The following is a 72,089-nucleotide window of genomic DNA, read 5'->3' on the forward strand; positions in this document are numbered from 1 at the left end:
ATTCACTGCAGTGGATCCATATCCATATAGTAGTTTATATTGTTTGACGATGTGGGGGTTTTTTGCCCCCGAAATGCAGCACAAGTCTTTAGATGGAAGATGCTTGTTTTATCGCTTTCCTATACTGATGCGGATACTGTAAACTCGTATGATCATTCATGTAAACAGCACATTTAAAAAAGTGAAACTTAAACTTGTGGTTTAAGGTAAAAAAAAAAAAAAATTCTCACATACTGTACATTATTGTTTCTCCTCTATGCCCCACCCTCTGAAACGCGTCATTTTTGACCAAGCTCATCGTTCTGAAAAGCAAGGTGTGCTCTGATTGGCCAGCTATCCAGTGCGTTGTGATTGGCCGAATGCCTCAAGCGTGTGATGGAAATGATACCATCATGTGTCCAGGTCAGAACACCGGATTTGTTGCATCAATCTAGGACATAATTACGGATTATAATGACTTCTAATGTGTTTTTATGTGTTGCGGTAGGATGCAGCCATTTGAGGAGCACCCAGAAACATACTAGATAAAAAAAAAAAATTCAAAGCAGTGTCCAAAGCGTTCAAACCTTCAAATCTATCCTGTGATCAATACTTTAATATATAACATTATGTGATAAAAAAGTTATATTAGTACACCAGCATCAGTCTGATAAATATCAGAACCTGCTTGTGTAAGAAATAAAGAGGGAATATGATGGGAAGTCTCTTGTCTAAACCTCTAATTGATTTAAGTTCAATCACCAATATCCAGATACAACTCAAATTAGAATTTTTTTATTTTATTAGTGCATTTTTTCATTAAAACATAATTACGTAGGCTAGCTGATTAATTTAGCAGTAAATAGGTAAAGTACCACATATCCTCAAAAGCGGAACAAAAAGGCCTATGTATTGCATTATAGCCTAAATTATACAAACACTATATATATATAGGCTATATATATATATATATAGTATTGTTCAAAATAATAGCAGTACAATGTGACTAACCAGAATAATCAAGGTTTTTAGTATATTTTTTATTGCTACGTGGCAAACAAGTTACCAGTAGGTTCAGTAGATTGTCAGAAAACAAACAAGACCCAGCATTCATGATATGCACGCTCTTAAGGCTGTGCAATTGGGCAATTAGTTGAAAGGGGTGTGTTCAAAAAAATAGCAGTGTCTACCTTTGACTGTACAAACTCAAAACTATTTTGTACAAACATTTTTTTTTTCTGGGATTTAGCAATCCTGTGAATCACTAAACTAATATTTAGTTGTATGACCACAGTTTTTTAAAACTGCTTGACATCTGTGTGGCATGGAGTCAACCAACTTGTGGCACCTCTCAGCTGTTATTCCACTCCATGATTCTTTAACAACATTCCACAATTCATTCACATTTCTTGGTTTTGCTTCAGAAACAGCATTTTTGATATCACCCCACAAGTTCTCAATTGGATTAAGGTCTGGAGATTGGGCTGGCCACTCCATAACATTAATTTTGTTGGTTTGGAACCAAGACTTTGCCCGTTTACTAGTGTGTTTTGGGTCATTGTCTTGTTGAAACAACCATTTCAAGGGCATGTCCTCTTCAGCATAGGGCAACATGACCTCTTCAAGTATTTTAACATATGCAAACTGATCCATGATCCCTGGTATGCGATAAATAGGCCCAACACCATAGTAGGAGAAACATGCCCATATCATGATGCTTGCACCTCCATGCTTCACTGTCTTCACTGTGTACTGTGGCTTGAATTCAGAGTTTGGGGGTCGTCTCACAAACTGCCTGTGGCCCTTGGACCCAAAAAGAACAATTTTACTCTCATCAGTCCACAAAATGTTCCTCCATTTCTCTTTAGGCCAGTTGATGTGTTCTTTGGCAAATTGTAACCTCTTCTGCACATGCCTTTTTTTTAACAGAGGGACTTTGCGGGGGATTCTTGAAAATAGATTAGCTTCACACAGACGTCTTCTAACTGTCACAGTACTTACAGGTAACTCCAGACTGTCTTTGATCATCCTGGAGGTGATCATTGGCTGAGCCTTTGCCATTCTGGTTATTCTTCTATCCATTTTGATGGTTGTCTTCCGTTTTCTTCCACGTCTCTCTGGTTTTGCTCTCCATTTTAAGGCATTGGAGATTATTTTAGCTGAACAGCCTATCATTTTTTGCACCTCTTTATAGGTTTTCCCCTCTCTAATCAACTTTTTAATCAAAGTACGCTGTTCTTCTGAACAATGTCTTGAACGACCCATTTTCCTCAGCTTTCAAATGCATGTTCAACAAGTGTTGGCTTCATCCTTAAATAGGGGCCACCTGATTCACACCTGTTTCTTCACAAAATTGATGACCTCAGTGATTGAATGCCACACTGCTATTTTTTTGAACACACCCCTTTCAACTAATTCAACTAATTGCCCAATTGCACAGCCTTAAGAGCGTGCATATCATGAATGCTGGGTCTCATTTGTTTTCTGAGAATCTACTGAACCTACTGGTAACTTGTTTGCCATGTAGCAATAAAAAAATATACGAAAAACCTTGATTATTCTGGTTAGTCACATTGTACTGCTATTATTTTGAACAATACTGTATGTGTGTGTGTGTGTGTGTGTGTGTAGGCTATATATATATATATATATATATATATATATATATATATGTATGTAGGATATATATATATATATATATATATATATATATATATATATATATATATATATATATATATAATGGCAATAAACTATTTTAAACTAAGACACTTGTTAGAGGTAGAATTACGTTGTAGGCCTACATTTATTTGAATTCATGTTACATACAGCGCAGTCGGCAAAGACTTTAGAAAAACCTTCAAATCGATCCTGTGATCAATGCCTTAAAATATAGTAAATATTAAAAGATGACAAAAAGATAAGAGGGAACAGTGGAACGAGCACACACGCATGCTCTGTATGCTGGTTGCGTAGCGGGAATGCTTAACAGTGTTGCCAACATTTAGCAACTTTTATATTCCAAAAGCATCTCCTGCAGCAACAAATGTTAAAAAAATGTTAATTGATTTGGCAACGTTTAACAATTTTTGATAAGTGATTCAAATGATAAAAGGGGCACAATTTACCGTTTTAATTACACAAAACGAGGAAACCAAAGATGCCTAGTACATGCATCACAGGAATGAAGTTAGCTGCTATGTGCAAGTTTAATTTAATAGTAATAATAATAATAATAATTGAAAACTATTATTTTTCATTTACGAGACACTTTGTTAGCTTGTACATGTGAAAGTTGATGAGTTAGTACACTGTAAAAAAAAAATATGTAAAAAAAAATGGAAAAGGTGCTAGTAATTTTCCAAGACATTATCTGTTGCAACTCTGTAACCCAAAAACCCCAAATACAATGTGATTAAAATGCAGTTAAAAAGACACTGGGGAAAAATCAATAGGTCTACAGAAAATTCCTTCATATTAACATATTTTGCATTTTTGAACACAGATGTGAAAGTGCACTATCCAGACTTACATTTTTATAATTCATGAATGAAAACATTTTGTAACATATTGAGGTACCATTTTCATGGTAATGCAATGTCTGATTTTAAGTTTTGGATTGATCTATAATTTCTGATGATTTCTAAAGTGTGATCGAGAAAAAGGCAACGAAGACTTTTTGTGACAAAGGTCAGAACTGCTATTGTAATGTTGATTTTTTGAGGTGCACTAAATTAATCTGTAACTTTTCCTTCATATTTTTTAACAAAAAACAGTGATAAGGTATCTATTTATGAGTCTTAGATGTTTCCAATGATATATAGTTTTCGATAATTGTATTAAAAAATTGTTACGAACAAATCTAAATTAACATATATTAAATATGTTTTTGCTGAGATTTGACACAATTTTGCACCGGGATTACGTAATGACGTCATCACGCAATGACATCACAACATCATTTAGCAACTTTAACCAACAAATCAACCTTCCTTGAGCAACTTCTCTTGAAAATGAGTTGACAACACTGTAGAGGAAACACAGGAGGAACAGACCTCGACACAATTCCAGCAACTTAACAGCGTGCCCAAAGAAAACCCCAGCCTGAGTCCTGGTATAGTAGCCTTTTTCATAGGCAGCTCATATAATAATTAGTCAGGCTTCCTGGGGACAAACCTTTTTCTGATGTTCAAGCACATACTTTCACAAAATATAGTTTGTTTTTCTGTTTGCATATTAGATACATTATCTCCAAATGACAAAAACACAACTCATGAATATAAATTAGGTGAGCAAACAGTCCACTAAGGCTTTTAATTATTGAGGTATTGTTCTATTCTATTGTTCTATTTTTAACTTTTACATTCTCTTGGAGTTATGGATCTATGAAGTAGAAGATCTCCAGCAGATCTTTGTTTGCTTCATGAGACTAAAGTATTTTTTTTTTCGTTCTGGTGCAGCACTTATAATATTTGCCCAGTAAACTGATGGAACAAACAAAAACTGCATTACATATGGAGAATATACAGGGCCTTTAAGTGTGAAAAGCATATACATATTTATTTGTATAATATTTCCCTACATCAGTTTGATTACAGAAAATATAATTGAGAATAATTGCACTGTTTATACGTAAATCTAATGTTATAAAGATTCCTTCACAATTGTGATACAATTATAAAAAAAAAAAAGAGTTCGTTTTTGGTCAAATAACAGTTTTTAAATTGAATAGACAAGTATGTTAAGATATGTGTGTGTGTGTGTGTGCGTGTGCGCGCGTGCGCGCATACATTTGAATATGTGTGTGTCGGTGCAACAGATATTGAATTAACTCTTGCTAAAAAGATGAATTGACTGTAACGTTTCCCCATTATAAACACAGAGTGGTATGTTACACAACTCATTCATATGTTCTGCAGCTGCTTCAGATTCTCTTGTGGACTCCTAAAACGCTGCTGCAGTTCGGACAGTGGTGTATCACATCCTTCAGGCTGTCCACGCAGAAGGGAATCAGGCAGCAGCCGTAGATACAACTAGAACATGAGAGACATGAACCGAACAATCAGAGCAATGTCTCTCTGTCAAAGAAGAAAACCATATGAGTGTTTGTTATGTAATGTTTCATCTTACCCGAAGATGGCCAGGCCTGCACAAGAGAGCCAAGCTAATGCTCCTGATGTATACTCCAGGCGAGTTATCACATTCAGTGAGCACACTGGGCAATGTGCCTGCACCGGGACACTCCCAAACACCAGCCCAGGCTGAACATACACGGTCTGCACAGATACTTCGGTACAAAAACAAGAACACTTAGATATCCTGTTCTGCATAGGATTTCTTAATCATGAACTGTTTTGAATATCAGGGTCTTAACAAAAAAGGATGTGCAGGAATAAATGGGCCTCATTAAAGAAACGTGTGTAAATAGTGTGTGAAGTCATTTGTGTGTAAAAGAGATCTTCACGAAAACTTTCCTCCGGATTCACAAACTCTGTTAACATTGTGCACTGTCATTCACAATTAGCATAATACCCGCCTATGAATTAGCCTACATCTACGCAAATTGCGTGTCCAGGAACGCAGTGGAATATTCTGGTCTATTTTCTCAGGTTTGGCTTCAGTATGTTGCATAAATGCAAAAAAGACTAGGCCATACGCCTAACAATGAATACTCAGTAATGATTGACAACCAAAGAGTTCTTAGCCAGCTGGAAAAATGCCAGGCGCTCTTCTTAAACCGACCAGACGGTGGCGCTTGAGAACGCTTTGGAGGCACAGCGTTTTTCCAGCTGAGACGCTTTAGTTGCAATGGTTTGGATCTATGGAATATTAACGGCGGGAATGTAGCTATTAGCCTACTAATATCTAATTTTTAAGAATTTTACTAAATATAATAAAGCAGTCATATTGCTTCATTATATTAGCTGGGGTTTGTGAAGCCGGGACCTGTTTGACTTTTTTTTTTTTTTTTATGTTCATTATATTTGTGCTATTTACACAGTGTTTAATTTTTTAAAGTTTGTAGGTGTCCAGGTACAGAAACCGAATAATCAAATGTAAAATAGCACTGCGTAGTCTTCACTGTAAAAATTAAATATACAGCCAAACCAAAATATGCAGTAATATTGACTTCTCCATTGTTGTAGGCAGTCTTGTACAAGCAGGATGTTTAGGTATTTGTCCTGCCCCTCCTCTATTTACGGTTGGCTAAACAGTGACAGTAAACAGCGCTGCCTTTTACAGTTAACAACTCCGCTGCAAAATTACAAAATAAAAAATTAATTACAATTTTAAAAATTTAAAATAATAAAATTCAAAAAGAGGGCAAATAACTTGTAATGGCAGTGAATCAAAATTCTGTTTGCCAAAAAGAGCACAGAACATTTTACGCTCCATTCACATGTGGTGGGGAGCAGGTGTACATTCATCATCAACTAACATTATGAAAATATGAAAATTTTCATAAACTCAAAAGTTTATGTCAAAACTGCTTTACAATTGATTTACACAAAAATTTGTTCTACTCGTGTTTCATGAATGAGGCCCAATGTGTGTAGATTTTAGTCAAAGGAATTGCTTTGTTTACAAAAATTTTTATTATTAACATGGTTAATAGCTAAAAGGCTTAAAATATGTTTTATTGAATGTAATTCTGTTACAATATGTAATGTATGATCTACCTTACAGAATATTTTTTATTTAAATATAATTTGTTATATAAAAACTAATTGTCTGAATGTAAACAACTTGTATATAAAATTAAATATTAAACATTTAAGAATTGTTTAAACTATGAATAAAATAATAAATATATATAGAAAAGTAAAGACAAAATCACTGCAAAAATCAGTGCGCATTGTAATAATTCTAATGATATCAAACACTCATATAAATGTTTCATTTACAGGTTTGCTCATTTTTTTCAGTTAGTTCCTGTTCAGAGTGAACCTGTCTATTACTGTAACAACTGTCAAGTGTTTTTACTGTATAGTTTTAAAGAAAAATAAAAGGCAAAATCATCCCATTCGTAAAAGACCATTCTAGCATTTTCATTTCATGTCCCATTTTCAAACACTAATAGAAAATATTTTCTTTATAGGTTTGCTCATTCTTTCAATTGATTCCTGTTCACAGAGACCCTGACTATTACTGTATTCATTTTTAAGTCATTGCACTTTATAGTTTTGGAGAATATTAAAGGCTAATTCAAAGGATTGTTTAAATTATGAATACATTTATTAAAAAAAAAATCTTGACATTATTTCTTATCTTTTGAGTGATGTATACAACCTTTTATTTTATTTTAATTTTATTTTTTTGTAAACACTAGAGTTTGAAACGTGTGATCGGAAAAAGGTCATGGTGGATTTAGGGTCATTACCAACAGGACTGGTGATGGGTTGACCTTGTTGAGCTGGTGGTGGTGGATACATGGGACAGTAGGGTTGTGCTGGATACGGAGGCACAGATGTCTTCATGTCTGGAGCAGGAGCAGGAGCGTAGGGCATTGGTGGGTACTGCGGGTTTGATCCCAGTGCCTCCTCATACGAGGGAGGAGGAGGGTGTCCCACAAGAGTGGATGACTCCAGCGGGGGTGCGCTTGCCATGGCCTTGATGGGTGCTCTAAAAACAGAACAGAACCATAGCTTCTTAGTAATTATACGTTTATTATACTGTACCTTTATTCACAGTCTTGCCCAATTCGTGACGGTACTTCACTTTATCTGAGACAATCTGAGGCGCGCTTTCGAAATACACGCAAACTACAAAAACCACGAGAAATGAAAGTTTTCAGAGTCGGTAAGGCTTTAAACGACAAGGCGACGCTCGTTCAAAACAAAACCAAACAAAAATAGCTTGAAAGAATCACACTTACGTGTTTTGACGCTTTCTTGGGAACACACTCAAGAAGGACCTGGAAAAAAAACGTTTCCTGTTTCTTTATTTTGTTACGCACTCGCTATGTGTCCGCAGCAGAGATGGGCGGGGCTCTCTCATGATCAGACAACACTGGACACGTTACACCAGTAGAGCTGTACACAACCTCAGTGTGTGTATCTCGATAGATTTACTAAATAGCGATTGAGACGGGTTTTTTTTTTTGTTTGTTTGTTTTTTATAAATGGGCGACAGGCGTCCCAAGTTCCGTGTTTGGTCACATGATGAACAGGACTGCGGTCAAGACAGCCGCACTTTTATTTGTCTTCTTTATTTTTCTGGCAGAGTAGACACTTCTAGGCACTTTTCTTTGTCATGCGCGTCTGATCGTGAACTTACGGTATGGGTGCTGGGAGCGGTCAAAATAGATGGAAAGATGTGGCGTTTTCTTTATACTTCTGCTGCTATTTTCAAGATTGCTTTTCACTGTGACAACGAATATTAATGTACTTTAAACCTAAAAAGACCATAAAGCGACATCAGAATGTTTAATCACTGTTTTAAATCAGGTCATAAATAATAAAATTTCAGGACGTTTTTATGACTTGAACATTTTGTACATTAATATTTCTATTGTACATTTATATATATATATATATATATATATATATATATATATATATATATATATATATATATATATATGGGTAGCTGAAAAATAGGCAGTAAAAAATGTTTTGTAAAATTTCCCCTACTGCAATAGGCTCAAATCTTTTTTTAAAGATATTTCGAGATAAAAACAAATCTTTGGTTCTTTTGTCACACCAAAAGACATTATGTAACACTAATGGACAGAAATGGTAGTTATTCTTTTATAGATAAGACGTGAAGTATTACATTGCAGTATTTTTATTTAACTTTGATCATGTCAAAGTAGAAAGTTTAGTTTTGCTACAAACAATATCAAAATGTTTTTTAACAAAACAAAATAATTTTCTTCAACAAAAATCAGTCACTTAGTCAATCAGTATGTTACTGAAACTCTTCTAGAACCTCCCCACTGCATGTGCACAGCTATATATCGTTGATATTCATAGTTAAACTATATCTAACTATAACTAGTCAAACTATCATTTAGATGTGAATACATTTTTTAAAGTATATGGCTGCACTTTTTAAAAGGATAGTTCACCCAGAAATAAAAATTCTGTCATTAATTACTCACATTCACGTCGTTCCAAACCTGTAAGACCTTCGTTCATTTTAAGGAGGGGTTGAAAAACTAACGTTTTTTTGGTGGAGCAAAAACAATATCTGCAAAGGCAATATCTGAAAGTTCAGTGCAATCAAAGTGAAAGTGAAGTGACACAGCCAAGTGACCCACACTCAGAATTTGTGCTCTGCATTTAACCCCTCCAAAGTGCACACACACACTGTGAACACACACACACACACTGTGAGCACACACCCGGAGCAGTGGGCAGCCATTTATGCTGCGGCGCCCAGGGAGCAGTTGGGGGTTCAGTGTATGGCGGGTGGAATGTGACAGGATTACCTGCCGAAGTCGACAGTCGTGTACTTTTGCGTGTCATAAGAGTACGTCGCCTCAACAGACGCGTGACAAGTACGCCGCCTCAACAGACGCGTGATCAGTACGCCGCCTCAACAGACGTCACCTCAACAGACGCGTGATAAGTAAACCGCCTCAACTGACTGTGACACAAAATACCTCAAATAGAGTTAAATTAAATAATTTTTTGGTTTTACATTATTTTACTACAAATTATACACCATCAACAGAGCTGAAAATTAGTTGTATTTTCACAATAACATCAACATAAATTCACACACATTAATTATTAAACATTATTCTGATTTGTGCCATTCTGAGGTTTTACTTTTGATATATTGGTTATGTTAATAATTTTACTTAACACTCTGTTACGGTTCTCAGTTTGTCCTGTTTTCAGAGTCATGTCGACCATAAAATGTGCATATCAACCATTGAGCTAAATAATTTTGGTCAATAGAAGGTAATGAAAAGGTATTTTAATAAAATTGTTAAAGAAGTGTATTAAAAATTCAGGTGCATTTTGAAACACTTTAAATTGGGCTGTCACTAACGATTATTTTGTTAAATGAGCAATCTACTGATGATTTTTTTTTTTTTTTGTAATACAGAAAAGACTTGAAATATTTGCTTAAACTGTAAATCTTTAAAAGTAGACTTAAAATATCTGTAACGATGAGGCAATAATTGGTTTAAATAAAACATTAAAAGCGAGTAATCATATGGTTTCACTGAACACTGTTAAAAAACATAAAGGAATGTTCATCTAAACAATAAACGTATGTACAATATGTAATGTAAATGCCTATAGAGGGCGCCAGCAGCCTAAGTGATTGAGCAAGTTTGCATATTTAGATCTATATTGGATGTAATCTTGTGTTGGCGTTTTATATATATATATATATATATATATATATATATATATATATATATATTTCATATATATGAATGTTTTCAACATTTTAAGTCAACAGATGAACTTTGCAGATGAGTTTGTTGACTGAGCTGCAAGAGATGTGTTCCACATAACAGTGAAACAATGAATATTATTGGAAACATATAGGTACAATTCAGAAAAATGCAGGCTTTACAAAATGTTTAGCCACAAACTATGCTGATATAGCGAGAAATTCACTTCGACAAGAAATATCCACACATTGGAGGATAAAAAAAAAAATCTTAAAGGATTTTTAAAATTAAAAATCTAAAGTCTCAAAGTCTTAAAGGAATGGGGATCTTCATGTTGATCAAACTTTTTTTTAGAATAATGTATGGAGACGCAAATATTTAGCATGTCCCTTAAATATGTAACTTTTGGCCTGTAGGATAAACAATGATTTCACTAAAATTTAACATTTAATATACAACTAATTTTTCAGTTTTATGGCATCCCTTTTCCAGTTACATTTTTTTTCCGTCTTTTTGCAATTGACATTATTTCAAGCCACTGTTTGTACTGCTTGCTCATTTTCAGAAATAAAAGTACAATTAGTAATGATAAATCAGCATTGCTGTGTTATTGTATGTTGTGAGAAGTTTTCTGTGTCTTAAATTCATTAATGACAAACGCATTTGAAGTTTTGGGTTATTACAATACTAATCTAAAAATGTGAATAAAATTCAGAGTACATTTTGATTGGTATCAAACATTTAATTTGAAGACTTAAAAGACAACGTCAAACATTTCGAATTCAACAGAAAAAAAAAAAAAGAACAAGTATATATATATATATATATATATATATATATATATATATATATATATATATATATATATATATATATATATATGTATAAAAAACAGAACAAGCCTTTTGATGACAATGCCTTTTATATATATATATATATAAAAAAACAGAACAAGCCTTATATATATATATATATATATATATATATATAAAAGGCATTGTCATCAAAAACATCCTAATATTTCAACATGAACAACCAAAATAAAAAAAAACTTCAGGCTAGACCAAAATGTGGGGACTGTACAATGCCCAAAATCATGTGGCTGCTGAAGCTATCATACGTGGCGTGTACTGGGAGCCTCAGAATTAGTCCACACGTATTTGCCTCTGGAAAAACTCTCTTCACACCGTTTACTGGGTCATGAAGGAATGCCAGTGTTTTGACACTTGTTTTGACAAGCAAAGGGCAATTGAAAGCCATTCATTTTACTGGATGAGGCCAACTGCTCATAAATTCCACCTAGGTCACACCTAAAGGACAAAATTTTGAGTCAGACTGTACTTGCATATTATTGAACCTTTGAATGATTCAAATGTATACAAAATACAATAAAAAAATAACTTTAAAATGTAAAAAAAGTGTAAATAAGCAACAGCAATATCCAGAAATAAACAGGTGTAAATGTACAGGCCTACAACAAATATTTTTTTCTACAATCACATTCTGAACACTGAACATAAAAGCAATAACAAACTACCAAAAAATATGTGAAATACATGGTGTAAAACACATAAAATAATTATTCCATACACATTTTTTGAGTGAGTGAGAGTTAGAAAGGGAGAGAAAGCATTTGTGCCTGTGTCTCTCGGTCTCTCTCTCTCTCTCTGTGGGTGTGTGTTTGTGTGAGAGATAGAGAGTGAGAGAGAGGGAGTGAGAGAGGGCAAGAGAGAGTGCGTGGGTCTCTGTGTGAGTGTAAGTGTCTGTGCGTGTAAGAGAGAGAGAGAGAAGGTTGTAGAGAAAGTGTGAGTGAGAGAAAGAGGAAGAGAGGGCAAGTGTGCCTGGGTCTCTGTGTGAGTGTAAGTGTCTTTGTGTGTGTGTGTGTGAGTGAGTGAGTGTGAGAGAGGGAGAGAGCATGTGTGCACATGTGTCTCTGTCCGAGTGTGTGTAAGTGTTTTTTGATGAAAAAAAATAAATAAATAAATTGTTGAATTTCCCATTCATTTTCCAAAGACAAGATTGATTAATTTTTTTATTATTTTTTTTTACACACCTTCAGAACAACCGAATCAAGGCCAGTTTTTTGTGTATGTATAGATACATAGATAGATAGATAGATAGATAAATATAAGAAAAGTCACAAAATTGTATTCCTCTGAGATGAAGGGAACCCTTTTTTTAACTAATGAAAAGTCGATTGGGGTCATATTGACACCCAGGAAAGATTGAGGGTTAAACACTTTACCAGCGAACTACACTTTGAAAATATTTCTGTCAGAACACATCCGCTTATCTGATAAAAATGAATGTATCAAAATATTTTTAAATGTAATACCACTTTATGAAAACACCTATTGTAAACGTACCTGGATGTAAGAGTCATCATTTTGTCACACAGAGTAGGCTACAATATCCTTTGTCTGACACATCCATTTCAAGTCAGTCAGTCTGTATTAATGAACAGGTGACCTGAATCAGGTGTGTTTAATTAAGGAGACATGCATATTGTGCAGTGATGGGGGTCCTCCAGGAATGTTCTTAAGAACCATTGTGCTGTCTGCATACATTTACAAAATAACAAGAATGTGTTTGCTAATTATATATTGTAGTTTACTTTATATCATAATAGGCTACTATTTGTCTATTCTTTTTTTTTTTAAGTTCTGTGCTTCAGAGATAAATTGTGTTACTATGTATATTGATGTGCTTAAAAAATTGTATTAATTGTTTGGCAAATGCAGGCGTGTTTGACTAGGGTTGGAGCTAATTCTGCATGCCAGGTGCACTCCATTCATTGGTTATCCCTAGGCCTGGTTCTTAGTCCTGGTCATGTGGACCCTCTGCTATGCACATTTTGCATGTCTCTCTTATTTAACACTCCCGATTCAGTTCATTAGCTTGGTAAAAGAGAGCTCCGTGAACTGAACTGAGTGTGTAAGATAAGGGAGATATAAAAATTAAAGACAAATGGGGTCTTCCAGACTTTTACCAGTGATAGATGCAAAAAGCTAACATTTCTCATTGGATGGGGGTTTATCAGGTATGGGTAACTGGAATGTGTGAGGGTACACAGACATGGAGGCTTTATATTGGCATTGTACAGAGATGCATACTGCCATCAAGATTACATCTTTCATGAGAAGTCCATGGTTATTAGACCAAGACAATTCCAGCTCTCATTCTGCATGTGCTACAGAAGCACGGTAGACAGAGTGAATGTTCAGTCCAGATCTGTCTGAATATTGAACATGTGTGACCGATCATGAAAAGGACATTCAGGCAATGATGACCACAGACTGATGAGCAGCTGAAGAAGAAACAATTATTATCCTCGATTTACAAACAATTGAACACTGAAATTAAAAGGAAAGTTGACGTGACACAGTGTGAAACGTGTTTCTGTCCCATTTATCTTATATTTACAGATTACTGTTTATTTAGTCAGTGAAAACATTGAAAATTTTGTTTGCAGTTTTGTCAATCAAATAAATATTAAATATGGGTTTCTATTTAATCCTATCGAGATGTTTTATGTCTTGAGGTCTATAAAAGTTAAAAATAATAATGATAAATATAAATTTCAAAGCATTCTATGTACTGTAATTATAAACTATACTGTCAGTTTACCATAGTTATCCAAATTAAGTAAATCATTCGCGTTTTTTTTTCAATTCATAAGAATAAAAACTTCTTATATTTGGGTTAAAATCAATCCCATGGCGTCATCTAGTGGACAACATTAATATCACTGCCTTAGCGTCCCAAATATGATAAATTAATAAAATTAAGCATGTTTGCTTAGAACGACTTTGTTCTCGATGCCATTTAATGTTAAAGATCGAATGTCTAATGAATATCTATTATAAATACAACTTTATTTCTGTTAAAATTACACTCTTCTATGTCAAGATCACAAGGAAACAAGAAAGAAATGTAATTCAAGCAGAAATCATGCATTTCCTCTCAGTTTTTCCCTACTGTTTGTAGCATCCAAGCAAACTGAACATTAATGTGCTTGTACTTCACTTCAACACCAACTTAACAGATAAACATAATTTATCAAACATAAAATAGACTTTATGCAGTTATTATTATGCACTGTTACCACGTTTTGGGAAATATCTTAAAAACAACCTGTTACAAATGCATCTACTGTAATGCAAACCTTACATTTCGTGTAAAGCGAAGTATACTGAGACGATGTATATATCAGGCGTCTTGTGAGGCGGCGTATATTGAGACGGCGTATATATCAGGCGTCTTGTGAGGCGGCGTATATTGAGACGGCGTATATATCAGGCGTCTTGTGAGGCGGCGTATATTGAGACGGCGTATATATCAGGCGTCTTGTGAGGCGGCGTATATTGAGACGGCGTATATATCAGGTGTCATCTAAGGCAACGTAGCTAGGTTCAGACGTACTGAGAACACGTACTATTTTTGTTAAATTTCTTACGTACGCCGTCGTCACGTCGCCGCCTATGATTGGTTCCAACAGTGACGTCGCCGCGACGTCGCCGCGGGTCTGTCGTCTGCCCTCCCATTCAATCCCATTCAAAAATGAACACGGACTGACGGCGACGGAAGGGTCGACTGCTCCTTCTCCTTCTCCTGCTAAGGCCTTAGATGTGTCACAAAATGCACGCCATATTCAGTGCCTTGCTGAAGGGCACCTCAGTCGTGGTATTGAGGGTGGAGAGGGCACTGTACATTCACTCCCCCCACCCACAATTCCTGCCAGCCGAGACTCGAACTCACAACCTTTCGATTGCGAGTCCAACTCTCTAACCATTAGGCCGCGAAAAGAAATTGTATCAAACAGAATATTTCTTGCTGAAGCTACTTTTTGTAATGTCTGTTTGTTATGTCTGTTTGCTTAATTCAATCGCTTACCGGTCCTAATACATGTATGTATAAATTATGCAAATAATTTATGCATACATAAATGTATAATATCCATGTCAATGTACAAAAACATGTAATAACTAACATTAAAATCAATAATGTTCAAGTCATTTTTTTACTTGTAAACTTTTATTATGTACTGATGTAAAAGCAGCAAAAAAATTATATTCTGATATCGCTTTATGGTCTTTTTAGGGTTAAATTACATTTTATGCAGTGATATTGTGTCTCATTGTGAACAGCAGACTATTTTAAAAAAAAACATCAACACAAGTATAAAGCAGACATCCCAACCTGCAAAAAGTCATTTAAGGGAGGTATCCCGAATATACTTTTTATAATTATACTTTTTTTTGTTTTGTGGCACTTTGCCTCTGCCATGGTGCTCCTGTTTCTAGATAGACTTTTTTTTTCTTATCACAATAAACAATGAAAACATCTGACAAAAAATAATTTAAAAAATATTACATCCTCAAAATGTACAATATGAATCTTATTGTATCATAAACTAAGAGTCACACCTCCAGCAAATCATCTGAGAAGACATTTTCTATACTGTTCACATGACAAGGGAGAAAAAAATTAGTTTGAAAAAGAAAAAACAATAAAAATAAGCTAAAACAAAATAAATAAAATAAAACAAACCAAATAAAAGGGACTCCGCATATCTGAAGTGTTATTAAATGTTTATACAGTTTTTTTTAGCCTGGGCATTCTCAACCTTTATGAGACAGTTTTGGAACAGCAAAAGTTCATTGTTTCTAGATAGACAACTGATTAATTTTGTACGGGAGAAGAGATAAAAGCCCGCCCACACTGACAATTGATTGGTTGATTTGCAGAAACAGGCCAATCAGGATGCTCTCTGTCTGACATGAGCTTCGCACACACGCACATTAGCACACACACGCAAGGTCTCTCGCTCCCTCTCGCTCTCTGCCGTGCGCGTGCTACACGGTTTGAAACACAGTATCTGTTTCGCGTGCGCGCTTTTGCTCGCTCGGTCTAGATTCCGGGAGAATTTAACTCATTTGCGGGTCTCAGGGAGCCGCTATCAATATGCGGGAGACTCCCGGAACTTCCGGGAGACTTGGGATGTCTGATAAAGGAAACTTTTCATGCATTTTGGCCGCTCCCAGCACCCATACCGTAAATTCGCGATTAGACACGCAAAAACACTAAGTGCGGCTGGCTTGACCGTATGTGTAAAATAGTCTATGATAAAAACTGGTATTTTCACGTAGTTTAACTCTAGCAACTGCTTGTTTTTGTGTTCATCGTGTATCCTGTTATTGGTTAACAATTTATATTAAACGCCTTTTATATGATTCATATTTTTTTTTGGCTTGGCTTGGTATTCGTAATTTATTATTATTATTATTATTATTATTATTATTATTATTTGTTGTAGATAAACATAAAACTTTATTTTCAAGTGCATGGAAAAAAAGTTTAAAAAGGTGCATTTACACGTCCTCCCTTTGAAGTAAAAAGTTAAACATTTAGTATGTTGTTATTTGAATACAACTTATTTATTTAAATTATTTGTATTAAAATAGGGACTTGTGCACATATTATTCTGTGAAAATGACTTTGATCGATTAATTATCGATCAGTGCAACACATACGTGTCTGTAGGTGGGAAGATTTAGCAATTTGCAATGTTTCATATTCACAAACAAATACACAAATGACTCACTTTCCATTTGTCTGTGAATGCAGAACAAATGCCACGCATCCGCCTGCCAGAGCTCCTCTACTGGTCAAAACAGCATTGCTTTTAGGCTATTTGATTGGATATTTCCCTTTTTTCAGGCGTGATCTCATTTCCTGTACAGTGACAAGCTATATTTATTTATTAATGTATCTGCTCGGGCTGGAAATGTAAGCGGCTGTCTTTAGATGTTTGTGTATGTAACATAAGAGCTGGATGACTGGAGACCATACAGACAGAGTGTTTGTGCAGCTGTCAGCGCGCGCCATTGCACGGGATGGTTTGCAAAACGTACATAAGCGTTATTCTCTGATAAAAAGCGGCCTGGTTTTGGTAAGCTTCACTTCAAATGATCCTTTTTCTTCGTTTTATATCAGTAATTGTTTTGGAAAAGACGGTCTGTTCCATTCAGGTCTCGCGTAGATCGCATATCGCTACTCTTCGGAGAAAATTAATGCTGTCTTTCCGTTTGGGAAAAATAATTAATATATAAACGACTGCAGGGATATTTGCTGGAGTAGATCGTTATCTGTGTGTTGCATTAATGTCGTACAGCGTTTAGCGAGCTTTGCGTTAGTGACAGTGGAAGGGCCTCGCGCCTCTCGAAAAAGAAAATCAAGCACGAGCGCTTTTAACACTGGCGCGTGGGCAAGATGGAAAGTCTTCGTTGCATAACCTGTGGCTTCTCGAAGGGGAACCGTGACCTGAGCAGTGATGGCTGGTAAAGCTGTATGTAATTGTTTCTCAAATGTTCAAAGAACGAGTGCGACAGCGATGGGAGAAACGAAGCTTTTCGAAACTTCGAATCAATTGAAACAAATACTGAGCAAAATGATTCACTGCTTGAACGAAACAGAACTCAGGCCAACATGCTTAAAAACACCATTTACGAACCAACTGCAAATGTTTTATTGGGTTTAATCTGATAAATACTATTAACATATGATGCAATACCATTCATATGTGTTATTATTAAACTATAGTGTTTGTTTTGTCTTATTGACAAAATTGGTTTGGTTAATCAGACCAATAAGTTTGAATGAACTGTCACACTTGCTTTTTTTTATACAAAAATGCATCATTAAAATGTCCACAAATTTAGGTGAAACAATATATACATTTCTGAACTTTTATGATGTAACAAAGCTTAGAAAGTGACATACAGCCAAGGATGGTGACCCATACTCACAATTTGTGCTGTGCATTTAACCCATCCTAAGTGAACACACACACACACACACACACACTCAAAGCAGTGGGCAGCCATTTATGCTGCAGCGCCCGGGGAGCAGTTGGGGGTTCAATGCCTTGCTCAAGGACACCTCAGTCATGGTATTGCCAGCCTGAGAGACTCGAACACACAATCTTAGGGTTAGGAGTCAAACTCTCTAACCACTAGACCACGACTTCCCCCACAGAAGTTTTCAGATGGCTTAAATGACATGACATTGGCGGTTTGAGAAGTGCTTTGAAAGAAATGATTGGCAAAGGTTTCGACGCTTCATAAAGCAATGTTTTGAAACCATTTATTATCTCCAGTGAGAAAATGTTCAGGAAGCTTCTCAGAATGTGTGCTTATTGAGGAATAATCCTGGTTCTAATGTCTTTCAGATGTAGCCCTGACCTACACAAACTCTGCAGAACTGCCTCTCGTGGACGTTTGAAGATAACTTTTCCTGACTGAGGATGTCTATCACGGACCATAGTCCCACCACCGGGGTCGTCACAATTATTGTAATACTCATTGCCATTGCCGCTCTGGGGGCTTTAATTCTCGGTTGTTGGTGCTACTTGCGGCTGCAGCGCCTCAGTCAGTCTGAAGACGAGGAAAGCATTGTTGGGGAAGGTGAAACCAAGGAGCCCTTCTTGATGGTCCAGTATTCGGCCAAAGGCCCGCGGGTGGAGCACAAGACCAAGCTCACCCCTAACGGCACCGAGAGCCACACCTAAGTCCTCTCAGCTCCCTTCACAATGCATACTGTGCCGTGTTTGTAGACTCCGTCAGTCTTAAAGAATTTGAAACCTTACAGTGTCAATCAACACTGAAATGAACAGAGACGAAGCTAGTGCATGCAGTCGTCTAGTTGCTTTGACTTGATTTTTTTTCCGTTTTGTGTTGGTAGAGCCCTGTTATAATGTGAAATCGACAACTGTCAGCGTTTTGTGCAATGCTATTTGTAAAGCCGTATCTGCGTTCTGAAGCGAAATCAAAATGATTCTGAGTTCTTTAGTGGTGTTTTTACTTGATTTATTTATTTTTTCATCCAGAGCTGGCTCTGGGATTAAGAAATTCAAAATGAGTTTTAATGGACTGATTTCAAAACCACGTCAAAGTTTTAGATAATTTTGAGACTTTCATCCAGTTCATTCAATTTTCTTTTAAAAATACAGGTTCGTTATGCTTCTCTATGGTTCCATTGAAGAGCCTCTAACATCCATGGAATTTTTCCATTTTACAAAAGGTTCTTTATAGCAAAAAAAAGTAGTAGAAGAAAAATTTTATTTTAAGAATTGTTCACTTGTATGTTTTTTTGGTAAACAAAAATGGCTCTTCTATGGCATCGCTGTGAAAACTCCCTTTATTTTTAAATGTTGAATTGCAATACAAAAAGAAACATGTTTTTCATTACAAATAAGCACTTCAGGATTCCAGAACTTGCCAAATTATGTAAACTGGCTTTTTAAAGCTCTTACATTTTATGTAGACATGTTTAGAATCATGGTTTCATTAGCACTTTTCATCTTTAATGTGACATTCAAGTGATTTTGTAAACTGCATTTGCCGATTCCGATTTAAACCTGCTAGGAAACCACTATAAGAATGAAAGCCAGTGACTGAGGTCTTTCTCTTATATTATTGTGACCCCAGAGGCGTTCGTTTTTCGTGGTTGAGCACATTTCTACATCGGAAGAAGTCATTTGAAAGTGTAGATATTATTTTTATAGATGGCTTAATGCGTACCTGGATACTGAAAAGTCATTGTCTCGTGTTTTTAACATGTTCCTTCATAGTATTATTTTTAGTTTCAATAATTCCGAATGTATTTGTGATATTGCAGTGTTTGCTGTTTGTACGTGCAAGATGAAAGTGAGAGAAATGATTTATTTTTATACAGTATTCATGCAAATGTTGTCTATAGGGACTAAATCATCAGTCAGGCATGTAGGAAGGTAGACGGTGAAGCCTGAAAATGCAGCTAAAATGATTTGATTGATGTTTTGGGTTCTGTCATTTAAAGTCGGCTGATTTTTTGTGTGTGTATTATGTGCTGTTCAATATACAGAAATGAACAAGGACAGTACATGCATGTTAATTTAATCTGCATATTTGAGAAAAGCAACTTCTGGTGAGTAAAGCGCTCAGTATATAGCTTATGTCACTCCAGCCAGTGTGTCTGTCCAGTGTTTGACTGTACTGAACAATAAAACCTGTTACTAGACAAATGCTTGCTTGTGAGTTTTATGTGCATTCGCAACTTTTAAATTCAAGTCCTAACTCTTCGGTTAACTTTTTAAATATTATGCATAAGCGATAAGCATTTATGGACAGGTTTCTTACACAACATAAGTTAGCCCAGTAAATTTCTCTAGCTTCAGATTATGGCATGTATTAGTCATAAAGGTTTGTGTTTGTGTAGGAAACACTTCCTGTTTTTGGTCCAAAAACACCTAATGCAAAGTTCTTAATATAGAGCTCTGTAATCACTTGTTGCTAATGTACGACAGCACAAGGCAGATGGGGACAAATTCGATGCATATAACAAGCTCAGATGAAGGCAAACCACATAATGTGCAATGCAGAACTGTGAAGAAAATGCCACACATTATTAAGCGTGTGCACAGTGTAAACTCTACTCATCGATATTGCTTCAAAGTTAGTTTGTCAAAATAGTTTTTGCAACTTGGGTGTCAACAAGTCTTATTTGGAAATGAAATTAAAATTGTTCATCAAAATATTAAATTAACTTGGTAAGATTAAAAAATAATAAATAAAAGCACTCACCAAGACAGCATTAATTTAAAATAAGATTTTTTTTTAATAATTTTTTTTATTATTTGAAAATTCTAAAATTCATTTTATTTCTGGGATGACAAAGCTGAATTTTCAGCATCATTAGTCCAGTCTCCAGGGTCACAAGAGCCTTCTGAAATAATTCTAATATTCTGATTTGCTGCTCAAGAACAGTATTTATTTAAAATAGAAATCTATGATAACATAAGCATCTTCACTGTCATTTTACCACTTTAATGAACTGAACACATGCTTGCTGAATATAATAATAAAAAAGATACTAGTATACACCAGTTTAATTAGATCAAACAAGTATAAAATAACTATAAATAAAGAATTAAAATGAAATATTAAGGGAATGTACAGCAGATCCAACCTATAATGTTTTTATTAAGATACAGAAGTGCAGCTGGAAGGTTATCACTTCTTCTGTATCCTTCTGGTGGATAAAACAAGTCTTGACATAATTCGCCTACAGCATGACAATTCCGGTCTTAAATTTTCATTAAAGGGTTAGTTCACCCCAAAATGAAAATGAACGCATAAATTACACACCCTCAAGTCATCCTTGGCGTATAGGACTTTCTTCTTTTAGACGAATTCAGTTGGATTTATATTAAAAATTGTCTTTGATCTTTCAAGTCGTTTGATGCCACTCAGTGGGTGTTGCACTGCATCAGTCCAAAAGAAGTTTATAAAAAGCACCCATCCATAAAAGAAAAAGTGTCTCGCATGGCTCCAGGGGGTGAACAAAGGCTTCCTTTAGTGAATCGATGCATTTTTTGCAAGAAAATCAGTTTAATGTAGCTTGTGCCAACAGTTGTTCACAGAAGCATCTCCAGGCTGATGACGTGTATGTGTCCGGTGTTGCACATGCACCAGTGAGTCTCGTGAAATCCAACGTTTTGTTAACAGAAGCAAAGTTTCCGTACTTTAGTCTCCTCTTAGATTGTACCAAAATCCTCTAACATTCTTTACAAATCCTCATTTTGTGCTTCTAATTATTGACTGTTGTTCTGATTTGATCTCTCCACCGCGTTTCCGTGTGCATCACTTCTGAGCGGTGCAAGCACAGCACTGACCTCCATATGTTATCCACCAAGAACTGCTTCAGTTTACAAATGTGAGCGCAAGCTACATTACAGTGGTTATTACGTTATGGATATTTTTCTTACAAAAACACATCAATTCACTACAGGATGACTTTGTTCACCGCTCGGAGCCATGCAAGACACTTTTTCTTTATGGATGGGCGCTTTTTATTAAACTTTTAAACAACTTCTTTTGGAATGATGCAGTGCAACATCCGCTGTGTGGCGTGAAACAGCTTGATGATCAAACACAATTTTTAATATAACTCCGACTGGATTAGTCTGAAAGAAGAAAGTAATTTCTCATAGGATGACTAATTTCCATTTTTGGGTGAACTAACCCTTTAATACACTTACGGTATTACTTCCCTCGCCATTTTACTTTCAGGAACTACAGACACTGATAAGAATACGACTTTATTGTGTTTATGTTGGTCCATATATAATACCAATAGGCATTAACACAGCAAACACACAACATAGTAAAGTAATTCGGTGCGGATGTAGAATAACAGATTCAGGACCCAACATTCCAAAACAAACCGCGGGTAAGAAAAAAAAAAAATGGCGGGAAATCTGACATCGGAATCTCAGATGCGCCAGTTCTTGCCTTCTGCGTTGGGTTTCAAGAGAACATCCAGTTCCTGAAAAGCGATCCGATGTGTGCCATTTAATAAAAGAAACATAAAAGGCGATGGTGCGTTTATTTTTAACTGCTGATAAAAGCAACAAAGCCGTGATTACTGTGAACACAAGGCCAGCTCTGTGCTTTCTGTGAAAACCCAGGAGGAGGATGTCCTCCTTCTCTGGAGAGCCACACCACGCTCGCCCGATTCAATACTGAACTCAAGACATCATAGTTCCAGAACACACTGCTTTAACGGATTAAGATTAATTAAAACATTACTTAATATCTTTAAGCAGAAAACTATATTTGCCAAAGTCATTATCGTTTGGTGCTATCAAGTGATCTTTTCTGGCCTTGGCAAGTTTCATCAAAAGGAATTCTCTTCGGTCCTTCCATTCCTTCAGCTCCTCATCTCCATGTGCCAGCTTACAAAGCTCCTCCTCCGTGCAGGTGCCCAAGAGGAACCTGGAGCGAGTAGAAAGCGATCTGTCAGCGACGGCTGTTAAGGGTTCATGTGATACGAGTGGTGTTAGACTGACCGTTCACAAACTCTGAAGGTTCCTGTGGGGAAGCGATACTGCCAGCAGTTCTGATCGTCCTCGGAGTTGAACACTCGTTCTTTGTGCTTCTCGGAGGTGATATGCTGCTGCCACTGTTTATCGCTGTTGCAGTTCTTCCCACACAACCAGCAATGGTTGCCAGCCTGATGAAACAGCATTTAGAGATTGAGGAATGTAATCAGTCACTTTTAGAAAAGAAAATGTGTTGTATATGAAGTTAATTCACAAGTTGCAAAGCTGAAATTTCAGCGCCATTACTCCAGTCATCAGTGTCACATGATCCTTCAGAAATCATATTAATATGCTGATTTGCTGCTCAATGTTGAAAACTGTTGTGCTGCTTAATATTTTAGTGGAAACTAAATAATTTGTCTTTGCCACATAAAAAAAAATTCATAACATCTTGCAATCCCCAATTTTTGAATGATAGTGTATATTTATAAAAAAATTACATAAATACTTAGGATTATGTAATTACGTAGGATTATTAGTAAATGAACATTCAAATATTGATGAAACCTTCATTTAAAATGGCTATGTACTGCATAATATACCATATGTTTTAAATATATTAATACAAATGATAAGCTTACCATTGACCACCTCGTGATTTTTCATAGTAAGTATGCTGTAATTTACTTGTACAGTCCTATTTGGGTGAAGGATTTGCTCATGAATATTAATTGCATTATCTGACACTTGGCCCAGAAGGTCAAACTCACTGCCTGAAATACAAATGTTGAGTGTTCAAGAGTGTGCGCTATCAGTTAGCCAACTAATGGTATTCATGAATATTTATTAAGTTACGACACAATGCTCCCACTAAGGTTACCAAGCAGTATCTGTATTTCGCAATTAGTGTTCACTCACTATACTCTACCTTACTAATTTTACATACAGGACGTGTTTAGTGTTTAAACAGCTAGAGGAAGCACAACGCACTGGGACACACTGCAGAGATCGAGATGCATTTTTAAGTGAATCAAATTTGAGCACTTTAGTCCAAGTGAAAATAGAGAGATGCATCAGAGCAGACAGAAGCATGCAAACATGAGATAAAACAGAGCCTTGAGTGTGTGTGTGTTGTTCTTGACAATCAGTATTTTGTAATTTCCTTGCCTGTGTGTACCGGACACTCTCAGATAGACCAAGGTTGTGTCAGAGTAAGAAGAGCGTGATAATGATGTGTGGAAATATGAATGCTGCTCAAGTTTCCATACCACTTCCTCAGCGTAGTCAGTGGGCATGTGGATCTGTTTGCCGTTCTCTCTCGTAGCGCTGCTGCTGCTGCTCTCCTCGCTCCAGCCCGGCTTCTGAGACTGCAGCCACATTTCATACAGCTGTTCCATGTCTGCAACTACATCCACAAACACAAGGGATACAGGATTAATCAGTCACAGCATCAGTATCTGGCAGGGCCGGGTGTTCAGAAAAGATGGATCAGAATAATCTGGATTTGGAAATCTTTGCATAACAGTAATAAAGTTTAAAATAAAATCCAAATTGAAAATTGTAATGAAGTGGTGGACTCTGGAATCCATTGCTGCGTCCATATATATATATATATATCCTTTTGTGGTTTATTAAGTTGGTGATTAGTATCATTCTTCAAAATATAAAAGTATTTGAAACGCTTTCCCTATGTGAAGCTCGAGTAGTGTAGAACTACATGTCTTCTCACTGGAATGTGCTTGAATCTCCTTGGTTTAAGGAAAGCACCAAACACAATAAAACAAATATATTCTTCTAACTTACTAAGACAGCTTAGGTCACAGGGGTCATTATGGCCTTTCTCGTCTACAGGATCGATTTACAATTAAAGTATTTTGTTTATTTTTCATCTTTAAACAGAAGAAAATAATGAAGAATATTTTCTGAAACCCCTAGCTGAGAAAAAGTACTTCATATCAGGATGTGTGGGAGCAGTTCCTGATAAGAGCTTGGGTTTGAACAACCCAGCCTTGAAGAAGTTGTGTTTTCTTTGTGTGTGTGTGTGGGTGTGTGTATTAGTATCTGTCTGTGTTGGACTGGTCTCCAGGAAGAATCGGAAACTGTTCCCAGGATTTGAACTTTATGTATCCGTTTTCCTATGATTTAACCAATCAGAATTATTTTTACCCAAGTCTTAACTTAGCTAGGCACCTCTGTTAGAGTAAAACTACTGCTGTATTGAGAGTGTATGCAGAGCAGCCTACAAACTCCTCAGAAGTACTGAATCTGACTTCTGCTGATGAAACTTCAAACTATTTTACTTCAGTTGACCCCTGGTCTTCATTCATATTACCTGGTCCTTGGGTTTAATTGTAAATTCCCCTCCAGGAATAATACTCCACAGTTTTACTGTAGTGTTGATCAAATAAATGCAGCCTTAGTGTCCATGAGAGATTTTTTTTTAATAAACTTTTTTAAAGAGCCACACAGATGGAAAATTCAAAAATGACCTGTATTAGAGTTTATGATGTAGCTGTCCATCAGTGTAAACAATGTGCAAAGTAATTAAACCAAAAAGTACACGATTTATAAAGTTATTGGCTTCTAAAGTAAGGAGTCGACTCTGAATCGCTGAAACGAGTCGTTATAGATTTCAAATCTTTTGCCCATCTCTATGTACGTCACTAGGAGCACTTTGCGTAATAATCTCCGCCTACCGTGTTGGGAGAAACGGAACTCTGACCTGCCCCACCCCCCACACAGACGCTCTGGTTGGTGTGATAGGATCATGTCGAGGAGACAGTGCGTTTTTAATTGTAAAGGCAAGTTTGTTTTATTTTCACTGCCAAATAATGAAAATCAGAAGAACCAATGGCTAAAATTAATTTTTACCACAATACCAGAGCAGTACAACAAATCCTTGTTGTGTTCACAACATTTCACTGATGACTGCTTTTCTAATCTCGGTGAGTACAAGGCGGGATTTTCAAAGCGTTCGGCCATAAGAGAGGGTTCATTACCTACTTTATTTAGACCAATGAGCATCTCCGAATCACAACGCGAAGTATGATTGAGAAGTTATGTGTCTGTTTTCTCCCGAGTGTCTTATCAGTATGTGTGCTGTCTGCAACCTGTCTGCGCTGATTGTCATGTACAAACACGTCATTAAAATGAAGTGTAACTCCGTGATTACTCAACGAAGAGACATGAGAGAGATATCTATAGAAAGCTTGACATGTCTACTTTAAAACTAAACAAGTGCTGCCTAAAACAGATATTCTGTGATAAAGTAATCCATACGAAAACAACGCAATGTCTGTTTTTCATGTCTCCCTTCGTTATATCTAATGTGACCACGCCCCCGCGCTAAAAGTGCTATTCAGATTCAAACTGATGCGCGCGGCTTGAATACACCCACACAGAAGAAAAAGCAGCGAGACTGTTCAAGTGTTTTATTTTACTTTTTGCTTCGCGGTGAGAGGAATAAGACATAATTCACCCCAAACAGATGCTAACGCATTGTTTACCGTGGAGGTGTGTGCGGAACAACCAATCAAAACTGACTATGTTAGTTGACCAATCAGAGCACAGTATGCTACCGAAAGGTGGGGTTTAAGGAAACTGAATCTTTTGAACAGCTTCGTGCGAACCGTTTGGGGATCTCTGACAATTGAGGTAATTTTAAAATGATATTTTGACAAAATGACAATGTTTTTTAACCTTGGATGGATTTAAACCTAATGTACAGGACTTATAAACAGTGATAGGAAGCTTAGAATTTTCATCTTACTGGCTCTTTAATCTTACTGACCACAGATTTGAACAGTAGTGTATGAATCAGCTTACAGCTATTGTTCTGCTGTCTATCAACAGAACAGGAAAGCTGTTTATGAGGAAGTGCAAGCTGGGATATTTTAATTAAACATTACTTTAAACAAACAAAAAGACGACATAACACTGCTCACTCTATTGTTTGACATCATCTGAAACGTTCGACCATTAAAGCTAAGCTAAAGTAAAACTGAAAACACTGAACAACTATTCTGCAAGCAAATTAAATAGAATGTATATATATGGCCGTAATGCATTTAAATGCGCAGTGAACTTACTATTGTTATCTTTCATGAAGGTCCACAGATCTCTTTCCTCTGTGCTGTGAGCAAAGGAGCAGTTTCCAACGTACTGACACTTTTTGCCAGCTGCCACATGCAAACAAATCTGCGAACATGCAGCAATAACAATTATACAAGAGAAAATAAAACATCAGTTTCAGTTCGTATTAAAAACAAGGGTTCATGTTTTTAGCGTTGAAGAGAAATATTACACCTACCTCAAACTGAGCAGGAATGGGCTTTTTGGTTGGGAGCGATCGAACTGTAGTCCACTTTTTTCGTTCAATAGAGCTAACCAGAACCACTCGTCTCTCTTTTGACCAACTGGCCCACAGAAAGGGACACATGATGACATGCTATCAGAATACTGAACTCAAAATTGCGATATTTTGCGAATTAAAGGAAGTTTACTTGAACTGTATGACTTTATTTCTTCCATGAAACAAAGGAAACTTATGTGGGGTTTGACAAAATTAAGAGTAAATGACAGAATTTCCATTTTCGGATCATATGAGCTGGACTCACGGATGCCGGGCCTTTGCACTGCAGTACTTCTTGTTTTTGTCTGGCTCGCTGACTTGGCCATTCCTCCAACACTGAGCACACACAAACTGCATCTTCAGGTTAACTGGTCCAAATCTGCGCAGGGCCGGTGGGAGCTCCTATGGGATTGGTATAAAAATAACACAAGTCATCTCTTGCAGGTATATACACTATCTATTAGTGTGCATGTAAATATTCTACCTGAGCATGAAGCGCAGCATCCATATTCCAATATTTCTGTGACTCCTGGACGATACCTTCATGTGTGATACCTGAAATAAACCAACACAACACAACAGTTAGCGTTTCCCGTCAGCCTTCATGTGGGATAATGCACGATCCCGAGCGGCAGCTCACTTTGTTCACTCTGCATCATCCATACTTTGAGCTCGATGAGGCTGTGGGCGTAAAAGCAGAAATCCTCCCGCTGGCAGCCGTACCGTACCTCATGCCTACACAGATCCATCTGGCAATGAGGGATGTATGGACGGATTTTGGAGTACCTGATGGTTTTGTCCCTTAAAAAGTGTACAAGGCACCTGAAAGAGAATAAACAAAACCAAAAAAAAGTGTTAATGCAACATCACTCTAACCTTTACACTGTGTAAGGACCTTAAAATTTAATGCAACCAACTTTCAAACAAGTCATGTCAAGGTGTGGGTGAGAAGTTGGACCTACTGACACAGTAAAAAAAAAAAAAAAAAAAAAGTATTTTCTAACAAAAAGACACACTGAATCCATTGCCATTAAAAAGTCATTAATTCATCAGCATTCACTGCAAAGCATGAATCTGCACATTTAGTGTTTGGACATATCTTCACGCTTACTTCTTTTCCTCAAATGTATGCTTTGTCACCGGGTGAGAGCACAGACTGGGGTTGTCCTTATTGGTTTTGCTGATTATTCGGGGTTTGTGATCAAAGCACACCTACAGACCAAGTCACACACATGTTAGATATTTGTACAGCTTCTTTAAACTTTAAACCAATGCAAATTTCAGCAATGACGAAATACAAACAGAGAAACTAAAAATCCATTCCTCCGAAAACAGGTCATTCCAGTTCAATGATGAAATGAGAAGGTGTGTTAAATACACAGTCAGCTGCTTAAAAAACAAATCTCCAACAGGAAAAGGGGCTTATCATAAACTTGATTTATTTTGGTCAGGTGACCTCCAGTTAGTCATAGCTATAAATAAGCAAGCCATTGAAACAATGGTGCATTTTACCTCACAGAGGAACATGAATATCCCATGGTGCTCCTGTAAGATTTTGGGCACAGTCAAATTGATCTTCGGTTTAGATCCATAAGGATCAGACAGATTTTCCCTGCAGATGAAGCCTTTGCGTTCTAGCGTCCACACGTCTATTTCCTCTTGGCAATAAGCAAAGGTACAGTGGCCAAGATACCGGCATTCTTGTCCAATCGCCACATCTATAAAGCAGAAGTTTTGATCATCTTAGTAAATAGTCTGAAACTGTAACATAAAGCTTCAAAGGAGATCACTGTAATTACCTTTGCAAATATAGTAAGGCCCCATGTACTGGTTTTTAGTGGGTCTCGGCCGAATAAGCTTCCATGTTGAAAGTTCAGAATGTTTGGTTCTTCCCAAAAGGAAATCTTTTTTGCATTTGTGGTCCTCTGGAAGGTAAGAGTAATCCAGCACTCCTGGTCCTGTAAACACAATCAGGTGATTAAGAACCGAATGCAAAACCTCTGTGTTTGCATCTTTAAAAGGTCATACACTGGAAACGCTGCCTAGCAACACTCCTGCATGACTGCCGCTTACCAGTTTTAATGTAGCATGAGGAACAGGCCTGTTTAAATTCATGGGTATCAGCGAGTGGGTTCTTGGCAAGGTCTAACTGCGGTGGATAATCCTGCATAAATGTCCTATCGGATGTGCTGAAACCCATGCCGATGGGTGGAATGGTTGGCACCGACATGTCGCTATTGCTCAGCTGAAAGAGAAAATAACAGATTAACCAAAGAGCACAGCTGAATGTTCAGGAAAAGGTTTATCACACTGATGTAGATGAACTCTTACCTGCATGAAATGATGCTGGCTAAAAGGTTTATCTGGTCCATAAGGAATTAAAGAACAAAAGGGAAAACAGAAATGAGCAAAGGAAACAGTGGCAGCAGGGTCCAAAATTAACCTGTTAAGAGTTAAATGGTAGTAAACAATTTTTTTTTGACAAAAAAAAAAAAAAAAAAAACCATTCACATAACACTACATGGGATCAATGATATAGGCTAATACATTAAAATTTCAGTTAATGACACTATGGGTCTCATTCACTAAGCTTGCGTACACAAATGTTTGTGTGAAATGTGCGTGCGAATGATTCTAAGAACAAATCGAAAATTTCTAGTGCCATAAAATGATTCATTGCGATTAAATGCATCCAAAATAAGTTTATTAATATATATATATATATTATATAATAAATAATGTATAATAATATTGTGATATATTATTTATATACTATTACAATTAGTAATGTTTCCAAACTTTTGGTCTGTACTGTATGTTGCATAAATTTATACTATCTATTATTAGCCTATCCATAAATACATTTTATAATAATAATTATTAAATAATACGATTTCCTAAAATGTTTCAATACATTCCATCATATACAGTGAGAGAGAGAAAAGCTGCATTATATGTACATCTGTGAGGTTTCTGTATGTATGAGCATGTATGAGGTGCTTATTGGAGCACTGGTGAGAATGACACACCTGGCATTGCACGAGGATCGGGCGAGTGTGGAAGCTCGTTTCCACCTCAGAATAAAACATCTTAATAGAACTGCAATCATCTCGCAACTCTGAGTTAAAAAAGTCAATTGTGAGATAAAGTCACAATTTTTTTTTTTTCTGTGATGGAAACAAACTTCCATAGGCGAGAGCACATCTGCAAACAGCGGCAAGTTTGCCGAGAGTCGTGTTTTAGATTACAAGCTGCTGTGGTTAAGTTCAAAAACATATCAATACTCAGTTCATATAAAATTATCTGTAATAGCTGTATATTAATAATCTGTAAGCGACATTACTTTTGGATCCAATATAGTTGACACAGCATCATCTTTTAGTTTCAATCTTTTATGAAATTGGGTTTTGAAACTCACAGGATGTTTTATAGTGCACTGACCTTTCATAGGTCAAAAGATCAAGGGAATTTCAGTTTCTCAGTGCATGACCCCTTTGAGAACAAATTAATGCATGTACAAATGTATTTTTCATGAGATACTCATGCGTACAAATACAGAGTAATCCATGCAATTATTAGTGAATGAGAACCAGTGTCCCATGCCATTCACCACAAATACACCAGGAAACATGCTCAATACTGTAACACTGGTGGGTAACAAATATTTATGGTTGGCAAATGATCTAAATACATTTTTAAGTGAGGCAAATAACTACTTTTGGATCCTGGTAACAAGTGTGTTCAGATGACCGAAGCCCAAAGAATACTTCTGTATTGATGCAACAATTGTAGTCTATGTCTTTTTAACATTTAAGCCATTTGATAACATGTGGAGAGGTACACTAAAAAGTTAAATTTTTCTCTAATGTCTGCACTTTTTCTCTCTAGAAATTAAGCAACAAAAAAAAGTATGTTGTATTTTATACTAGATTTCAACACTGGTGTCTGATGTTGTTGCATCTCCAGTAGATTGTTATTTCTTTTTTCAATTGCGAAACAGAAGGGCCAGTGTCGCCACAATAATGAAAAAAATGTGGGTGCATTATGTACCATGCTACTATTGCGTCACACGTAGCGGTGGGCGATGTAGCCTCAAAATTATATCACGAAATTTCAGGAGAATTTGCAATAATGATGTTAATGACTATGTATATATAAAAAATTGCAGCCAGCAGGCAGCAGCATTTATTAGTGTCATCGATGACACATACTACCTAAAATAAAGTGTAAATCTATTGTCATAAGGTGGCAGCAGCTGCTTCAAGTGTCCAAACCTGCTTTTACATTCTCGGACACTCATATTTAAGATTCATAATTCATTTAAAAGCATCTGGCATGTAAATTAGTAAATATCATAATTTCCTCCTGTTTTTTTTTGCAACCTAATATAAGTTATAGGAGTATTAATTAGTTAATAAAGAAACTTAATTCGAATGCTCATTATATTAGTGTTAGCCGTGCTTATGGTAACGATTAACTACTCTAATAACAGCATTCATTTAAACCCGACATTCAAATTAAAATATTTAATAGTTTTCATAACAGAAGGGTGTTTTCCACAGCCTTGCACTCTATTTGTGTCGCCATATCTATGCAAATTCATTCTCTTCCAGCAGGAGGCGCTTGTAGAGCACAAGAGAGGTTTCCTCGGTAACGGCTGTAAGTTTAAACTGGTGAGGTGTATTAGTTCATTCAGGCACGGGAGGAAGTGAAGAAGAGCTCGGTTTGGTCTCAGTTGAGTTTTTCCTGTGTCTTCTGAATGCTTTAAACTGTTTTGAATGTTTCAATTGGCAAGGCTTAAAACATGTGCAATTGATAAGCTTTCGCGAAGACGCGCATGTCGTCTTTTTACACTGGCCTCAGGCAGTTGGTTGAAGTCACAGACCCTTTCTCCACACCGCTTTAATAACGATATGCTTCTCGCCTATTTCTGAAGATAAGAGTGTGTGCTCAAATGTACTCTAGACCCCGTCTCACGATACTTTGTCTTCATACACTGATCAGTCTGCGCAGTGCTGCTTCATGTCAAACACACTTATCAGGTTTGTGGTGGAGTTGTCGTGCGTGCTAGGGAACATATCCACCATATGTCGCTATATCACTGATGTTGTGATGAGACACTTTTCTTTATCATGTAAAAATGTACAGCGTGGACTACTTTATTGTCGTGGACTGTATGAAATGGCACACCTCCAGTCACATGCACTGTATGCATAACCTAGTGTACATATAACAACCAAAACATACTTTGGGATTAAGATCCTACTTACTAAGAAGCCATGATGAGCAACGCACCTGTAGGAGAGTCTGAAATTGACAAACTATCCAATGAATCCAGAGGAGATGAATATGTGTCCAGACCAAGAGAATAGGATGAAATTGGCTTGTGATACAGTGCGGGCAAATTTACTGTGCACGGCGGAGCCATACTCAAAAACGGATGGCCCAGGTGTGAAGGCATGAGCAAAGAACTTTGTATCGAACTACTGACAGCAATACTGGTCGGTAAAGGAATAGGTCCATCCACTGTGGGAATATCCTGTGTGAAAAAAAAAAAAAAAACATTAACATGTCTTGTACACACTCAAAACAAAAGCAGATATGTGGCCCTTCTCAGACTTACCAAAGATGACTCTGGAGGACTTGCTCTGTCCAACAGCTCATCCAGTTCATCCCCAATAATATCTGTATCATAGTCCATGCGGGTGTCTGGTACCGTGTAAGAGTCACTGGGCCTGGTTCCATTGGCCAGAGGCATATGTACGTGCATGGGAACAGGCTCTGGATTATGGGACTCAACCGGGACGACCGGGGGTGAGATCACACCAACAAGAGGCTTGGACTCTACTTCTTCCTTCTCACTCACTGTCGAACACAATGGCATGCTGACTTGTACCGGGCCGCCCATGCCCTGCATAGAATGGTCCACTTCTATAGAGACAAGGAGGCAGTGCTAAGCTTTTTTATTTTTATGTATTATACACACACTACTGTTCAATATTTCAGGGTTTGTAAGGTTTTGTTGTTATTATTGTTTTTCAGTCAATGGTGAAAATCAATAGTAGATTTCATTTAAGGTCCAGCAGTTTAACACTAATATTGGACATAAAAAAACATGTTAAATATAAAGTATTCAAAATGGGTAAGTGATATATTTGGAGTGAAGTTTAATTGAACTTATGCATCAGTCAAACATCCTCCGTGCGGACAGTGCGCCGGAACAAGAATGAGATGTGTTCTAACATAACTATGTATGTGCATGCATCCCATTATAGTGCGGTGTGCATGAAAATAATAACAAGGCTTACCGTAGTGGTTCTCACGTGACTACGTGACTTCTACATCAACACTTTATAGTGTTTGTTATAAGTTAAGTGATCAATCCTTAAGAAAAGGACTACGTGAGAACATATGGATGTTATGATTTTGTCTTTTCTTTATTTGTAATGCCAAGAAAGAGTTAATCTCTCATGTATGAGAAGAGCGCGTTGCCGTGTATAAACCATTAAATGTGTGGGACACCAACTCATTTTCTATCTCTTTTATTTAATGGATTTAACGAGTTATCTGAGTCAAAGCGTTACAACTTCAGTGACTAACGTTACAGGCTCTAATCCTCTACTGTGTGCCTACGCTAGGGTTGTGCAAAAAATCAAATGCGATTTTCATGCACATCTCATCAGTAAAAACGCTCCTTTAATTGGAAGTATTATCTCCAACACGTGTGTTCAGATCAGGGTTGCCAGGTTTTCACAACAAATCCTGCCCTGTTGCTTCTCAAAACTAGTCCAAAACTAATCGCGATTCCAGGAGGTTCCCAGATAAAAAAAAATGCTTCCCGGGGTTAAAATATACGTTTTGTTTTTTGACATTGTTGTCTTGGTAAAATTTGCATTTTAGGGGCTAAATATCACGTTATTAGTATTGGGGTTGCTTCAAACCGCGGACATGAAAAACAACCGCAGACTTGGCAACAAATGGTTCAGGTGGAGCACCAGTTACTACACAGAGCCGTAGTCTACCGACAACTAACACAAAATCGCTTTCAAAATCGACAAAGAATCGCCACCGATTTTAAAATCGATTTTGTGTAGATTGTCAGTGAATTACGGCTCGGTGTAGTAAATGCCAATACTTCTAATTACAGGAGCGTCTTTACTGATGAGATGTGCATGAAAATCGCATTCGATTTTTTGCACAGCCCTAGCCTACGCACAGTGTGTGTGTGTGTGAGAGAGAGAGAGAGAGCGAGAGATAGAGAAATGATAGAGAAATGCGGTGCTGAAGTGAAATAGGTTGATAGCCGAATTATAATAGGCAGCCTAATTAAAATACAAATAATAGTTATTATTATTATAAATTAATAGGAGAAAGAGCATAATATCTACTTGACTATCGACAGAGAAATCTGCTTACATCGATATTTCTGACTATCGTTGATGCACGATAATATCGTCTATAGGCACAACCCTAGCAGCCATTACTCCACTTCAGTGCCTTCCTTCAGAAATCAGTTGTGCCGCTTACTATGTTTATATTATAATATTTATAAAACTCTTTTCATATTATTTTCATATTTTTAATTTTCTTCATATTTTTAATAAACAGAAAAAGTAAAAAGCAGTTTATTAAAAAAAAAAACATTGTAACAGTATAAATGTTTTTACTATCACTTTTAATCAATTTTAGTGTATCCCTGCTGTCTAAAAGTATTAACTTGCTTAAAGAAAAAAAAACATCTTACTGACCTCAAATTTTGACCAGTAGTAAACATTAGTGATGACAGGTATACACTGACTTACCCATTTCAATATCCTCCACAGAGGAAGAGCTGTGAGAATGCTGTTGGGAAATAAAGCATCTCAGTAGGGTTGCTGAAATTAATTTTAAAAACACACACACACACACACCATCCTACCTTATTAACCGCTCCTGATAGACTTGAACCGGGCAAAACATTTAAAGCAGGCTGATCTCAGAAAAAAAAAAAAGAAAAAAAGTCTGATCAGAGACAAATAAATATGGATTATGAGCTTTATTTTCCCTGCCACAATTATTCCAACTAAATATTTTTCCCCAACTAGCTATAAAATATACACACCCCTAATTTGATTTGTTTTTGTTTTTTACCTTGCTTCGGACATAAGCCTTACGGATTTTCAGTCCCAACATTTTGGCAAGCTCCTGGGTCATTTCAATCACATGAGTATCCTACAAGGCAAATGAAACATGACGAACCAAGCACTGTAAAAAGGCTTAATTAAAACCCAAGAGTAAAGTGCTCTGACCTGAGGCACTGCCATGGAGCATTTAGCAACCACCTCGTAAGCCTCTTGATGTCTTCCTATTTCTTTCAGACATTTGGCTTTCCGGTAAAGAGCTCTGTAGTTGCTTTCATTGAGTTGAAGAGCTTTTTCAGAGTCCTCAAGGGCTTGATCATGCAGTCCCTGCATCATTACGGTGAATTAAATAAACCAACAGGGACAATTAACTTTGCAGCATAAGCGGTCTTCAAACATTGCATGGAAAAACACTGCTTGCTTGTACAATTCCATTCAACAGTTTTAGGTTTTCATATTTTGAGAAGAATTCTATTAAGCTTAGCAAGGCTGTAGTTTTTTGATCAATAATGCAGTAAATACGGTGCACTTTAAAAACAATCAGTTTTCTATTATATTGTATATTAAAGTGTAATTTATTCCTGTGATAGTAAAGCTGAATTTTCAGCATCACTCCAGTCTTCAGTGTCACATGATCCTTCAGAAATCATACTAATATGCCGATTTTTTTATTGCATTCCAATATCGATTTATTTAGGCAACTATTTTATTGATATCAAAAAGATGTGACACTTTTTAGGATTCTTCAATTTGAAATACTATTTTTGTAAGACTATAAATGCCTTTGCTGTCATTTTTGATCAGTTTAACACATAAAATAATAAAAGTTGCATGTCCACATGGATGCGTATTCTTACAATGTTCAAGTAGGATGCAGCACGGTTCGCATGAAGCTTCTCTCTCAGGTTTTGCGAGATGAGGATGTCCTCTGATCCCGCGTACTCTGCTATGTTTAAGGCCTCTGTGTACAACTCAACAGATCGTGCCCAATCGCCTTCAAGGAACACATCGTTTCCCTCGCCAAAAAGATTCCTCACCAAACTCTGGATGAACACCTAGAGGAACGAAACAGCGCACAATATAAACATCTAATGCACACCTGCGATCAGCGCTGGATTGATTGGGAGTGGAAACCACAAACCTCGTACTGCTCTTGAGTGCCAGGAAAAGGCAGGGTAGACCTAAGATCGAGCAGAAGATTGAGAAAACAATCTGAAACCATTATAACACAGATGCAAAGAACATGTGCAATGACAGATTTGCCGATAAACAACATGTCGTGAATTAGTGAGGTTAAAAGCCGTGTGTAATTTGCATTCCAGAAAGTGTTTGAACCGCAACCAAATTCCTTTGATAGGACAGAAAAAAAAACATCAGTGGGTGAAGTCAGCCTGAAACTATTTCTCTCTTTTTCCCCCTCTGAAGTCACTATATTCGTCTCTTCATGATCGAAACTTGTCGAGGCTCACAAGTTTTCACTCTGAACACTTACTGAATGAACTGCAAGCCCTTCTGGATGTCCTGCCAGCGGCTGCTTCGGTCCTGGCCCGTGGCTGACATCTTCCCATGCGCGTGCGCGACTTGACCGTGGTCAACACCTAGGAGTTAAACAATAAACATACACAGACATCAAAAAGATACATTTAATCAACACAGATTTCCCCTAAGTATCACGTATTGACATGTCTTATAGTGAAATAGTAAAAGTATTCCTGTAAAAAAGAAAAAAAAAAGCAACGTTTTCTCAACAGTGATATGATGCTCGACTTTTATTCATGCAAAGTGATTCTTCAGAACAGTTCGGTTCAAAGAATTGATTCGGTTTAATCAATTTTCGATGAAGAAAAAAAAAACAAACAAAAAAACAGAGGAAACCAGGAACACACACACAGGTCTTGTGTGCAAGCCAAATGTTTGGTCACGCAAACTCTAGTTTGAACAGTCGCTAGGTAAACTAGCATTATAGCATTTTTACCGCGCACCACTGCCCACTCACACAGACACACAGGGGCCAGACGAGGATTACGAACGAGAAAAAATACAGAAGACACCAACCTGAAAAAATGACTCACCTTAAATAGATCAATTTTCAGCGGGAAAGAGAGCGCCCCATACAATCACAAATGTTTTCATATGCTCTGTTCGTCAATCCTGTCTCTTCTTTGGGCAACGTGATCTTCGTGACGTGTCTTGCTCACTTTTTTCGCTCAGCGGCTGAAGAAGGTTACAGCGCCCCCTTGAGACACACTCAAAAACAGCTGCGTTCATTTCCACGCGTGGCATGCTGACTAGATAAATCAATATAAAACATACAATTGTATGTAGGCTATGTATATTTTTTCTATGGTTTTCGAACATTTATTTAATTTGCAATCAAATTACTATAGGAAATTATAATTGTGAGCAGTGTTTGAACATTGGTTAATTAATGCATCTTATTTTACATGAAATGGCAGCACATAAAATTGCTTTGTTATTGCTATGTACATTAAAATTCTAGGCCAAACACCTGCAAAAGAAAACAAAATCCTAAAAATCCCTTCTTTATAATACAATCAGTGGACTATTTTTACTGACTTTTAAACTACTTCCAACTTGAAAAATAAGATGGATATTGAATCTGTCTTTGCACAGATTAGGCTACTTTTCAGTTTCATTTAAATAGCACTTATCTTTTTGTCTACTTACCAAATGAATAAATGCACAAGATTGAACAGTAATTTTAAATGACTTTTAAAAAAATACGGGGGATTTCAATTATTTTGTAGAAGGTGAAGAGAAACACCTGCACAACTGTGACCCTGGAGCAAAAAACAATTGAAATAGAGATGTATACATCACCTGAAAGATTTATACATCGCCTGAATAAATAAGCTTGGAAAAAGACTTTTTGGAAACCAAAAATTATTTCTCTCTCTCCTCTCTCTCTTTGTAAAACACTTTTTTCCCCTAAATTATTTTCATATTGCATATTTTTTCTATTAATTTTTTTGTTTTTGTTTTGAAAGTATGGTAAATACTGGTAAAATGTGCCCATTTGAATTAAATAACATTTAGTCCTTCCGTCTCATAGCAGCCTACAAAATAATAATAATAATTAGTAGAAGTGAAATCTTATTGTAGTCTTCAAATCTAGGTACGGTCTTATGTTTTAAAACCACTTACAGGGAAAGTTTGGTCCCATCAGGTTAATGACAGTCATGACACATGCTGCTGTAAGTATTTTCAGTTTCATAAATGAGTTTATGAATTGTTTATGCAGTAGAGAGCAAATAGTGGACCTGCTGACTTAGGTTCTATCTGCATTCTGAGTTTTTAGATATTGACCTTCAAAGATTTTGCATTCCATACAGCAAAAGTGATATGAGGAACAAATCTATTTCATACAGGAAAATGGCAGAGACCCTTAATGTATTCTAAATGTGCAAAATCAAAATCCTTTCAAATGTTTAAAAGGGGATTTTTGGTACAGGTCAAATGCAGATAGAATCTTCTAATTCTAAAAAGTCATTTTCCGCTTGGAATTTTTATTAAGGTTCTATCTTGCAAAACTTTAACTGAAGCAAAAATTGTAAAGGAAAATGTACTTACTTGTTTTAAAACATAAAATGATTGTTTTGTGAGACTTTATTTGGAAGACAGGAGAAAAGTGCACGTTGGAGAAGCGCGTGCAGATCAGAGGCTTTGGCTTATTTTCAGCTATGAAGTTGGAATTATATTCATTATAATGCGATTTGACTACACTTTATTAAAAGCTTATTTCAGTTCTTGAAACTCAGCAAAAAATTGTTTGCTTATGATTTTAAAAATACCCATTTCAGCATTAGAACAATCAGAAACATCAGCAAAGTTTTAATAAGTTTACATTATGACAACAAAAAATAAACTGCAGGGAACATTCTGGGAAGATTCTCTTTAGGTTATAAAATTCAACCTAAAAATAACCTGCAGGGAACATTCCTAGAACATTCTTTGGTTCCCAAAAAATAACCAAATGGGAACCTAATGGGAATGTTAGGGGCATAATCTCAAAACTGTCGTTTTCAGTGTCTTCAGAAACAACATTTTGATCGCTATTCACATCCACCATCAAATGACTGTGGCACTTAAAGCCATTCAAGTCAGTTACATTTTTCACAGATCTGTGGTAAAAATGAGTGAAACACCACATAGCGTGGTCATTGTCTATGAAACAGTGACACTCTGAGAAATAAAGGTGAATTGTATTTATTGAGTCATCAGATACTTAAAGGGGTCATATGACGTGATTTAAAAATTTTCTTTCTCTTTGGAGTGTTAAAAGTTCTTGGTGCATAAAGAAGATCTGTAAAGTTGCAAAGATTAAAGTCACAAATCCAAAGAGATATTCTTTATTCGTCCATGCCCTCCTAAAAATGGCTTGGTTAAACATGCCCCCAAGTCTACGTCATGATGTGGGAAGATTTGCTTAACACCGCCCAAATGTTCACGCAAAGAAAGAAGGTGTAACTTTTATTTTCACTGTAATATAGTTGCTGCCGCTGTCGCCATGTTGTTGAGATGCTGTATGTTTCATTGTGAAAGCAAAAATACTTTGTTTGGTCTTCCAAAAGAGGACAAAACAAGAAGTCATTGGTTAAGTTGTATTTACAACACTGTTTCAGAACAGTTCAACCCAAATATTCAGATGTGTGCTGCGCAGTTTATGGAGGACTGTTTCCAGAACCAGTAGCCTGCAATGCTTCTGTGGTCAAAGGCTGTTTCTATAAAGTGGGACAGTAACAACTTTGTAAGGAGAGTCCGGCACTTCTGACTCACAGTCAGTAATTCAAACGTGAGTTTTGAGCAGGGTTGCTTGTCGTTCCGCTGATCACAAAAATAGACATAGTTTTATGTTTATGCAATATGCAATGCGTAAAAAGACAGTATAAGTCATTATAATCAGTAATTATGTGTCCACAGGATGCAACAAATGCCTAGTTTGTAATGGGTTTTATTGGTTTTGTCTCATCGTGCTGGGAGACTGCACCACAGTATGATGAGGGGCGTAACATTTCAGGTTACACTCTTGAGGTATTCGGCCAATCACAATTCACTCAATAGCAGAAAGATTAGCTTTGTATAAACCGACGGGTTTTGGAAATGCCGGGCATAGAGGAGCAACAGTAATGTACAGTAATTAAACCTTAAACCGCATAAACACATTTAATTAAACCAGATACACACAAAAAATTTCCTTTTTAGCAACGTCATATGACCGCTTTAATTATTGTTGCACAGAAAAAAATATACTTACATTGTTACATAGTCCTACCTCCTGTCGCTTGCACCCTGCACACTTTTTACAAAAATAAAAAATCAGAAAACGGACATTCTTCATGCTGTCAATGAGCAGTCCAGCATGACAAAGAAAGATGAACCTGATTGGTCCTCTTGTGTGCATCTGAAGTGCTGATTGGCTAGAGATAGATTGGCTCACAGATAGAACCAGACAGGACCAATTTAGAGTTCGACTTTGTAAGATAGAACCTTTATGTTTAAAAAAAAAAAAAAAGTCCCAGAATGTGCAGAACTCATCAAATAATGAATAAGTTGTCACAGAATAAGAATATGTGTATAACTCAGTTTTGACAAAAATGCCAGAGAGCACAGTGTGCTGGCGTGTTCGATCATGACCTCCCAGTTGGCAGCTGATCCAGCTCAAGCTGTTTGAATGGAAAAGCTAACCAGCCCTCATAGGGCGGTCCCAAGCTGAACACCAAACCAGTCATCAGAGGGGCTACATTATCCAACACTCCCAGACCTTAACTTTTCACGTAATTTTAACCCTGAGGAAACAGCAGCCTCCAGGAGTGAGAGAGTGTGAGGATTACAGTAGGAGTGATGTCCTGAGATTACTCAGTATCTAAATAAAGCCCAGCACTGAGGAAGTCTGTTTATCCGAGACCGAGCAGAGACTGGACTGTTACCTGTGAGCACAATGACTGCGCTGTATCACACATTCCTGCTATTTACAGGTGAGGCTGCTCACTTCTCATTTAACTATTCATTCTCACACTGCTTTCTGATATCACATCGACATTTTTATTAAATTAAATACGATTAGTCCGCTACTAGACATGTAGTGTTTGTGTGAATACTAGGCTATATATAGCTCATTCATTTATTAAAAAAAAAAATTGTTAAAAGCTACTTTGAGTAATGCATTTAGAATTTTTAGAATGCATGCATTCACTCATAGCTTGTAACAGTTAATTATAATATATTAAAAACTTTTCGAACTTGCACAGTTGTGAATGTTTATTTTAAAGTTTAAACCTAAGCTTGCTTTATTTATTTATTAAATATTATTTTATGCATGTAGGGCAGAGTGGACAAAAGTAGACTGACAAGTTACTTGGGGGAAAAAAAAATCACTTATAATTTGCTAGGAAATTTAATAAATAATTACAAAGAAATGACACGTAATACAATATTTAAAAATTATATTTTGAAGTAGAAAGACTGAAATAATATTTGCATGTAAAATGAAAATTTTACAAAATGAACATTTACAGCAGAGATAAATTACCAGAGCAATTCAAGCAAATCATTAAAATATATATACTTATGACTAAGAGCGAAACTGTCATCATTTAGACCCCACACAACTGGCATCTAACACTTCATCAGTGGAATCTGACACTGCATTGGTGAAAAATGGCCCTATTCTTTCCTTGGGAAACTCTGGACAATAAATTTGAGGTTGTATCGTGAGACTTAGCTATAATAATGTATGTAAATGTAAGCGTTACAATAACTTACAGAAATGCAAATGGAATATTGTATTATAACACAGCATTATAAGTGGCAAACTATTTTTAAACAGAGAACAGTGTTATGTTAAATATCTAGTAAGGAACTAAATATTAAATGTCAATGAAAAGCCTTGACTAAATTCAGCATTTGCCTCTTTTCAGTCAGTATGGCTTCCCTGCAGCCACAGAGGTCTTTGCGGAGCAAAAGGGGTTTGCTGGAACTAGCCGGCGTGATCAAGTGCAGCACGGGACGATCAGCTTTGACTTATGCGATGTATGGATGTTACTGTGGTCTCGGGGGTCAAGGGTGGCCCAAAGACAGAGCGGACTGGTAAGACCACATTACCTACAAATATATAAAGTTCTGTAAAACAGAAGCAACAAATATTGTTTTTCAGTTCGCTTTTTCTTGTTACATTTACTTCATGCATATTGGTCAAAGTGTGTCCCTTTCTGTGGCATTCCCTCAGACATCTGGAAGAGGCTTACTCCCAGCTCTCCCACACACAAAATTACACTTCCCCTTAACCTCAGTTTAGGATGCAGAGACCAATATCGCCGTTCTCAGTGAAAGAGCTCGTCGGAAGTAGACAACAGGATGAAAACGAATAAACAAACCTGCTGATATTATTACACCACATTCCACAGAGGGATCGCTCAGACTAATCTTACAAAGTCAGCAGTTTATCTGGCTGACATTCTCAGCGGCCCTCCATGTATGAGATCACATTGTATTTCTGCAAGTGTACTTGAATTATATGTTACATAATGACAAAACAATTCAAAACCAGACAGAACTGGGCTAGGTTCTCCGAGGCGTTTCATTACAGATAATCTCAAGGGCATTTGTTCTTCTTTAGGTGTTGCCACAAACATGACTGCTGTTATGGGGATGCAGAATTTGCTGGGTGTCAGACAAAAATCGACCGGTATCAGTGGACGTGTGAAGAAGAGGAAGTTGACTGCGGTATGATGTGGTTTTTAGATATTAAACTGGCATATCTATATTCTTTTAGAATCACTTTTTACATTAAAACAGCCTGGGGTCAAATAAGAAACGGAAAAATCCAGTAAAAGGGAACGTAAACTTGTGGAAAAAATATGACTATGAATGTTTTGCTTGGTCTTTTACGCTAGCTTCAGGAAGTAGTAATAATACTGGGTGTGTATTATAACAGATGGGAGACTTCAGGCTAAAAAGAGGCTGTGTTTTTAACCAAACCACACAATATTTTTAGATCTTGTTTCTGCAGTAAACACCATAACGTGCTATAGAAAACACTCAGTATATTGCTGAAGAGGCATAATGCATGGTTAATGTATGGTTTCCTTTGCTCTGTATGCAAACTACTCATTTTACACAGACAACAGTATATGTTTATGTCTTCAACACAGATACACTTAATGACAGATGTGCGAAAATCCTCTGCCGATGTGACAGGGAAGCAGCCAGATGCCTCCGAAAGGCACCATACAACCAGAAATATGCTCTGTGGCCAGATTTCCTCTGTGGATGGGTTTATCCTACCTGCAACATTTACTAATGCCAGTATAAAATTTGGTAAACAAATCTTTTTGAGCTTGTATTGTATGTTTGATGCTTATTATAGACTTTATATTGTTCAAATCATTTCCATTTTCTACTTAAAATTGTCTTTTATATTTACATAGTTGACTATCAAAAGTGAATGGATTAAAATATGCACAAAATAATCACAGTATTGCTCATTTTTTTTGATATGGCACAGTTTTTTTGTGAATAGCACTCCACCACTTTGGTCAGTAGAGAGAGGGGCTACTTGTCACGCTAAGAATTTCTCAAGATTTATTTAGACAGATATGTCAGTTTAGACAAATATGTCACAAACAATAGGTACAGGCATACTAAGGCCACTGAGTGATTTATAAAAAAATACTTAAAATCAATCTTAAATATAACTGGAAGCCAGTGTAAGGACCTGAGGACTGGTGTTCTATGCTCAGATTTTCTGGTCAGAATCCTGGCAGCAGCGTTCTGGATGAGCTGAAGCGGTCTAATGGTCTTTTTGGGAAGGTCGATGAGGAGACCATTACAATAGTCCACCCTGCTGGTGATAAAGGCATGAACAAGTTTTTCCATGTCTTGGCTGGAAACAAAACATCTAATTCTTGCAAAGTTTTTGAGATGATGGTATGCAGATGTAGTTACTTTTCTGATATTACTACAGAAACACACACAGATTCTTGACTTGATTTTTAGTTATTAGACACCTAGAGTCAAGGTATGCATTCACCTTGAGAACTTCAAACTTTGTTTCCAAATGCAATGACTTCAGTTTTCTCGTTTAACTGAAGAAAATGTTGGCACATCCAACTGCTAATTTCATCAATGCATTGGCAGAGGGAGTCAATGGGGCTGTTGTCTTTGGCTATAAGGCTAGGTAAATCTACGTATCATCACCAACATAGCTGTGATAGGCAATTTGGTTAGCATTTCACCCCCCCCCCTTTAACTGTAGGGGGCTCCAGCATCGCAAAAACTACAAACAGTTGCTTTATGGCATAAAATGACTTAGAACCTTTCTTTTACTGTCTATGCTTAGAACAAGCAAGAATATATATATATATATATATATAAAACCCTTCTTACTCAGTAGAACACAAACAACAGAAACAGTCGGTTGACTTTTGAACATTGGTGTACACAATGATTTAGATGATTGATTTATACCTTCATACGCCTAATCTGAATACTTTCAAACTCTTATTACTTTTTAAGTCCCAAAAGTTTTAATACACAGTTTATGCCTAGAAGAATTTCTAAGCAACATTAAAGCTGTAGCCTACTACACCGGTTTAAATTAGCATACACACAGAACATGATAAATGGATAATTCGGAGCTTTGAATATGACCATAGCTGGTCTGGTGTGCAATTTCCTTTACTTAAAATGAATGTGTTAATATCCAGGGAGTGATGGGAATTCTGAAGCTGGCAAAGATTGTGTTGTCTTTTCTATGACAAAGAGGAAGTCTAGCTCCCACCCACCTCGTGTCCTTAAAAGTCTCCTCGTAAACCATGCCCGTAGGCAGGGGGGGTTCGGGTGGTTCGAACGAACCCCCCCTCACTGCCAAAGGTCCAGAATTTCAGTCGTTTTTTTTCATGTGATTATTGTCATCATTGTTTTAATCAATGCTTATGAGATATATTCTTGCTGTTTCAAATAAATATGATTATTGTAGCTGGGCGTACGTGTACGTGCCGCTCGTGCAGTTCAGAGAGAGTTCGAGAGTTCTTTAACTGAAGAATTTCATCAATGCATTGGCAGAGGGAGTCAATGGGGCTGTTGTCTTTGGCTATAAGGCTAGGTAAATCTACGTATCATCACCAACATAGCTGTGATAGGCAATTTGGTTATTTTTCATTGACTTGGTGGGAGCATATACAGGCTAAACAAAAGCGGTGAAAGAATTGAGCCTTGTGGGACACAGCATGACATGGACGTCCACTTAGACTTATGCTTTCATACACTCACATAATAACCTCTCCCTAACAAGTATGACCCGTACCAAGAGGCCATTCCAGAAAGCTTGACCCAGTTTTACAGACTCTCTATAGAAGTATGTTATGAGCAAGTTTCAATGCAGCACTAATATCTAGTAATACCAGTACTGATATTTTGCCAGAATCAGAATTAATGTGAATATTATTTATTATCTTAATCAGAGCTGTCTCTGCTGTGATGCTATCAGAAACCAGAATGAAAATTGTCCAGGTATCAATTTGAGTTTAAGTAGTTGTTCAGCTGATTAAAATCTATCTTTTCAATAATCTTGCCTATAAAAGTAAGATATGATATTGGTCTATAGTTGCTCCATATGGTGTAATCAAGATCACTTTTTTTCAGAAAGGGCTTAAAAACTGCAGTTTTCAGGGATTTTAGAAAAGTCCCAGAAATAAGTGAGGCGTTCACCACTTCCAAGAGAGCTGCTTCTAAACAGGTAAGCACACTTTTGAAAAAAGGATGTGGGAAGTGTGTCAAGACAGCAGGTTTACGATTTAAGGTGCTATACTATTTCTTTCAAAATTGCTTCAAAAACAGACATAGTAAAGCCCCTGATATACTTCAAACAAAGTTATTTTTTCATTTTTCCCTGTAATATTAATAATACATTTATTGTAAAATCTCAGTTTTATCAAACATCAAACTGTGGCCCTGCTACAAATGAAGGATGAATGAATGATTGACTGAATGAATAAATATCACAGATTTCATATTTATTGGGCACTTTAACTTAAGTTAGGCCCAGTAGGACATGTATTTGAACTAGGCGAGTTTCAAGATAATTCTGATGATAAACTTATAATAAGGCGAATGGCTTCTGTTCCTTCCCCTGCCCCAAACTTCTGTTCAGAGTATAAGTTTGGTGAACTGAGACACAAAAAGGTTTAAATTATTTTTTTGATGGAACAAATGCTGTAAGCAATCCACTCGAATTACGACAGTGCTGTATTTACGACAGGAATTTCTACTTACTTAAAGGGGGGGTGAAATGCTATTTCATGCATACTGAGTTTTTTACAGTGTTAAAGAGTTGGATTCCCATGCTAAACATGGACAAAGTTTCAAAAATTAAGTTGTACGTTTGAAGGAGTATTTCTGTTCCAAAAATACTCCTTCAGGTTTGTCACAAGTTTCGGAAAGTTTTTTTCAAGTATGGCTCTGTGTGACGTTAGATGGAGCGGAATTTCCTTATATGGGTCTTAAGTGCACTTCTCCCGGAAGAGCGCGCGCTCCCGTATAGCAGAGCAATGAGAGCACAACAGACTTCACTGATCAGAGCGAGAGTGTCGGGAAATGTCACAAAAGGAGTGTGTTTTTGGTTGCCAGGGCAAGACAACCCTGCACAGATTACCAAAGAAAAAACAGCATTAAGGGACCAGTGGATGGAGTTTATTTTTACAGAGCATCAACGGAGTTGTGCAAGTGTTTGTGTTTGTTCCCTGCATTTAGAAAATGCTTGTTTTACAAACAAGGCCCAATTTGACGACGGATTTGCGTATCGTTTATTTCTTAAGGATGATGCAGTCCCAACGAAAAAGGGTCACGATCGTATGTTGGAACCTCAGGCGGTGAGTAAAATTGCTTAAAATATCTCTGCCTCCTTGTTAGTGCGTCCGCCTCCCATCGGAGACCCGGGTTCGAGCCCCGCTCGGAACGAGTCGTTGCTGCTGCTGCTCTCGTTCAGTTTCAGCCTCGGGATCTGATTCTGGATCATAAATATACGGCTGAATCTGACTGTTAGCCATGGTTTGTTTTGGATGATGGTTTTTTCCTCAAGGTAATGTCAGCTTCCAAACGCTCTCTATGCAAAAGCCTACTGGCGCTCTTGATTCTTTAGCTCCGCCCAAACGTCACGCCTTCAGTCGGTCGTTTTTTTCCGGGAAAAATCGGTACAGACTATCTTTCTCTTATGAATATAATAAAACTAAAGACTTTTTGGAGTTATGAAGGATGCAGTAATACTCTATAGGTACTCAAGATTAACAGGATATTGAGTGAAAATGAGCATTTCACCTCCCCCTTTAACTGTAGGGTGCTCCAGCATCGCAAAAACTACAAACAGTTGCTTTATGGCATAAAATGACTTAGAACCTTTCTTTTACTGTCTATGCTTAGAACAAGCAAGAATATATATATATAACCCTTCTTACTCAGTAGAACACAAACAACAGAAACAGTCGGTTGACTTTTGAACATTGGTGTACACAATGATTTAGATGATTGATTTATACCTTCATACGCCTAATCTGAATACTTTCAAACTCTTATTACTTTTTAAGTCCCAAAAGTTTTAATACACAGTTTATGCCTAGAAGAATTTCTAAGCAACATTAAAGCTGTAGCCTACTACACCGGTTTAAATTAGCATACACACAGAACATGATAAATGGATAATTCGGAGCTTTGAATATGACCATAGCTGGTCTGGTGTGCAATTTCCTTTACTTAAAATGAATGTGTTAATATCCAGGGAGTGATGGGAATTCTGAAGCTGGCAAAGATTGTGTTGTCTTTTCTATGACAAAGAGGAAGTCTAGCTCCCACCCACCTCGTGTCCTTAAAAGTCTCCTCGTAAACCATGCCCGTAGGCAGGGGGGGTTCGGGTGGTTCGAACGAACCCCCCCTCACTGCCAAAGGTCCAGAATTTCAGTCGTTTTTTTTCATGTGATTATTGTCATCATTGTTTTAATCAATGCTTATGAGATATATGCTTGCTGTTTCAAATAAATATGATTATTGTAGCTGGGCGTACGTGTACGTGCCGCTCGTGCAGTTCAGAGAGAGTTCGAGAGTTCTTTAACTGAAGAATTTCATCAATGCATTGGCAGAGGGAGTCAATGGGGCTGTTGTCTTTGGCTATAAGGCTAGGTAAATCTACGTATCATCACCAACATAGCTGTGATAGGCAATTTGGTTATTTTTCATTGACTTGGTGGGAGCATATACAGGCTAAACAAAAGCGGTGAAAGAATTGAGCCTTGTGGGACACAGCATGACATGGACGTCCACTTAGACTTATGCTTTCATACACTCACATAATAACCTCTCCCTAACAAGTATGACCCGTACCAAGAGGCCATTCCAGAAAGCTTGACCCAGTTTTACAGACTCTCTATAGAAGTATGTTATGAGCAAGTTTCAATGCAGCACTAATATCTAGTAATACCAGTACTGATATTTTGCCAGAATCAGAATTAATGTGAATATTATTTATTATCTTAATCAGAGCTGTCTCTGCTGTGATGCTATCAGAAACCAGAATGAAAATTGTCCAGGTATCAATTTGAGTTTAAGTAGTTGTTCAGCTGATTAAAATCTATCTTTTCAATAATCTTGCCTATAAAAGTAAGATATGATATTGGTCTATAGTTGCTCCATATGGTGTAATCAAGATCACTTTTTTTCAGAAAGGGCTTAAAAACTGCAGTTTTCAGGGATTTTAGAAAAGTCCCAGAAATAAGTGAGGCGTTCACCACTTCCAAGAGAGCTGCTTCTAAACAGGTAAGCACACTTTTGAAAAAAGGATGTGGGAAGTGTGTCAAGACAGCAGGTTTACGATTTAAGGTGCTATACTATTTCTTTCAAAATTGCTTCAAAAACAGACATAGTAAAGCCCCTGATATACTTCAAACAAAGTTATTTTTTCATTTTTCCCTGTAATATTAATAATACATTTATTGTAAAATCTCAGTTTTATCAAACATCAAACTGTGGCCCTGCTACAAATGAAGGATGAATGAATGATTGACTGAATTAATAAATATCACAGATTTCATATTTATTGGGCACTTTAACTTAAGTTAGGCCCAGTAGGACATGTATTTGAACTAGGCGAGTTTCAAGATAATTCTGATGATAAACTTATAATAAGGCGAATGGCTTCTGTTCCTTCCCCTGCCCCAAACTTCTGTTCAGAGTATAAGTTTGGTGAACTGAGACACAAAAAGGTTTAAATTATTTTTTTGATGGAACAAATGCTGTAAGCAATCCACTCGAATTACGACAGTGCTGTATTTACGACAGGAATTTCTACTTACTTAAAGGGGGGGTGAAATGCTATTTCATGCATACTGAGTTTTTTACAGTGTTAAAGAGTTGGATTCCCATGCTAAACATGGACAAAGTTTCAAAAATTAAGTTGTACGTTTGAAGGAGTATTTCTGTTCCAAAAATACTCCTTCAGGTTTGTCACAAGTTTCGGAAAGTTTTTTTCAAGTATGGCTCTGTGTGACGTTAGATGGAGCGGAATTTCCTTATATGGGTCTTAAGTGCACTTCTCCCGGAAGAGCGCGCGCTCCCGTATAGCAGAGCAATGAGAGCACAACAGACTTCACTGATCAGAGCGAGAGTGTCGGGAAATGTCACAAAAGGAGTGTGTTTTTGGTTGCCAGGGCAAGACAACCCTGCACAGATTACCAAAGAAAAAACAGCATTAAGGGACCAGTGGATGGAGTTTATTTTTACAGAGCATCAACGGAGTTGTGCAAGTGTTTGTGTTTGTTCCCTGCATTTAGAAAATGCTTGTTTTACAAACAAGGCCCAATTTGACGACGGATTTGCGTATCGTTTATTTCTTAAGGATGATGCAGTCCCAACGAAAAAGGGTCACGATCGTATGTTGGAACCTCAGGCGGTGAGTAAAATTGCTTAAAATATCTCTGCCTCCTTGTTAGTGCGTCCGCCTCCCATCGGAGACCCGGGTTCGAGCCCCGCTCGGAACGAGTCGTTGCTGCTGCTGCTCTCGTTCAGTTTCAGCCTCGGGATCTGATTCTGGATCATAAATATACGGCTGAATCTGACTGTTAGCCATGGTTTGTTTTGGATGATGGTTTTTTCCTCAAGGTAATGTCAGCTTCCAAACGCTCTCTATGCAAAAGCCTACTGGCGCTCTTGATTCTTTAGCTCCGCCCACACGTCACGCCTTCAGTCGGTCGTTTTTTTCCGGGAAAAATCTGTACAGACTATCTTTCTCTTATGAATATAATAAAACTAAAGACTTTTTGGAGTTATGAAGGATGCAGTAATACTCTATAGGTACTCAAGATTAACAGGATATTGAGTGAAAACGAGCATTTCACACACACACCCCCCCCCCCCCCCCCTTTAACTGTAGGGTGCTCCAGCATCGCAAAAACTACAAACAGTTGCTTTATGGCTAAAAATGACTTAGAACCTTTCTTTTACTGTCTATGCTTAGAACAAGCAAGAATATATATATATATATATATATATATATATATATATATATAACCCTTCTTACTCAGTAGAACACAAACAACAGAAACAGTCGGTTGACTTTTGAACATTGGTGTACACAATGATTTAGATGATTGATTTATACCTTCATACGCCTAATCTGAATACTTTCAAACTCTTATTACTTTTTAAGTCCCAAAAGTTTTAATACACAGTTTATGCCTAGAAGAATTTCTAAGCAACATTAAAGCTACTACACCGGTTTAAATTAGCATACACACAGAACATGATAAATGGATAATTCGGAGCTTTGAATATGACCATAGCTGGTCTGGTGTGCAATTTCCTTTACTTAAAATGAATGTGTTAATATCCAGGGAGTGATGGGAATTCTGAAGCTGGCAAAGATTGTGTTGTCTTTTCTAGGACAAAGAGGAAGTCTAGCTCCCACCCACCTCGTGTCCTTAAAAGTCTCCTCGTAAACCATGCCCGTAGGCAGGGGGGGTTCGGGTGGTTCGAACGAACCCCCCCTCACTGCCAAAGGTCCAGAATTTCAGTCGTTTTTTTTCATGTGATTATTGTCATCATTGATTGCTTATGAGATATATGCTTGCTGTTTCAAATAAATATGATTATTGTAGCTGGGCGTACGTGTACGTGCCGCTCGTGCAGTTCAGAGAGAGTTCGAGAGTTTTTCTCGCAATACACTTTTCAAAGCAACGGTGAAGAAGCATCGCCTCTGAATGATGGGGGGGGGGGTATTTTTATTAAAAGGTTTTCTATATTTTATCCACTCAATAGTCTACAATATAATAGCCATATACATGTAGCGTAATTATAATAATAAAACATAGTGGGAAATTCAGTGATATTGGCTTGTGCAATATCGACATTTGTGATTGGACAAGACCGGCAGACTGGAGCCAATGGAAATGCTTCTCCTTCCGTGCGCGTCTTATTCCTCTGAGAACTTCAAAGCAGACCGCTTGAGGTAAATTATCTGGAATGATTAATTGATTTACGATGCTTGCCAACTCTCACGCATTCACCGTGAGACACACGCAATTGACACTTTCCACACGTTCTTACGCCACACATCCATTTTCTCACGCACAGTAAAATCGCAAAGCAAAGAGGACACGGAGACCGACAGACGAGACAGAGCAGGATACTTAAAAATAATTTCAGCTCTCAGATTCTGTCAATTTTATTACAAAATTCAAGCAATAAGTTTTGGCGATTGTAAATGTGACGTGACAGATCCCTATAGTGGCACGTGAACCGATCATCTTTAGCTAATAGTACATTAACAGGAATGAACAATGTTGAAAGATACATTACTTACCGAAATGTATATTCCTCCTCATATCGATCAATCAGTTTTTTTCAGTGGGCAAAGAGGTCGATAAAACAGCTGGAGAACAATTATGTCACATAACATTTACCTCAGGAAAGCCATTTAATTACCATATATGTAGCACGTTAGTTGGCTAGAAAAAGAGTTATAGAGAATATTTAGCTAATTATCTGTAGGCCTACTATATTACATATTTATTATATTTTTTTTACTTATATCATTAAATACAGTTGTTGTTATAATAATAAAATGCAATATATTTCATTTGATTTATATGTAACCTAAAAATTACTACCAGCTGATAGGACTGATTAGGTGAGTTTATTTTTGTCTTGAGAAAAATGAATGCCTATATCTTGTGTAGCCTACCTAATATTTATCCAAATGAGTCAATATTGATTCAAATCATAAGAACTGAACTGAAATCATAAAATTTGTCAAGCACAAAAAACGTGGCTAACCAGAAATTGTACCATGTAAACAATATAACAATTAAACATGTTGTTACTAAACCTAATACAATTCTGCTTAGTTACTAAAATGTTCAGATTTGTTTTTTACACCAATCTATCTGAAGTTGGATGTACATACATCTAATGAATGAAATTGGATTGTTTAATCAATGACAAAGCTTCAAAAAAGGTGTTTTGACTTTTTATGTCAGGCGATACAACCAAATAGTGAGTATGGGGCGAAAAGAAATGATGATGAGAAAAATTATTATTAATATTTCAGTAAAGTTCATTAAATCTATTCTGTTGTTAGTGTGGTCTTTAAACTTATGAACAGTGTATGGACTGACAAAGGTGTTACATGAGGAAGCAATTTGACAACAATGCAGTAAATATTTTAGGTGCATCAAAAAGCGTGCTCGTTAAGATACCAGCAGATAAACTTATCCAGCACAAATTAGTGCATAAAACGTCACCAAAATGGGGGAGAAAAACTACAAAAAGGTCCACTTTTTGAAAAAAAGAACCCACCCTATCAATAGGCTGGCTACGAACCTATAAATGGTGTTCGTCTTTTCTCTAGGTCTAATGGTTGTCCTCGCTTTCATTCCCAGCATTACACAGAAATGACATCAGGATCATTACTAGAGCTTGTTGTCTTTTCTATGAATGTATGAGCTGAATGAAACTAGACATCGGTCTGCTGGTTGCAAGAAATACACCACTAGGTGGCAACATACCATCAGTTTTTATTTATACACGAACCACAGACAACAATAGAATTTGATAGTTTTTACTTTATTGTTTGAGAGTTATCAGCGTTATTTTAAAATACACAACATAATCAACATTTTAATTATGTATTTTATAAATACATTGCTTTTTAAATGAGATAACGTCAAGTCCAGACAGTATCTAGCATGCTAGCTTTAATGCTAATAGAGATTATGAAAAATACTTCTGAATATGCTTTTTTTTTTTTTTTTTTTTTTTTTTTGTCTTGTCTAACCAGTGCTAGCTCTATTCAGGACCTTACAAAATGTGGTGTACAAAATCATTAATGAACAAAGAATACACAGTGCTTACATATACTGTCTGCACACATCTATAAAAGTAACTCAATTGTTGGCTCATGTGTAGATGAGGTAATTTAATAATACCGTCACTGTCTTTTGTTTGCTGTGGTGCTTGTTAAGGGATTTAAATGGACATAACTGGCCTTTCTATCCCATAGTTCACTCCTTACACGGGACTCTCATGTGAAGCTCCTCACGGTCTGTTGTCAGGCAGGGTAAAGATATCTGAAACAGGAGAAGATCTGCCAGAGCCAAGGACTGAGATCTGGATATCTAGGGCAAGTTCCACAAACACTCGCTCAATTGTGTCCTACCATCAGCGGTTAATGAGAGATGAAGTTATGGAAGTCATATGCCTCTGCAGTCACATGGAATTGGGGGGAAAGAAGAGGGCTCTTAATTTCACGTCTGCTTGTTTACTTCCTCCGAGAGCATCTTGAAATTGTAGACAATGCTCTTACTTGTTTGACTTATTAACTCCTTGCGCATGGTGTTTTCTTTATCTTTAGCCATGAAGCGCAGCTGGTTGCTGGAAGCTGTAATACAAAACAACTGTAACTTCAATCCTTCAGGGTTGTATATAGGTCCAGGGTGAACATAAATTAATGATGAAAAGGAATATAACATGCTTAATCTCAGAAACCATGATACCTTCATTTGTCAATCAGTCTAAGGACTTTAGCAGTCCAAAACAATTTAAGACAGTGTTTTAGGGCATTTTAAGGCACCCCTAAATGTTTTTAATATCAATTTATTAGATAATAGGAATATCAAGCAGAGTTTCATTTGCAAACAACTTATGCTAAAAAAAACATCATCAGTGTAACATGACTTCAGAAATCATTCTAATATGCCAATTTGATGCTCAGGAAACATTTCTTATTATCTTGAAATCCATTTCACTGCTTTATATTTTTGTGGTAACTTGATAATTAGAAAAAGTTCAAAAGAACAGCGTGCATTTAAAATCTTTTGTAACATTATAAATGTCTTTACTGCTACTTTTGATCAATTAATGCATCCTTGCTGAATAAATGTAATCATTAAAAAAAAGACAACAACAACTGTAGTCAGATGAAGTCGTGAATGAAGTCATTTCCTATCAAGTTCACACAAAATAAATAACTACATTAACATTACCGACATAATGTTGCACTTTTAAAAGTGTCAAAACAGAATTAGGTTTCATTTTGAAACGCAGCAAGAATTATAATCTTTTGCTCGAATTGTACGTATGTTTGAGCCATCTATTTTAAGCCACACAATTGTATGTTTTCTTATGCAATGCAAAAAAGTTAATTTTAAAATGACTTTCTCAAGTGTCCTAATGCATTTTTTAAGGGCTTGTCTACAAGTTCCCAGAACAACTCAAGGGAAAGAAAGACGTACAATTGTAATGAACAGCTGGACTCAATTGACTATTAAGTGGAAAACTAGGAAGAAATATTACAATCGGCACCTTTAAACACATTTAACAAGTAGCTGCTGGGAAAAGGGAACAGGAAGGTCTCCAGAGGCTTCTTCTGAACATTTAAAGGAATCTAGTGATTACAATAAACAAAGGTTTTGTTAGTAATAATGTCATCAAACACAGAAAATAAATGGAACATTTAGAAACATCCATGCAGTACATGAGTGGTGACCAACTTCTTTCCCTTGAAGACGGTTAATAAAACATAGTAACATAACTAACGTTTCACCAGGGGTGTAATTGCTTCTCTTCAGAAAGTAAAGTACTGTATAATTTTGTTCCCATGTGTAATCCAGCCTAGATGATCACCTTCATGATAGCAAGCCATATAATTACTTTCAAGGTTTAATGACCTGCAGTCGAACAGCTCTACAAGTTGTATAAGCAGGTTTATTTAGAGCTTGGCATTATAGCTACTCATGCAAAAAAAAAAAAAAAAACCTTCCTCATGTCTTTCCAGACAAGGGCTTTAAACTCCACTTTTGGCTGTGTATAAAGCATTATGATCAGATGATAAGGCTGACCGTGGCTTAATTGGTGTAACCAGATAGCATATTGCTGTGGCTTTAACACCCTGAGAGATGGATCTAATTGAAGTCCCTGGAGATCACCGCTAGCATATGGAGCTCCTCTCACTGTCTTTTACCTGGCGACTGGCACAAGAAAATAATCTCTAGCCTTTTTTCTTTTTTTTTCGTCCCAGAACCTTTGAATTCAAGTAACATAGCTATGAGTGTAGATGGTGTTGTATAAGCTGACCTGCAGTCTCATGACATTTAGCATTAGCATTTCTTGTTTTCTGCGAATATTTGCCAGTTAAATCAACATGTCAAGAATGATTGTAATTTTTTTTTATGAGTTTTTCCATCCATTTTGTTCAAACATCAAGACTGTTTGGATGGCCTGTATGAATGAGTGTTTGTTTTGGTGTGCTACTGATCCAACAAGCTACTGCCAGTTTAGAGATTTCAGTTCATTTACTAAATGCGCGTTTATTCAATTAAATGTTGCTCCTTTTCCACAAATGACTTCGCTGTAGCCTTTGGAAACAAGTTCTTCATCAAAAAAACACACTAGAAAGCCTGAGGAGGGCATTCAGAACTGCTTGATTTTACTCAACAACAACAACAAAAAAATCTGTCACAAAAGGAATAGTGAATTGTTACTGTTTTTTATTTGTGAGATTTTGGACACACTTTATTTTAAGGTCCAATTTTTCATCTTAATAAGCCATTTGCCTCAAACTCCTAATTTGCTGCTTATTCATAGTTAGTAAGGTAGCTGTTAAGTTTTAGGGATGTAGAATATGCTCTGACAGAATATTTGCTTTATAAGTACCACTACTACTAATAATGATAGAGAGAATTGGTCTCTACTAAGGTGTTATAAAGATTTGCAATGGACTAATACCATTTTATTATTTTGTATAAAAGCATTTTTAAATAATAATGTCCCTATATCTATTACATGTATCTATTTCAGTTATCTATTACACAATAACCTTGGCACTAATATCACAACGTCATTTTTTTCTAATATGCACATAAACCAGAGATCATTTGTTTATTGAACCAAAATCACCTTACACCCTTGACAACACAACATCCAAGTATTACCGTTTCAAAATGCAATTTACACATCTAAGAAAACTGTTATTCATTTTATTGCAATGATCTAACAAATGATCATTTGAAACAACTACTTTATAATGCCTGGTTTTATGGAAACTGGCCAACAATATTCCATGTTTATGTATATTCCACATAAAATGTATTATGTGGAACGTGAACCAATTAGATTAGATTATCTATGGAGATCATATTTCTTCATCTTTCTTTTTCAGACAGTTTATGGTCCCTTGTACCTATTTTCCAAACCATGTTTTCAGATGTTTACAGTTATCAATCCTTTATTTTGCCTTCTACATTAAGCCAGTTAAGAAGCTGAAGCAGCGCTGTAGTTGAAGTTTTACTCTACTGTAGTCTCTTATTAGCTATTTTTAATGATTTAGTTGCATTTCATAATTATAGTAAATAAACTGATTCCAGTAGTATTCGATAATCAATGTGTACAAATGAGATTGTCAGACAGCTAGCTATTTAGACAGACAGACAGATAGAAAATGACATGGATCTGTAATTGATACTTTCGTTTGATTTGACCGATGAGAGAAATGTCTGGACTTGTAGCATACAGTGAATCTTTCTTCTGAATCAACTGGCAGTTTCTCTGGGAGCAGTGACTCAAGTCGTAACCCGTCTCATCTGTTTCAGTCTAAAAACTCTTCCCTGGCCTTGTCATATATAAACATGTAAATGAAAGATAGGGAAGTGCTGCCACTGATCCATAACTGCCCTCTGTCTTTACAGATGTTGCACATACTGTCATGTAATTTATGTGCATCTTGTCCTTCAATCTGAACCTATAAATCCATTCGGTGGGCAGAGACACTGAGGATGTAACTCAGAAATAAAAGCCATGTGCACTGGCTTTCCTTTCTCATTTCCCCTTGAAAAAGTCCCAAGACACAGCAGCCACAAGAGCACACAGGAAGTAAATCTTCAAGGACTTGCACTAGGGAATCATCGCAGCGAGTTTCCCCCAAAACCCAAAGACTTACAACAGCTCTTCACTGCGAACGCAGACAAGAAAAATGGCAGCGATGAGACAAACATGCTAGCAAATGAATATCAGATGACTGCCAGTCACCTTAATGCATGAAGCTGGGCTCAGCTTTTATTGAAAATAAGACATTCATTCAATAGGTTTGGCTGTGAGGGGGTGGCATGTGGTTTCAGTTAAGAGCTGAGCTGCTAGGGAGCTTCGTCTAATGTATGTGTGTGTGTGTGTGTGTGTTGCTTCTCCCTGACCCCATGACTCATGACAGCATGGCTACACTCCTCTCCCACACAACAGGAGCATTACAGATACAAAGAATGCAGACTAATGGTTTGCCACGCTGTAATACCCCTGCAGGAAGAGGATGCATGGATCATAAAACTTAAGCCTTTCAAGGCATTCACTGACAATAGAGCCAGTCAGCATTTTCCTCACCCCCTCTGATCTCTTTAATAGATCAAGAGAACAAAAACGCCTCTCAATAGATAACTTGCACTGTTGACATGCAGTGCTTCTTTATGTAACACTGGAAGGTGAGGAGCTCGGTCCACCGCCGCATTATGAAATGTCTTTAAAAGAATAGCTCAAGTTAAAGGAAAGTTATCATTTACTCAGCCTCATGTCTTTTTGATAAACACATTACTTTCTATCTTCTGTAGGACATAGAAGATATTTTGAAGAATGTTGGGAACCAAACTGTTTTAGTCCTCATTGACCTCCACTCCACATTGGGCAAAAAAACCAACAATGCGATATTTCTCAAAATGTGTTCTTTCATGTTCCACAGAGAAAAGTCAGTCATGCAGTTTTTGAACTAAATATGGATGAGTGAATGATGACCGAATGTTTATTTTTAGTTTTTTTGGTGGACTACACTGAAAAAAAATGTGGAGTAGGATTTACTTGAAAAAAGCTTGAACAATTCTCACTCAGAAAAGGCTAGTTAATTTAAAAAGTCTGACAAGTAAAAGGCTAAACATTATTATTATTAGCTTTAAACAGAAATGTTTAAGTTAAGTTTACTCGGGAGTTCCCGGTAAATTTGATTGACTGATTGTTTATAAATTTTACTGAAATAGTGCTTCTCACTGTAAAAAACGTCTGCTGTTAAATAACAGTAATTTAATGCACTAAAGAAAAAAGTAAGATTCACTTCATTTTTCTTTCTTTTGCAATGATTGTATATATATATATATATATATATATATATATATATATATATATATATATATATATATATATATATATGTTAATCTTAAGTACTGAATTAAATCAAATACGTACGCAAGCAAACAGACAGATTGTTATCCTTTTAATAGATGTCCATTCAATATAATTAATACCCAAATGAACACCGAGGTTACTAAACTTACCATCAAAAGCAAACAAAAAACAGTGTAAATACAACTTGAAAAAGTGAAAAATTAAACATTTTAAATTATTCATGGCTAAGTGCATTATGGGAAATATGGGATCAGAACTTTGATATTAACTTGAATAATCCTTATAACAACAAACACTTCCAAGTAAATATACTAAGCTTAAATTAAGTACTAACATGGAATTTACTTCTTTTTTTTTAATTCTTGCCTTAAATTATATAACATAGAAATTACAATTGCTTTTATGTAGTATTTACTACAAAATAATTTATATCAGTGTATCCTAGTTCAATATAAACAATTTTTACATCTTCCAAGTCTTCATCTTCAGTATAACTTATTTTTTTAACAAAAATGGTAAATCAACATGTCATGAACACTGTAGATTGTACTAAACTTCACACACTTTTAAAATTGTTTACTAAAAGGTTCTTTTGGAATCCATAAAAAATGTCTTTATGCAATCGCTGCCAAATCCCCCTTTGGAAGCTTCATTTTTTAGAGTGTTGAGAAATAAGATGTTTGCGACAGCAGTCAGGAGGCACTGTACCGTCTCACAGGAGCATGTAGGCAGTGTGTGATGTGCTCGTGATAACCACAAAGACAGTGTAGAAAGTCCAAGAGCATGATCCATTACTGAGCCCACTGGCAAATCAAAACAACAAAACCAGCATTGTCAGGTCTGCAATCTCTTTTAAATGAGCACCAGATGGCAACACATCTTGCATAGCATGTTTGCTGGGAGATAATTATTTTGTAATCCCAGGTCTTTCAAGTTTTGTACTGTTAACCGTCATGATATCTCTGCTGTGGTGGCAAACTCTCTACTTCTGGGCTTGCTGACAACATAAAAACACAGAAGTAGTACCACTATGCAGAACTGTTGTTAACAATGGCAAAGCTTTGTTTCTCAGTAAATAGATGGGAGTGTCACTGTTTTCAAAGTTACAAAGCTTTACAGTAGCAAAGCTAGCATGTAGCATTGTAAACCACTAAAACATCAACATTTCAACAATAAAGATGCATGTATAAACTTAAGTATTCGCTGATTGTGCTGTTTACAGTCAGAACTAATGAAGTCTGATTCAGGAACAAACAACCTTTAAGAATTTTTTTTTCAATAGGTCTTAATAACTTAAGTTATCAGTTTGAGTTTGAATAGATCAGAGTAGTTCAAGTGTTCATACACAACTGAATCATCTGGGTGGTTCACTCATCCTCACTGCGCTGTTTACAGTAAAGACCCGTTCACAGCAAGCATGACTGCTATAATAATAAGGTTTCAATAATCATAATTCTATAAGAATAGCAAAGACCACACTACAACTATAATGATACAGAGGAGTGATATGGTTGGGATACTCTTAAAATATTTCTCCTCCAACTGATATACAATAAATACATTGAAAGCCAATCAGAATTTAAAGAGTTCATGCATTTAAAGTTATAGTTCACCCAAAAATGAAAACTCTGTTACCATATACTCATGTCTATGGAAGCCATCTGTTACCAACAATCTTAAAAATATCTTCTTTTGTTTTCAGAGGAAGAAAGAAACTCGTACAGGTTTTGATTGACATGAGGGTGAGTAAATGATAACGTTTTCATTTTGGGGTAAACTCTCCTCAAAGCAGCAGTTGAGAAAATGACAGCTCACACTTATAATAAACAGACTGTTATTGTCCACAAACGTGGTAGACTGGCATATTTTTACCATCATTCTTTTCATGCTTTTCAAAAACAGATCCCACTTTTTTTTTTTTATTCATAAGTGCTGGAGATCTTCAGTTGGATACTATTGTGCCTTTTTTAATGGCAAAAACTAGGAATAGGCCTCTAATGGCTATCACAATGTTTGTCTAATTGGACAGATACCATATTGGACAGCACTTCTCATCAGCCATGCAGATGAAGACAATGACACAGTGTTTAAAGGTCATTTCTGATAATTGACATCACACAGTTTACCCATATTTTAGTGATTAATGGTGGTTTAAGGACAGTGGTAATTTCCAGGAAGTCAGTCTGACAATTTGAAGGTAATGTTTGAAAATTTTAGATTGAAATTTAAAAAGAGGCAAAGAAAATTATTTTACTATGGTAAATATGAGCTTATGATATCGTTTATAATTAAACCACAGTAGCCATGAATTTACAGTTGTCTGAGACGTCATGAAATGTTCTTTAGCACCACAAACCATAAAATGTAGTCAGAGTTCTGCTATGGTGCGCTCAAGTTCGTTATTTCCAATGTATGTGCGCAATAAGCGCCCTCATAATGGAAGCGACGCAGTCGTTTTTTTCAGGCGCATCCGCACCGCATCGAGTTAAAAACATCTCAACTTTTCAGAATGCCGCAAGCGCAAGAATATCAGACCTGAACCAGGAAGTTGGTCACCAGATCACACGGTAACCAGTTAAACTGTAACACCGGAGAGCGCCAAGATGTTTTTCTCTGAGGTGCTCGCGCATCGCAGGTGTGCGGCCATGGTACACCATATCTGGTGTACTGACACACAGTCTGTAAGTTTGTTTTCATATTTAAAGGATTTGCCACTGATGAATCAAACATGAAACATTTGAGCAGTGTAGAGTAGCGCTTGTTGTTTGTTGTTTCGCCGATCACAAATGCAGACATGGTTTTATGTTTATGTGGTGCAATAAGCAACGCGTAATAAGACAGTTTAAGTCATTATAATCAGTAATTATGGCCCCACTGGATGCAACAAATGCCTAGTTTGTAATGGGTTTTATCTCATATAGTGTTGTCTGGATCACGAAAGAATTGTTCTATTTAACCGGATCTTCTTAGTGAACCGGTCGAACTAGTTCAAATCGAACTGAATCATTTGAAGCAATTTGTATCTCCAGTAAGCACTAATCCACAAATTACTTAAATTATTTGGTTTATAAACATGCCTGACACTCCCTCTGATGCTAAATTTCTGAACATTTCCATCACACACTTGAGGTATTCAGCCAATCACGACACTGGATAACTGGCCAATCAGAGCACACCTCGCTTTTTCAGAATGATGAGCTTTGTAAGAAATCAACGTTTTCAGAAGGCAGGACATAGAGGAGAAACAATAATGTAGATTACATGGAAAATACTGTGTTTTTTTAACCTTAAACCGCATAAACACATTTCATTACGCCAAATACACAAAATAATGTTCTTTTTAGCAACGTCACATGACCCCTTTAAGATGTGGACTCTTCTCTTTGTCTATTATGCGGTTTGACTGTGTTGTTTGTAGCTAATGCACTACCGTTTCTTACAAAGGATCAATATCTGTCTGTCTGCCTATCTACTTTTGAAAAGTATGTTTTAAATGATGTCCACTCATGACGACTACAGCCATATCAGCAGCCAAATAAAAGCAATTTTATTTTACACGGAGAAGACTGTCTCATTAGGGCATGATTGAGATCATATGACTAGCCGAACACTACATGATTTATCTTGGTAGAAATCCCCCCCCCCCCAGTACTAGACAGTGGACACATTCGCTCACAGAATAAATAAATCATGACTACAGCGAATGAACTCCTCAATGGCATCAGTAAACAAAAACTACTGCTTTCACATGATGCTGCAATCACAGTATCTGTAAGGTAAAGAAAATATAGGAAATATTATACACACACACACACAACACTTTTTTAATGTTAAAACCAAACTTTTGTTTAAAGATATCTATGAATTAGCTAGATTTGAGAAAATCTGTGAAATTACATCAAAGTGAAGTTGAAAGGCTAAAGCTGTGGATTTATCGGTGTCAGATAAAGATATACTCTCATGGCAGAAGCAGCAAGGTGACGTTTGATGCTCTCTAATGACATGCACTCTGTCTTCAGTTCAAACTTTCTCTTGATTTCTAAAAATAACCGTAGGGCAAGAAACGGTAAACATATTCCTCTTGCGTTGCGCAAGGGGGACTTGTCACGTGTAATTTTCTCGTATCTTACCCTGCCGAGACCCGTGAGAATCATTGCAGAAGAATTATTGCATGGGTACGTCTTGACATTTAAGAGATACCTATCGGCATTTACAAGCACCGCAATGGTCAGATTTAACTGCGTGTTATTTCCTACCTTGCAAATTAAGTGTTTCTTCTTGTTTATGAACGGTCTTTTTTTAAGAAAGCGGTGTGCACGAATTGCTTCTCTGAATAAGGGCCTATGCAATGCACTGTATGAACTGAATAAAAATGTGTTTTACTGGCCTATTGTGAGCCATATTGATGATTTGGTTGTTTACATTAGTTCTTAAACTGTAATGATTGCATTGTCAGCTCATCAAGTTTATTTCCCAATGGATACAGTTCACTTTGTCTAAACCTTACAGTGCCTTATATTTTGTTAACAAACAAACAAAAAAACCTTTACTGATTTAGATTGACAAACTATAATGAAAATTTACATCATTCTTATGTAAATTTGAAAAAAATGTATTCTTTCCATTAAGTCTATATTCTATAGCATGCAATAGTTATCAATTATTAATCCATTAAATACCTTGAAAGCACTGAAATTATAGGCATGTGATGTTTACAAAACATTTTTTTTGTTGTATTAGCCTGCGGCTTTACCCAGAGGAAGGGGTGAAGATGTTTACCCGAAGAGAGAAACACTTTTTGCTGCCTGCTTCCAAAGTAAGGTTTTGGTTTGATCTGTCTGTCTGCGACCGTGACATGCAAGATAAGCATAATAGAAAATCATGGAGTGACACTCAGGAGGCACAAGCTGTGAGTTCTCTTACATTATGCTCCAACCCATCTCTTCTAGGTTCGCTTGTTTGAGCAAATGATAAGATCTTTAATCAGTTTTTGGTCTTTTAAAATTAAGCTAATCTAACAGTTTAGTTTTAGATATAATTGGCTTTTCTTGTGTTATCAAATAATTTACACTGACAGTGATGACAGCTCCACTGACTGTACTGCTAACTTCTATTATGTGTACAATAAATAAAACATGAACAAACAACAGAAAGGATTTGAAGAAATTTAGCATTACATCACTTGTTTACCAGTAGATCCTCTGCAGTGAATCGGGGCCGTCTAATGATAAAAACATCACAATAATCCACAAGTAATCCACATGACTCCAAACAGGGAAAATTTGATTTTTTTTAATACATCGTTTTAAACTTCTTTTTTTTTACTGTAGAAAGCAATATTATGTATAGAGGACTCATATTTGACATTACTTCTGGATTATTGTGATATTTTAATCAGCTGTTTGGACTTGGCATTCTGACGGCATCCATTCACAGCGGATGTTGAGCATGTAATCTAATGCTACATTCAAGTTAATTGAATCTCATCTTCAATTTCAATGAAGATACAATCTAATCCTGAATAGAGAGAGAACATTTTCACCATATGTTCGTTTTTGGGTGAACTATTCCTCTAAGGAGGGTGAGGACTCTTTTTGTCAGGGCAAGATTCTACATGGGGTTTTTGACAACCCAAACCATTTCATGTAAAACTGTTAATGTGAACTGCCAACTCAGCACAAATGATTCTCCAGTGCATTCTTTAAAACTGATTCAGAGGCATTAATGACGTCAAAAGCAACAATAAGCAAGAACTTTGTATTCATTGTCTTTGCAGGAAACACAAAACTATGCTTTAAAGTGTCAAATTTGTGGAGTGGAAGTTATCTTATTTTTAAAGTAGGGTTTTTGTTGTTTAGTGTGGCTTTTGCTCACACCGTCTGAATTCCAATTTATATCAATAAATATTAACATACACAAATGTGTGTCACTAGAATCTAATCCAGTACATACAGGCACCACAACTCTGTCATGCGAAGTGACGTGAGTTCAGGAAGGAAGGATGAACTGTTGGCTGTGTGGGGTGTCAATAATTACTTTCCCATCTGAAACTCTCCCTTTCTCCTATTACCATGAGTTGAGCCGTAACAGAGCCACAGAAAATAGAAAGCACCACAGCTAATTCCAGCAGGACTTGTGCCCAGTGCCCATTTTAAAGAGGTACAAGCCAGAATCCAAGCCAAAAGGCCTGTAAATGTAATGTTACTGTAGCGATTATGAACCGTAAGGCAAAAAATAGACATGTGAGAGTTTACTACACAATAATCTAAAGTATTGCACTTTGGCAAGTCGTAACAAAACTATCCCCTGCTAACATGTGGCATTAGGCTCTTCACATTCTTGGAATCACATCCCGTTCCCTCAACTAGCAATAGACCCCTTGTTCTTATAATAACATGGCATGACATGTTTTAGAGTGCACTAAAAGATCACCAAAACACACTAGCGAAAGTTTCTATGGCTTTTTTCCTGCTGATCATTCCTTAGATTTATCTGTATCAGGAAAATACCTGTATTGTTTACATAAAGCACATAGCAGTCTATATTACTCCAATCTTCATTCATATTTGTCAGCAATAGCTTTGAGCAGCATGTTATAATTAAATCATGACTGGCTTGAATGGCCCATGTAGAGTGTCAAACTCCTATAGAACCTTTTATGACCAGCATACTTCACAATGACAGACAAACGATTTCAATAGAGCTGTGTGTGAATGTACTCGGACTGTAGAAATTCCTTTAGTGCTTGCTTGTCTATTTTGTCTGGCTGTTTGAGTGGCCCTCGGGGGATGGGCCTGTTCTATATGTTTCAGCAAGATCAAACTGTGCATGATGTAAAATGGAGACTGAGAATGAACGCGGATTGTTGCCACCATCAGCTGGAAGACAGAATTCTTGCTTGAGTGGATCCAGCAGATGCTTAAGGCATTTAGTGAGCTGCCTTTGGTGCAGCACAACATAATTGAGCACCAAGCATAATGTGTGATATTCCCAAATGAATGGAACTGGTGGTATTAGCAATGTCATTTTATTGTAAGTGTAGGCAGACTGTGGCGGTCAGTCCTTGGAATGCATAAATCCTTTCTATGCCAAAAGCAAAATTCATCTGCAATAAAAGCCGACTATGCATTCATAACATATGCATGTGAATAGCTAAAACATAAATGGTGATCAGTGCAAGAGCAATAAGGATTTTTAGGGGCATTATGATGATGAAACTGAAACACAAGTGCCCCCAAAAGCCCCTCATTCTCCCTGCGGCATTACATTCAGAAACTTTAGCACAGTTTCTAATCATATTCTTTTGCAACGCAGTGTTGTCTCAAAATCAACACTCGGGTTGCAAAAGAAAATGGACTGAAGCTGTGCCAAGATTTTTTTAATATGTATTGGCATTCATGATTTCACAAAGAACCTTTATCATCCATGGAACCATTCAATTCTTTCCCCTAATAAAATAACAGCTCTTTTGTGTTTACTGAAAGGTTCTTTGGGGAACCAGATTTTTTTTTATGCAAAAATGCTGTAAAAACAGTGTATGATAGAAGTTTATTGCACAACATTTATGCAATAAAAACCATTTGCCTCACAATCATCCGGCACAAACGTCAACAAGATCATATTAAATTAAGTACCTGTTAATGATCAAGTTTATTGAGAAATAACAACTTTAAGTTTAACTATATGTACACTTGTCACGCTGTTAGAGCGAGTCCCAGAAGCGGGACTTTACGGGCCAGTTGGATTGAGATCAATACTCATCTTGCCCCCAAAGTCCCGTCACTGAAATCACGGTGCATATTCAAACACAGACAGATAATAAGAAGCAATTATGACCAAATACATTTACCCCAATTACGGCTAAAGAATTCCACTGTAATTTGATATAGCCTAAATATGACTAATAGGCCTACTAACCAAAAATTATATATATATTTTTTTAATAACCACATCTGCTGTGTATTACTGCCATTAGACATTACTTTGACTAATGATTAAAGAATGCTTCCTGATTATAACACTGAAACATGCATTTTCTGTTCAAATTCAAAACAATAGGTAGCCTATTATTAAAAGTGCTATACATACAAATAAACTTGAATTTAACTGAATAGCCATATGCACTGCACGTTCATTAATTTGATGTTTCTATCACAGCAAGTGACCTTCTTTAGCCATGTCTTCAATGAAAAAACACATGCAATAACATATCACAGTGGCCACAAAAGCGATCACATGAACTTTTCAAGCGTATGATTTGAGCAAGGCTTTATTAAAACGCTGTCCGAATTATTAAGGGTTGTTTGTAAGGAGACAACTGGGCGTCAATTGAGTCCCAGACAGTGTGTTCGACTCCCCAGAGAGTTCAGGTACTCTCTCAGACACAATCTGTCTGCCTCTGTCGGGAAGCAACATCTGCGAAAAGCAGCAAGATGCACCTAAAATTTTATGCCGAGGCTTTAAAAGACGCATCCCATTGGCGATCTCTACATGTCCGTGTTAAATTCTACCGCATATTCCCATTGTAACGTTTCGCAGAAAACCTATTATGACATCACCATCATCATCAGTGGAATCAATAAGTGTTCTGATTCCGATCACACCTGCGTTTGAAAGCACGCGCATCGATGCGATATCGCTGGAAACTTACCTCGAATGAATAAAGACGCGCTGTGGGGTTGAAAGAAACATGTGGCTGATGTGAATCAGATATTTTTTGTTTAAGTGCACGCTGTACGTGCTCCCGCTGGTGAGATGAGCAGCAGACTGACTCTGTGCATGTTAAGATCTCACTGCTCGTGCATTGCTTCATGGTCACGCTACTAGGTAAAGCACTGAACAGGGGCCGTGCAGGGGGAGATGCCATTCCCAGCAACACGCGCCAATTGTGCGCTAGATTCCTCGCTCACATTCTCCAGTCTATTAATGATCATCAATGGGTGGCAGAATGAAAAATTGCTCACGTGCGAGGGCGCTGGTTCCCGATGCTTGTCTTTTGCTTTAAAAGGGAGCGAAGTTAAACACGTGGAACTGGATACGGAGCTGGCAGTTTCTATTTTCCTAGAAGTCATTTCCAAATATAGACACTAGGAAGGGAAGTTCTTAGAAACCCCGGAGTCGTTATGGCCGAGTTTACTTCTTTTCACTGTTTTGTCGGCTAAATGGCCTTTTCATCATAGCATCCATTCATTTAGGTTTTTTTTTTTTTGACTGGGATGTCATGTTAGTTGAACTGAGGACCTGATGAAGTGTATTAATGATGCAGTTGTAGATTGTTCTATATCGCTCTTTTTTTGCGCTGAACGTCACAAGTGTGATCGATGTGGGGCTTTTAAATACATTAAAACATGCGATTTATGAATCTGCAATCAAACCTGTAGGATTGCTGCACTGTTGTGTTGCTCTCTATCGCCCTCTGTTGCTGAGATTGTGACGTTGCCTTTTGCGAAAGAGGAAATTACAGTGACGTCACGCAGCAGACAACCGCGCTTCCGGTTTCAAAAACATTTATTTATTTAACATTTATTAATTTCTCGATTTATGTGCTACATATCAGTGATTTATTATACAGTCTATGTTTATTACTCATACTTGCCCTTTTATAATATAGATTTATTTTATAAAATAAATCTATATTATAAAAGGGCAAGTATGAATTCGACAGATGTGTTGTAGGTTGTTGAATAACGCAACATTTCTATGAAATAATGGCATATAAAAGTTAAAAAAAATCAAATAAAATTAACTTACTCATCGTGTTCTGCAAGATTTTTTTATTTTTAATACACATTTCACCACATTACGAGGTGAAATAACATCTAATAACTGCTCTCCATTTCTATCTTTTAGAGTTAGATTTGTTTGTTTTTTTATTATTATTATTATTATTATTATCATTAATTAAATGCAGGTAAAATAAAAGACGATCATACATATGTATGCCATCGTAATGCCCTGCTTATTAATCGTTCTAATTAATATCAGTTTTACACCCAATCAGCCATATAACGTTTACTGACTATTAATGAGATCTTTCATGTTATTTGCGCTTCTGGTGGTGTCCAGTCTGCTCCACCACAACTGGCTGATATTTTAAAGCGATCAGGTGTGTTTGATGAGGGCTGGAGCAAGCGTTATGTCTCCAGCAGATGTTCTGATGACTCCGGTAGAGACTAATCTTATTATGCCCATTCCGAGAGTTTCTCGGTGTAATGTCTAATGATAAACCAACACGCCACGGAGCCCTGCAACATTTTGCTATTCGTTTAGTAGTTTACCAAGTCCATGCATCACGAGTGCGTATTGGAATGTCATGGATTTAAAAGGCACGGGCGGGGTTCGAACCCGCGATCTTCGGTTTACGAGACCGACGCCTTACCACTTGGCCACCGCGCCTGCGCTCTTAGAGCACAGTCTTCTTTATTATAAAGATTCACCCGAGGACTATCTGTCTTTGTATAGAAGATAAAACAGCAAACAGGCGAGAAGAAGTGGTATACTTAAAGGAGGATGAGATTGGGTCACACTGGACTGATAGTAGGGAAGAGTAATTGATTAACGTTACGCACAAGATGTCAAATCAAGGAAGATGTAGAACATGTCTTGATTAGATACAATAAATACCATGAATACAAAAACTGTGCAGAGCAAAACTGTGCAGAGCTGTGGTCCTCCAGGCATTGAGTTTGAGACCAATGCTTTGGACTTTTAAAGGCTCAAAGCGCATCTAGATTATTCTCGTTGCTTGTGAATCATTACATCCACCAGGGGAGGCTGTTGAATCGTGGCTTTACTTGTAATAAAAAGCATAGTAGAGTTTGTTGGTGCACTGTCATGATTTCCATGCCCATAATATAAACTGAGCTTCTATCTAGATCTGATAATTTATGTGAAAAGTAATGGAAGGATTCTTAATGCAGTGATGTGTACCTTGGCTAACATATCTGCACTGAATATAACCCTGGCTTTGGACTGAATTGCTTTTACACTAGGATTTGTTTTTACTTTCAGAGTAAACAGTCCATGTGTTCAAAATAATGAGTTTTGCATGATCATCTTAATCAGAAATCTGTTCCTCATTGCTTTATTCTATTGACAGAAAGTATGTGGCTGGTTTTATATGAAGCTCACTCAAAATTATAAAAATATGCATAACTGGAACCCCAACCTGAATCTGCTGTGAAAATAAATCTGATTTGCTAATCCTTTCGATCTTTCTAAAAAAAAAAAAATTGAACCTGTCATTCAAACATACAATTAAAAAAAAAAAAAAAAAAAAAAAAAAAAAAATATATATATATATATATATATATATATATATGCCATGTCAGCTGCTGGTGTTGGTCCACTGTGTTTTATCAAGGGCAGGGTCAATGCAGTTAGCTATCAGGAGATTTTGGAGCACTTCATGCTTCCATCTGCTGAAAAGCTTTATGTAGATGAAGATTTCGTTTTTCAGCACGACCTGGCACCTGCTCACAGTGCCAAAACCACTGGTAAATGGTTTACTGACCATGGTATTACTGTGCTCAATTGGCCTGCCAACTCTCCTGACCTGAACCCCATAGAGAATCTGTGGGATATTGTGAAGAGAAAGTTGAGAGACACAAGACCCAACACTCTGGATGAGCTTAAGGCCGCTATCGAAGCATCCTGGGCCTCCATAACACCTCAGCAGTGCCACAGGCTGATTGCCTCCATGCCACGCCGCATTGAAGCAGTCATTTCTGCAAAAGGATTCATGACCAAGTATTGAGTGCATAACTGAACATAATTATTTGAAGGTTGAATTTTTTTGTATTAAAAACACTTTTCTTTTATTGGTCGGATGAAATATGCAAACTTTTTGAGATAGTAATTTTGGGTTTTCATGAGCTGTATGCCAAAATCATCAGTATTAAAACAATAAAAGACCTGAAATATTTCAGTTGGTGTGCAATGAATCTAAAATATATGAAAGTTTAATTTTTATCATTACATTATGGAAAATATGAACTTTTATCACAATATGCTAATTTTTTGAGAAGGACCTGTATATACTTTTTTTTTTTTTTTTTTTAGGCATTCTGACCCCAAGACTCAACTAATTTCTGCAGTTCTCTAGGTGCGATCCTTCAGGCCTTTTGCCACTATCCTCCTTAATGCATTAAGACAGTAGACATCCTCTTCCGTGTCAAGTGTAGATTCATAACACGTCTCTATTGCCTTGATGGTGGAAATGAGAATTTTCAATGCTTAAGCTTACAACCACTTTGTAATTGTGAAGCTAAATAATCTTTCACCATATTCCTTTTTACACCTTATGACGGATGATTAGAGGAATTTGCATGCACGCACACACACACACACACACACACATACACACACAGAGCAGTGGGCAGCCATTTATGCTGCAGCACCCGGGGAGCAGTTGGGGGTTCGATGACTTGCTCAAGGGCACCTAAGTCATGGTATTGAAGGTGGAGAGAGAACATGCGCTCCCCCCATCCACAATTCCTGCCGGCCCAGGACTCGAACTCACAACCTAGAGAGTCCGACTCTCTAACCATTAGGCCACGACTTCCCTTAATTATTATAAATAAAAAAATAAAAAAATAAAAAATAGTCTCTCTACACAAGCAGTTCCAAACAATGACGACATAGTCGGTGAAAGTCCCGGCCATTTGTGACGCTCTCTGTGCTATTAGCATATACACAGTCCTGAGT

The 72,089-nt window shown here is 36.8% G+C and overlaps 4 protein-coding genes and 1 non-coding gene across 8 annotated transcripts; 2 read left to right on the forward strand and 3 right to left on the reverse strand.

The window, feature by feature from the left end:
- Positions 1–4,512: 4,512 nt before the first annotated feature.
- Positions 4,513–8,075, reverse strand: litaf (lipopolysaccharide-induced TNF factor). Of its 2 annotated transcripts, none has more exons than XM_052553175.1 (4): positions 7,856–8,075; positions 7,361–7,602; positions 5,110–5,266; positions 4,513–5,012 (listed from the first exon to the last, which is right to left on the reverse strand). In XM_052553175.1, exons 2-4 carry the CDS (start codon positions 7,584–7,586, stop codon positions 4,904–4,906), a joined length of 492 nt encoding a protein of 163 aa, XP_052409135.1. In that variant the 5' UTR covers positions 7,587–7,602; positions 7,856–8,075; the 3' UTR covers positions 4,513–4,903. The 2 variants fall into 2 exon arrangements, with proteins under 2 accessions (XP_052409135.1, XP_052409136.1); XM_052553176.1 differs by lacking the exon at positions 7,856–8,075 and adding an exon at positions 7,699–7,717.
- An 8,871-nt stretch (positions 8,076–16,946) lies between these two features.
- On the forward strand, positions 16,947–20,399 carry snn (stannin). 3 transcript variants are annotated; one of them, XM_052550817.1, is made up of 2 exons: positions 16,947–17,288; positions 18,567–20,399. In XM_052550817.1, the coding sequence occupies exon 2, from the start codon at positions 18,642–18,644 to the stop codon at positions 18,903–18,905; it is 264 nt and encodes an 87-aa protein (XP_052406777.1). In that variant the 5' UTR covers positions 16,947–17,288; positions 18,567–18,641; the 3' UTR covers positions 18,906–20,399. The 3 variants fall into 3 exon arrangements, with proteins under 3 accessions (XP_052406777.1, XP_052406779.1, XP_052406778.1); XM_052550819.1 differs by lacking the exon at positions 16,947–17,288 and adding an exon at positions 17,327–17,684; XM_052550818.1 differs by lacking the exon at positions 16,947–17,288 and adding an exon at positions 17,328–17,676.
- Positions 20,400–22,462: 2,063 nt separating this feature from the next.
- Positions 22,463–37,926, reverse strand: zc3h7a (zinc finger CCCH-type containing 7A). Its single transcript, XM_052550791.1, has 23 exons — positions 37,742–37,926; positions 37,162–37,267; positions 36,811–36,850; positions 36,527–36,724; positions 35,838–35,996; positions 35,680–35,760; positions 35,468–35,518; positions 35,352–35,391; positions 33,173–33,480; positions 32,845–33,088; positions 29,881–29,912; positions 29,623–29,794; positions 29,349–29,507; positions 29,062–29,267; positions 28,661–28,761; positions 28,190–28,371; positions 28,034–28,104; positions 27,815–27,951; positions 27,508–27,613; positions 27,287–27,395; positions 24,467–24,603; positions 23,226–23,389; positions 22,463–23,151 (listed from the first exon to the last, which is right to left on the reverse strand). The coding sequence occupies exons 2-23, from the start codon at positions 37,227–37,229 to the stop codon at positions 22,962–22,964; spliced, it is 2,955 nt and encodes a 984-aa protein (XP_052406751.1). The 5' UTR covers positions 37,230–37,267; positions 37,742–37,926; the 3' UTR covers positions 22,463–22,961.
- A 3,488-nt stretch (positions 37,927–41,414) lies between these two features.
- Positions 41,415–44,158, forward strand: pla2g10 (phospholipase A2 group X). Its single transcript, XM_052550814.1, has 4 exons — positions 41,415–41,665; positions 42,608–42,776; positions 43,306–43,412; positions 43,841–44,158. Exons 1-4 carry the CDS (start codon positions 41,629–41,631, stop codon positions 43,987–43,989), a joined length of 462 nt encoding a protein of 153 aa, XP_052406774.1. The 5' UTR covers positions 41,415–41,628; the 3' UTR covers positions 43,990–44,158.
- Positions 44,159–69,707: 25,549 nt separating this feature from the next.
- Positions 69,708–69,779, reverse strand: trnat-cgu (transfer RNA threonine (anticodon CGU)). The gene has a single exon. It is a non-coding gene; the product is annotated as a tRNA-Thr (tRNA).
- Between the last annotated feature and the right edge of the window lie 2,310 nt (positions 69,780–72,089).

Source organism: Carassius gibelio, chromosome B3 (assembly GCF_023724105.1).
Source record: "Carassius gibelio isolate Cgi1373 ecotype wild population from Czech Republic chromosome B3, carGib1.2-hapl.c, whole genome shotgun sequence".
In the NCBI taxonomy this organism is placed as follows: domain Eukaryota; kingdom Metazoa; phylum Chordata; class Actinopteri; order Cypriniformes; family Cyprinidae; genus Carassius; species Carassius gibelio.

Bases quoted from the DNA above. Each gene is read 5' to 3' on its own strand.
- litaf (XM_052553175.1), bottom strand. From the start codon at position 7,586: ATGGCAAGCGCACCCCCGCTGGAGTCATCCACTCTTGTGGGACACCCT. The intron at 5,267-7,360 runs GTAATGACCCTA...TTTGTACCGAAG, and splicing joins ACCCATCACCAGTCCTGTTG to TATCTGTGCAGACCGTGTAT. The intron at 5,013-5,109 runs GTAAGATGAAAC...CTCATGTTCTAG, and splicing joins GCAGGCCTGGCCATCTTCGG to TTGTATCTACGGCTGCTGCC.
- pla2g10 (XM_052550814.1), top strand. From the start codon at position 41,629: ATGACTGCGCTGTATCACACATTCCTGCTATTTACAG. The intron at 41,666-42,607 runs GTGAGGCTGCTC...GCCTCTTTTCAG, and splicing joins CACATTCCTGCTATTTACAG to TCAGTATGGCTTCCCTGCAG. The intron at 43,413-43,840 runs GTATGATGTGGT...TCTTCAACACAG, and splicing joins AGAAGAGGAAGTTGACTGCG to ATACACTTAATGACAGATGT.
- snn (XM_052550817.1), top strand. From the start codon at position 18,642: ATGTCTATCACGGACCATAGTCCCACCACCGGGGTCGTCACAATTATT.
- zc3h7a (XM_052550791.1), bottom strand. From the start codon at position 37,229: ATGTCAGCCACGGGCCAGGACCGAAGCAGCCGCTGGCAGGACATCCAG. The intron at 35,997-36,526 runs GTAAGAATACGC...GTAATGATGCAG, and splicing joins CTGCATCCTACTTGAACATT to GGACTGCATGATCAAGCCCT. The intron at 28,105-28,189 runs GTGAGCTGCCGC...GGTTTATTTCAG, and splicing joins GATGATGCAGAGTGAACAAA to GTATCACACATGAAGGTATC.